General features: G+C 37.3%; 2 protein-coding genes across 2 annotated transcripts; one reads left to right on the forward strand and one right to left on the reverse strand.

Annotated features, from left to right (window-relative positions):
* The first annotated feature begins 28,977 nt into the window (after nt 1-28,977).
* Nucleotides 28,978-31,935, forward strand: LOC124166775 (putative nuclease HARBI1). The gene is made up of 6 exons (XM_046544455.1): nt 28,978-29,706; nt 29,789-29,845; nt 29,949-30,167; nt 30,355-30,563; nt 30,664-30,955; nt 31,338-31,935. The coding sequence occupies exons 1-6, from the start codon at nt 29,446-29,448 to the stop codon at nt 31,356-31,358; spliced, it is 1,059 nt and encodes a 352-aa protein (XP_046400411.1). The 5' UTR covers nt 28,978-29,445; the 3' UTR covers nt 31,359-31,935.
* Nucleotides 31,936-33,088: 1,153 nt separating this feature from the next.
* LOC124166696 lies at nt 33,089-36,203 on the reverse strand. The gene is made up of 4 exons (XM_046544344.1): nt 35,960-36,203; nt 34,850-35,132; nt 34,164-34,492; nt 33,089-33,511 (listed from the first exon to the last, which is right to left on the reverse strand). The coding sequence occupies exons 1-4, from the start codon at nt 36,137-36,139 to the stop codon at nt 33,491-33,493; spliced, it is 813 nt and encodes a 270-aa protein (XP_046400300.1). The 5' UTR covers nt 36,140-36,203; the 3' UTR covers nt 33,089-33,490.
* Between the last annotated feature and the right edge of the window lie 35,886 nt (nt 36,204-72,089).

The following is a 72,089-nucleotide window of genomic DNA, read 5'->3' on the forward strand; positions in this document are numbered from 1 at the left end:
CCATTTCTGTGCTCTTTTCCGCAGTTTCTATTTGTGGTCATTACCATTTATTTGCTAATTTCATGTGTGAGACGGACGAGTAAGAAAAAAAAAGGAACGACGAGGATAATTAATTTTGTTTAAGATGAGTGATTGGGAGACAGCATTCACTAAATACCGTGACGCGACGACCAAAATGCGGTCGGATGACGACTCCGAAAGCGATGAGCAGACCCCGTTTAAATCCTTGGCCAGCCATTTTGAGACGTTATCGGTTCAAGGGGAGACGAGCTCCGTGGTGAATACAACTGAAGTGGAGGACGAGACGCCTATCGTCGCCTCATCCCCGATGAATTCCCCCCCATCCGTCACTTCCCCTGATAAACTCGACAGTTTGCTCGCACTAGTCCAAAAAATGTCTGATAATTTAAGTGCTGTGGAAGGGAAAATGTCAGACAATTTGAATCGTGTTCAATCTCAGATAGAAGGGAAGATGATTGCGTTCCAACACGAGATTACAAATAATTTCTCTAGCTTCGCGGCGTCCCATCAGAAGAGTATTAATTGTATTAATACCAAATTGGAAGCCTTTAGGTCTGACGTTGCAAATGTACGTGCCGAGATACGACACGAAACAAAAAGAGTTCAGGATAATTTTGAAAGCCAACTCGAAACAATGTCCCGGGCAAAAACCACAGAAATAAATTCATGCCGCAAGGAAATTTCCGATGTTCACGAAGAGGTAACGGTGAACTTAGGACGCGAAATCGCGGATTTGAAAGGGATTATACCACGTGTTGAATGTGAAGTAGCCAAGTTGAATGGGCGCATCAACGAGTTAGGTACCGAGCGACCCGTCCCCTTCCGGGAAACCGTGACTCCTGTCCCAATAGCTAAACCTGTTTTTAGAGAAAGGCAATCGGAACACCCCTTGGCTTTTATTAGAGATTTGGAGGACTTTTTCAATTTCACTAATGCTCTGCCCGAACATCAGTCCCGTCTTGCTATTTATTTGCTGGAAGGCAAGGCAAAAATGTGGAGTGATTCGCTAGACCCAATTCCTCCCACTTACGCCGAGTTTAAGGCAAAGTTCTTGGAGAATTACTGGGATTACGACACCAGGTATTCTTATAAAATGAAGGTGACGACTGGGAAATATCACCGCCCCAACCATGGGACCATGAAAGAATACCTCACGAGAAAGATCGCGTTAGCTAGATTAAGCGGATTCGACCTGAACGATCCCGATCTTTTAACCGCTATCATTAAGCAGTTCCCGATAAACATCCAAGATTTAATACGTTCGGCGGGTCCCGTATCAATCGAACGTTTAAGACAGCTGTTAGGTTGGTATGACCATTCCGCAGAGAGTTTGCCCGCGTGGTCTGATCGTCATGAGCAAAAATCCAGCGTAAACTACATGTGCGAGGAACGTCCCTCCCAACGCAGAAACTTTACCCGAAGCGATACCAACGAGTCATTTAACATCGCGCCTCCAGAACGAGGAATTCAGAACCACGTGTTTTTTAACCCTCCCCCCTCTCATTCCCCTCCCTCCTCTCATTCCCCTCCCTCGCCAGCGAGCGAGTCTCCTCACTCACGACCACATGGTCGAACAAACAGGCCCATCCCTCCATTTACCACCCCTCATTCTTCACCTCCACCTTTGCTCCCCTTTCCACCCCGTCACCCAACACGACCCAGTGATGCCTGCCGGCCTTCGTCGACTTTAAACGAAGTAGGTTCGGAACCAAGCATTCCCGGGAACCGAACCGAGAGACGAGAGGTAGTGAACCCCAATGGGTCCTACCTTACCAAGTAGTAGGGAATGATCCGCATGATTTGTTGCACGAAGAAGTATTCGCACGACCCGAACTATTAACCCCCCAAGTGAAGGTAAATTATAAAGGCACAATCCTAGACGTGCTAATTGACACAGGAAGTGCAATCTCAGTCGTATCATATGACATGTACGAAACCTTATTATCCCGTGATCCCACTCTCCCAGTATTTCCTATTAGAAGATCCCAAATTCTTTGTGCAAACAACAAAAAATCTAAGCCCATTACGAAACAGATATTGTTAACATGCCGTGTCCATGAAATGGAATTGTCGGTTACTTGTCTTGTAGTCCCAGACCTAATTGTTCCTGTCATTTTTGGTATGGACGTTATATCCAGGTACCGTATAATTCTTGATTTCTCGAAAGGGATATTTAATTTTGTATGTCATGAAGCCCCCCCCAGATCCCCCGGAAACGAAGGGATAGCAATCGCGTATAGTTGCCCGACCGAACTCCAAGGTGAGCCACAACCCCCCCTTCCCCAAGTGTTGGATGACGCGCAGCGACATCAGCTCAACGTGTTATTCGTAAAATACGAGCGCGTATTTAGCCCCTCCCCCTCAGTCGCTCACAAGGTTGTTCATAGGATCCGCTTGAGTGATGAGAGACCTTTCTTTCAAAGGTCATATCCAATCCCCATTGCCCACCAAAATGAAGTAGATCGCCAAATTGATATAATGTTAAAGGAAGGCATCATACGAAAATCCCCAAGTCCCTATGTAAGTCCCTTATTGGTTGTAAAAAAAAAAGACGGCCGTTTGCGCTTGTGCATTGACGCACGAAAGTTGAACAGCGTAACCATCCCTGAGCATGATGAACCCCCCCGTATCCCCGAGATCATGTATAAATTACATGGCACGCAATGGTTTTCAACCACAGATTTCGTATCTGCGTATTGGCAGATTCCCATCCACCCCGAAGACCAAAAATACACGGCCTTCATTTACCGGTCGTGCACGTATGTATTTTGTCGCGTACCTTTTGGTTTGAGAAACAGTGGTGCGGCCCTTATTAGATGTCTGGACGATGTCTTAGGTCCAGACACACGAAATTACGTCACCGCATATGTTGATGACCTCCTTATCACTTCAAAAACGTTTGAGGAACATTTAGGCCACCTGGAGACGATATTTAAAAGACTTCAGTCGGCGAATTTTTCCCTTAGCTTCGAAAAGTCCCAATTTTGTCAGCTAGAAGTCCCTTTCTTAGGGTATCTGTTGACCCGCCAAGGTATTCGTGCTGATCCAATGAAAATAGAAGCCATTCAATCATTTCCACCCCCTCAAAACCCGAAACAACTAAAAGGATTCATGGGCGTTTGTAATTACTATGCTAGGTTTGCCAAGAATTACGGCCGCTTACTTGAACCCCTTTTGGAGCTGTTGCGCAAACACACCAAATGGAAATGGACCCAATCACATCAGGAAGCCTTTGCTAAAATAAAGGAGGCCTTTGTTAACGCTATGGTGTTGCAATACCCCGATTTTTCGTCGCCAATTTATCTACAGACCGACGCTAGCAATCGCGGCGTAGGTGCCGTACTATATCAGAAAACAACCGCGGATGAAGAATTCCCCTTAGCCTTTATCAGTCGTGTTTTAAAGGGACCCGAAATTGCTTATACCACTTCGGAAAAGGAAACCCTTGCAATAATTTGGGCGTTGCGCAAGTTCAGAACCTTAGTTCTGGGTCAGAAATTAATAATTATTACTGATCACCACGCGCTGACGTTTCTTATGACGTGCCACTTGGATAATAGTCGACTATCACGCTGGGCGTTGTACTTGCAAGAATTTGATTTTGAAATCAGGTACATCCCGGGGTCTATGAATAAAATACCTGATTGGTTAAGTCGGAACCCGTCTAATGAGTCAAGAGATGAGCCCTCTCACGCAGAAGATTTTCGCGTTCTAGGGATAGATTTAATGGTCTCCCCCTTCCCCACAGAAGGATTTCGCAATATTCGCGTGCTCCAGCGTATTGACCCCGAATTGACCACTGTTATTAACTATTTGGAGGGTACGTTGGATACCGCCGATCCTAAATTTGAGCGCGTGCGTAGACTCGCATTGTTTTCCGAAATCTTTGATGGCATCTTGTTACGTCGTGCGCGTAACGAAGTCAATCCCTTGGTGTGGGAACCAAAGATATGGGTTCCGGAAACGTTGCGAAAGGAACTTATTGTTTCCGTTCACACCGAAAATGGCCACTTTGGTGCTCTAAAAACCAGCGCCATCCTGTTAATCAGATATTTTTGGCGCTGCCTACGCCAAGACGTAAGGAAAGTTTTAAACACCTGTGATATATGCCAACGCACAAAATTTCCGAATAAACAATTCTGCGGCCCTTTCGCACCAATACTCCCCGAAGGACCGAGAGATTTGTATGCCATTGATGTGTATGGCCCCCTCCCAAAAGGAAGAAGAGGAAATAAGTACATTTTAGTTGTAATTGATGTATTTTCCAAATTCACCCAAACATATCCCTTGAACAAACCCACGGCGCAGAACTGCCTCCATCATCTCGTTAAACATTATTTTAATTTGTGTGGCGTGCCCAAAAGGGTGCTGTCAGACCACGGTACGCAATTTACCAGTAGGCGGTGGCGCGAGGATTTGGAAAGATTAGATGTCCGAGTTGTATATTCCTCCATTCGTCACCCACAATCCAACCCTAGTGAGCGCGTTATGCGCGAATTATCCAGACTCTTTCGAGTTTATTGTAGTAGGCAACACTATAACTGGCCAGAGTTAATCCCCTGGATTAATAAGTGGATCAATTTGTGTACCCATGAGTCCACACATCTTACCCCTCAAGAACTGCATTTTGGCCATAAACCTGCACTTGAGTTCCCCGATGGCGTGAACCTCCAGAATATGGAAGATTCCGCCACCCAAGAAGTGTTATTGAAATTTGCTTCCCAACGTCTGAGGCGTGCCGCTAGAACGCGCATCCGTAACCAGAGAAGGAAAACACGCACCTTTTCGTTAGGACAAAAGGAACTCCTGCGAACGCCTCGTGAATCAAGCATGGAGCTTAAACTGTTCCGGAAGTTCTTCCACTTATATACCGGCCCGTTTCAAATTTCGAGAATGTCTGGTCCAAATGCGTGTCACTTAACGAACTCTGAAGGGAGAGATATCGGAGTATTCAATTTTCATAACCTGAGGCCTTATTTTGAGGCATGACGCAGAGGATTATCTCAGAGCGGATACCCACCTGTAATCCCGCACTGATCCCAACCTGACCTCCTAAACCTGCGATCTTGGGTTCTTTCACAATCTTTGCCTTAAATTTCTTTTTGGAATCAGCTAGCCGTCCGACAGACAAAATTTCAAAATTTCTGTACGAAAGTTTTGAAATTTCGTCGTGGGGGCAATGTAACGGCAGCGCTAATTATCAATTAAGAGTAGCACTTGTCACAATTCCTACCCTTTCCTTTTTGTTACTATTTGAGTGTATTCGGTATAAATGTAATTGTTTCGTGTGTGCGTGTGAATAGCATTTTTTTTAAATACCACGCAAACAAGGTGAATCGCGACCCGACAGAGCGCGCTAGTGGAACCACTGCCCTCCCCTCCCTTCCCCTCTCACGAGACAGTCAGTGATGGGACACTCAACATCGGAGAGAGACAGCGAGTCTTTGAACCACTCAACATCGGGGAGAGACAGCCAGTCTTTGGGACACTCAACATCGGAGAGAGACGGTGGAGAGGAGTCGGTCGAAGAGTCATTGAACCACTCAACATCGGAGATAGACGGTGGAGAGGACGGTCGAGATTGATCGAGCCACCAACGTTGGAGAGAGGCGGTGGAGCATTGGAGCCACAGGCTACTGGAGATAGAGAGAAAGCACCTTGGCAACTCCCCAGTCGTCGGCTTGGAAAATGCAACGAGGAACCATCACGAGCGCATGAGAAGTCTACTCGGCCACGTCATCACCTCGTGTTCCCGAATAAGGTGCAGTAATCAACCGTGTCCCCACCACTGTCCCCGGTCGAAGCAGCGTCGAGAACGTTTCTCCCTCCTATCCCTCTCTTTTCCCATTGCAAGAAAGCGCTGGAACGATTAGTGAATCTTCAATCTCAAAATTGCAGCAGAGGACTTTTTAAACCTTGCGAAAAGATTTAAATGCAGTTCATTTCAAGTTTACTTTTATGTTATCAAGTTGATTTTTGGTTTCTTTGTATTTTGTATTTGATCCTTGACAATCCGGCCCTACTAACATTTTTTTTCAAGTGCTACTCCCCATATTTTTGTATGTTAAATTTAATTATTGCGATCTTTGTCAATAAATACATTTCTTGTGTTCGCAACCCAGGAATACGTGTGGTCTTTCACCCTCAACCTCTCCTTCCAATTATCCCGTACGTTTCGCATCCTCAAAATTACTCGTTTTTTACGTCGCCCCCGCTCTGAGGTGTTTCTTGCTCTATTTTATAACGGACGCAAACCCGTTCGTCACAGTATAGACTATTTGAAATAACAAGTAGTTGGGATGGAATGAAAAAATGCATACGTTGACTTCTTTAACCTTAGTTCAAAGAATTGTGCTTGCGAGGCTTCGTACAAATGTTCATAAAGCTAGGTCAGAAGGTCCTGAGGTCAAGGTCATAAGTTTATCTCCAGGCGTAAGTTTTTCACTAGTTCTATTTTTATATTTTTAAATATTAAATCAAGATACTCGTCGAAAGTATCATTAATAGCAAAATATTTCGGAGAACGGAGGAACAATATAAAAGTAGGCGTGAGATTAAAGTGTCTACACTCAAACTACATAAATGTAATGATGATTACAGAAATACTAGCTGACCCGGAAACTTTGGGTTGCCTTATAAATTATTTCTAGTGAACATTTCGGTGGTCAATTAAAAATAAAACTAGCTTATTATAAGTGAGTGGGGATGTGGTGTATAGCTGAAAGAGGAATGGCGTTGTGAACGATGACGATCTATAAAAATAACAAAACACCCAACATTCATTTTTGGGATTTATTTTGCTTCTATTACCTTGATAAATTAATTTTGAATTAGATTTCTATCACAAATTATGAAAATTAAAAAAAGAAACATTATCAGTCTCTTAGTGCAATGTAGTGTGCGATTTTTTCCGTAGTGTGATCCGTAGTCCAAGGTTAATAAATTTCTCAACGGCTAAAACAAAGGATTTTTGTGGCTAAACTTAGAAAGAGCTGTCAAAAACATAAACAATACTATCGGTCGTCAAGGGGACAGTTATCCAAAAACGCTGAAATTTTTGTATTTTTATGAATGTTATTTTTTGAAATACACCATATATCAACAAAAAACGAAATGCATTGCATGAATAATAATGTGTATTTATTTTTTATTGCGAATGCATAAAGTTAAACTACATGTTACCATTATGACTAATTAAACTTTGTAAAAAATGACAGGTCTGCAGGCGTTAATAACGAACATAACAAGTATTTCTAATGGAAATGATTCAGGGCCCATTTCAGAGCATCATGGGCCTTGCAGATTATTAAAAAATAGATACCGTCCTTTACTCAGACCTACTAAATATACACAAAATATTTCAAAAGAATCGGTCTGGCCGTTTCGGAGGAGTTTGGCAACAAAAACTGTGACACGAGAATTTTATATATTAGAAGAGATGCCATACATGCCAGCAGTGGTAAACCGGTCACCCGAAAGCTTATCATAACGTAAGAATATAAAAATTATGAACTAACTCAAAAATTCATGGCGTCAGAGAACACATTGCTAACGCGTAATTGATTAAAAAACCTCGACCGTAATTCAGGAAACATAGATCCGAGTGCAATATAAGTGGATGAGTTTTTCATTAAATTTACGAAACGCAGGATCCAAACTAAAAATTCTGTTACTTTATTATAATTAACAAAATAATCAGCTTATTTGGTAGCTGGTTACATCGATGTCTCACCCTGCGATAGGAAAGATCAATATTTGGCCTATTATGAAGCCTATGATTGCATCCAATATAATGAGGGCCATAAAAACTTAAATTTGGCCATAAGAACAAATAACTTGAGGAATTAGGAACCTACTATAATTACAGCTCACCAGGCTAGGAGCGGTAGTTAGTACATAAAAATAATTTATTAACTACTCGGCTTTCGATGCTTGGTGATATGTTTGTTGTAATCGTTTCTAGAACTAGCTGCTAAATTCTACTTTTTTATTTCATTGCTTCCGAGAGATTTGGTGGAATAAAATATGATATACATTTATTGTGAAGCTCCTTAATAATCTCATTCCATGGAGGAAAAACTCCTTAATTTATCTATGAAATACGCTGATATCTATACAAGTTTCCTGCCGGTTCTGCTTTAATAGTTAAATATATCGGATGATATATTTTTACTACTCATGCACGTTGAGATATATCACCGAATAATGAGTTGAAAGACAAGACATCGCCTCTTTGGAATTGAAAATTGAATCAAATTTAACATTTTTTCTCGTCGTGAGCGGAAAGCGTGAGAGTATATATTCCATTTCCTTCGGTCATAAAAGACTGTTAACACGTTTCGAAATTCTTCCAGATGCGTTTTTAGCTTATAAAATTTCCGCTATTTCATCTCCTTTGAGAACTATCAAAGCCTTCTCGGAAATTAATGACGTCATTTTTATCTTCGATAATGATAGGTATTTCGGCTCATATAATTAAATTTTCTCGGCAATCGTTGAAAAATCTCGTGTCGACACTGTAAATTTTTGAACATCCATAAGGATTTTTACAGTATCTTCTATAATTTTACTTTCCTCTTCACCCAAAAGTTTAACGGTCTTGGTTCTTTGTTCTTCAGCATGAAGTAAGATATTTGGTAATTAAGTTCTACGCTTTTGCTACTGTTTAAGCTGTAATATCCGTGATTATTAGCGTGGGACGGAAATTGTCAAGTCCATAAGGGTAAGAAATGAGAATCACGAGGAGCCTGCAGTTATCGAGAAGAACGAATGAAAGATCAGGAAATTGTAGTTGATGCGAATGGCAGAATATGATATCGTTTAGATATTTTTCCTGAAGGAAATGGAGGAGAGAATAATGACAAACGATATCTCATGGACCTTAGGAGGAAGTTAACATGAAACATTTTCCAGGAATGAATGTGCTCTGACCCACGATCTCAGAATAGCTCTCTGCAGGTGAAGAATTCTGTTTTCTAGGAATGGTGTACGTTCAATACATACAATGGCGGATCCAGAGTGAGACTAGGAGAGGGGGGCTATAGCTCCCTTTGGGTATTCAATTTACACTAGATAGAATGGTAATTTTGTCCGAACCCCCACTACTATTGGAAGGTAACCCCCTGCTACCCAAACTAGCCCCCTCTTGTCCCTATTCTGGATCCGCCACTGAATACATACCAGAATTTTATGTACAATCCAAGCATTTTATTCCAATATACGCCGTAAATATATTTATTGAGTCTACATCAATAAAAACTTATAATTAATTCTCGATTATCTTTTCTATAAGAAGACTTACGACCAGTATTTCTTACACTATACGTTGGTTTACTTTGAATACTAATAGGTTCTCATATAGAAACTATTTTTCGGAAGCTTTTTTAGATATTTCGATATTACTTATATCATTAGTAGTAAAAAAGTAAGGTTAAAATAAAGTGAGTAAGGTAAAAGTAATGGTATAAGTTCGGCGGGTTCGAGCTCTGGCGGTCGAACAGGGTGACCTTCATCCCGGGGTGTCGGCCGACGTGTATAAATACGGTGGGCTGACGGCGGAGCGGGGGAGTTATCGTATTTTACTGTTACGAAATTGTTACTCTGTTTTTCGCTCCCTGCAATAAACCGAGTTCTCACAAGGAATTCCTCTAAGTTATTACGCCCGTCAGCACAATAAGTAATGGTGAAATATCTTACAATGAAATAATATGAAAGCTTATAATGAAATGCCATAAAGTTAATAATGAGTCAGTGAATTTTGCACAATATTTGTCTTCGTCCAGTTATTCTGTGGGTGGTTCTCGTTAGTAACTTAAAAGCATAAGCTGATTAGGTTATAGTCCTGAAATGTTCACGAATCTCCGTCATTTAATTTAGAAATTGGAATGAGTATATGCTTTTTAAGGCTCTTGGTGCCTCATATATCGAGTATATTTTGTCGATGACTTCACACATTCTTTTTCCTGAATTTTGAAATAACTCTCGAGATATATTGTCAATTTAGGATGGCCAAATCATCCGAATGTGTCTTTCTGCTGTGAATCTCATCCATCCAATAGTAAAACCTTGGCTGCCACTTCATTCTATAAAACTTTCCTAATTGGATGCTTTCATGCCTATATTGTCTCCGTTATAGAACACTTTCCAGATACTCATTTCATCTCTTTATCTTTTATTTACTTTCAAACTTATGGTTTCTATTCTTGTTCCGTAGAACATTATATTTCAATTCAACTGGCCTCTTTATACCATCTTCGCAGCAGATTTCTACGTACAAGGCAGTTCTCTACGTCTTCGCATTATTTCGTCAACAATTCTTCCTTAGCGTTCCTCGCCTTGCAGGACATTTTTTCAATACTTATGCTTATTGAGTTCTAGTTGATATTTGTCTAGCCTTATTGTACCTCAGTTTTCTTGAATGAGGCCGAAGACTTCAATCGTGACCCATGATTTTAAAATTTTTCTTCACACAATAAGTTTTCTAGGCGTTTATTGGTTTCTTGACTTTTTTAGCTTTGTAAGGAATCAACCAGACTTATCTTGAGCATCCATTGGTAATGTAATTAACATAACTTGATTTTTTTGGCGTTACATTATCGTTCTCAATTTCATCTTCGATCGTTTCGTGCATACGACTGTGTAATGTCCATTAATCCTAATTTGTTACTCTGAACCACTATTTTGACTATTTAAACCTCCGGTGAAATATATATCTCAAATACTTTTGGACCAAATAAATATCTTGTGCAATATTTGCTTAATTTTAGCAGAATTTAGCCACAGTATAGTTTAATATCATTTTTGTCACAAAGTAATATTTGAATTTGTGTGACAGATTTTTTGCTTCCTCCCTGTGCATGGACTTTAATTACTGCCTTGATCATATGGCCGCGATCTCAGCCAGTATTCCGTTTTTTTCTCAAAGTTGCATCAAGTTTGTATATTTATCATAATCAGAAGAGTATTAGCATTTTAATTCTGAAAAGTTAGTGTTTATATCACTTCTGTCACACATTGGCGATGATATTTCAGTTTCGCGTCTTTGGATCTACCACTGCTCCCGCACTTTCCAAAATATCTTACGCTTTCAATAGATTTTCCTGAGCTAGTCTATCTTGCTGTGGACTTGAACCTTTATTGTTATAGCGGGTTCGTTTAATTAAATCCACCGTCAATAGTTTTCAATGGGGATTACTTATGTTGACGTTATGTGCCAAAGCTTTTTTCAATACTCGCTAATCAACTGATTTTCGATTGACTACAGTTGATACTGTATTGACCACCGATATTGCATCGATCACTCTAAGTTAATTAATTATATTCGTTAATCGACGATCGCCGTAGTCGACTTTTTCTGAGACTCTGAGATTTATCCATCTGAATTTGCCGATGACATCAAAATTTTTGACGATGTCATCGTCCAAAGAGGACCACGGGGCAACTTCAAATGCCAAAGATAATGGACAATCTGATAATATCGGCACTACTTGTAAATAGTATTTGACTGTCAAAAATTGTTGAATATCATTTGATGTCCACCATTGACACTTGATACAATAATTTATAACTATAACGGTTAATTTATCTACCGATACTGCATAAGTGCCTTACTTATGTTGCTACAATAAAATAAATGAGTGAAAATTGAATATTTTCTTTACTTTTTCAGTTAGTTCATAATCAGTTACACGATCTCAAGGGGCGCAATTGACAATGAAACAAGTATGTGCCGCACTTCCTCCTTGGAGTTTGCAGTGTGGTTAGCATGTAATGAATAAAGCACCCTCTCCCCTTCAACTTATTCTTTTCCCCGTATCCTTTCCTCATCCTCCCTGTCTCCATGCCAACTTCCCTTCCCATAATATACCCCTGGCCGAATCGTTTGTCCTGGTGATGCGGACCGTAAAATCGCAAGCACTGCGTCAACCTCACTCACACTCCATTCCTCCTCAGCCACCCTCTGCCTTTCTCCCTCACCCCTCCACACCCCACAACTAGCAACCCCTCTCGCAAACTCCATCCATTCCTCTCCCTTTTATTCCCATCATGCAATGTCTTCAGCAGTCCCATAGGTACTTCCTAATCAGGGCTGGGCAAAATACAGGCCGAGGAGTAATTGTAATACAAACTACCTTTCCAAATGTATTTTAAATGCAAAATACAAAATACCTCGGACTTGGATATTTTTGTAAAACAAACTACAATATATTATTTAAAATATCTTTTAAAATACAAATTACATTTGTATGTAAAGTAAGAGATCTTCAAAAAAATTTAACCTGCCTTGGCACATTTTTTATAGTTACAAACGTGAAGAAATCGATTATAACGAAAACGAAGTAATCTCTGAAGCATTATGATTACAGAAATGTTATCACAGCTACTTCAAAAGTATTTCACTAATGTATTTTATATTTTAGACAGTGAAAATACCAAAATCAGTGTTTGAAATACAAAATAAAAGATGTATTTAGGTCGTGTATTTAAAATAAACTATGTATTTCATACACGTATTGTAAAATACTTGTACTTGAAATATTGCCCAGCCTTGTTTCCAATTCAAGCACGCAATAACCTGAGTTTGCAGTAACTGGCATATCTGTTTTTGCAATCACTATGAAATATGATGCATAATACGGCCCACTTCCACATAAGTATTAAATATAATAGAGTTTACTAAGGTACTTATAAATGAAAGCCAGTGGCGTTAGGTTTGGTGAGAATGGAGGTCAGGCAACTTGTGCACCTTTTCCAATCCATAAATCACGGAATATTATATCAAGAATGGTAGCGAATTAGCGATTAAATGAGGGATGCTAAATACTGTGTGAAGCGCATGTTTTGTGGTACAGCTAAATTAAAATAATTTAGTAAAACATTGGAAAATGTTCCACGGAAATCTTATGGTTACTGTGTCTGCTGAGCCTGGGTTGAAGAACTGGGTGCCTGTGTTGGAATGAGGAATAGCATCGAGGGAATATTTTAGGGATCCATACTCGTATGGCATGATGTATTATTTTTTTTAAGGAAAGTGTCCTGCTAAGTGTGCCGCACATTTTTGAAACAGCCTACATTGTGGCTATCAACATTGATTTCTCGAATCAGTATAGCATTTTAATAAAATCAGCATAATAAGTAGAACCATAATTATGAGGAGAGTCAATGGTAAATAAGATGAGGTATCTATACCGGCCGACGTAGATTTGTTGAAATTGGCAAAAATTGCATACCCTCTTAGGGAAACCTTACGCTCAGACAAATACCTAGCAATAGTAATAGGGAGGGTTACTCTAGAAGGCTGAAGTGTATGTGATAAAAATGGGGAGACATCAAGCGAATCGTCATGCTTCAACATAAATTGGTATAAAGTCGAAATAAAACGAGTACATCTGCAGTAGAACGAGCCCTGCTGATCGGGAATATTTCGAGTCACATACCTCTAGTGGACATGGTTCAGGGCATACCATTCTTGTATGAGAAACTGTGGGAGTAGAAGCAGGCAACCGTGTAGTTAGATGGACTCTGATAGGGGGATGTTGGGATCAGATGGATTGGGTAGAGAGAGATATAGTTTGGTTGGGGAGTTGCCATGGGGATTCTGCCGAGGCATAGGCTTCCGTGAGGGAGAAAAAAATTCTCTTCGATAGAGACGACGAATCTGGGAAACTGACGGATGTTCACCCGAGAAGTGCATATTAAATTTGGAACGAATAGCGAAATCGGTCAATATAAAGGCGAGGCAGAGGTGAAGTCGAAGGAAAACACTATTCCAGGAAATGGAGAGATTTTTTTGCTAAATAAGCATGTCAATAATTGATTTCACATTGTTGTTTTGCTGGTAAACAAACTTATTATGTAGGAGAGCTTCCTATTTCGTAACGTAAATCAGTTACGCTTCGTGAGGTTTACCATTCATAAACATTGACATAGAGAAGATTGTTCACTCTCTACCTGCATGGAAATACAATAAAATGATCTATCTTAATATTATAATGGTAATAATAATGATAAATTTTATTCAACCTTAACAAATAACAATTTCAGGTACACAATATACCCAGAGGTTCACAATACACCCAGAGGATGCCCTAGGTGGGGTCATTATCAGCTTATATTTATAGGAAGCAGCTTGTGCTGTTACATATTAGTCTATTCTTTCACCCTGTCACTGAATACCGTTTTTACTTCCACCAGGGTGTGTTCAAAAACGGCAAGAGTTGAAATATGGCCAAATTCTACCAATGTATAGGACTTTCTTTGCTAAACTAAATGAAGGAATGAAATCGTGCTTTTTTCTGCTCTGATTTAACTTGCAATTAAAGAAAATCTCTTCTTGACTTCACGGTCAAATTGATTCATTCATGCAATAAACTGAGAAACAAACATAATTACATCATATTACCTTGTGCTTAAAAATAGTCACTGACAAACTGATTTTTCCTTATACTTAGAAACTTCCTCCATGCAGTCCATCAGTTACTTAAACAGTTTCGGAGTTACGACTTCTCTATCTCTTGGCAAATAAAGTAAACAGATCAACGTTGGAGACATTGATTTTCTGGGGTGCCCGTGAGGGATCGTATCTTTTCGTTGATTTTTTTCGTTAATATAACTGACATCGTTACATTTTCAATTTATTTTGCAGTTGTTTAGATGAGGTTAATCCAGTATTGTGAACGATTATGAAAATGATGTCCTAGATGTTGCGTTATTTGATTTTTAGCTTTTGGTGTGAAATCATTTTTCTCATGTTTTTAACTGATAAAATCATGGGATTGCTTTCGTAGAGGAGCTTTAGAATCGATCCATTTAAATGTAATGATAATGAAATTGTTTAGTAACTTAAATATTCTGTTTGCCTTGCTACATCTCTTATCTTTTTAAACCATTCGTTTTCACTCTCATTAACTAGCGAACACTTTGAAAATCATTCTGAAGCAAATCACCGAATGAAGAATTATTAAATTCGCTAGAACCATGTGAAGGAGGTAATAAGGTATTTGTTATTCTTTATGGGAGAACTTTAAGAGATAGCTATGGATGTATACCGGTGTTTGACTAGGTTTATATTACTTAAGATACATTTAGTAGGCAACACGTCATCCATTTTATATAAAACCTACTTAATGTCACTAATAAGTGTTCTTCGATACTTTCGTGTAGTTTTTCTCCTATCGAATCCAAAGGAATGACCTTTTTCATCAAATATGTGAAGCATTTTTAAAACGCCAGTTGGTAGGTATTCAAGATTCCAACTTGGAATCCAGAATCGCGTGAATTTCAATTCCAAGCAGCCTCTGCAATTTATTTCATAAAAGGCCGCGAGTGTTTGTAAAAAATATTCGAATCCGAGATATGAATTATTAGGGAAAGGAGCGAGATGAGAGGTTAGATATATCGCCTTGAATGTGATATCTCCCTTGGGTGCTACCGTTCGGAGAAAACGTGGGAGCGGACGGCTAAAATTGAATTTTTGTATCGAGCCCTTCAGGATATTGTATATACACCTTGCCCTTCCAGCAAATAAGGTTTAAAAAAAAAAAGGTCTAGGAAAAGTTTTTATACCCAGCGCACGGAAAAATAGATAGCAATTTCTAGCAAAGTACCTAGCTCCAATGTCCACCAGTGCGATAAAATGGCGATGGGTGAAAGGATTGATGGATGCGAAAATGACGTCAGAGAGTTTAGTATAGTTTAATATTAAGAATGGTCTACGATAAGTATAGGTTGGTGAAAGTGATATTGGTAAAGAAAAGTTTTTGCGCCAATAATGAAGAGTATGGATGGCTTATTTATAAGTGATATGTAATTTTCAGGGCAAAACAAGCTTTATCAACTCCTAAGCAGGGCTTTGGCGTCTTTTGATAAATTTCCTGCACAATTAAGTTTAGAATCCGAGCCTTCAGAGTAAGAAGCAGGATCTAGCAGGATCAATTCCCATGGGAAATTGAACGCTATGCCTACAGGGTTTTCTTTTGTTTAAACTCGCTTAATTTTCTTTAACATTTTGATGACGTCGCATATCGTCATCAAAAATCTTAATAGGCTACTACGTTCTCTAGGCTGATGCTTTTTGAAACTAAATATTTTAGCAAAAATAAAAAATATAAGGCGACTGTAGTGATATTAATTACAGGAGTATTGCATAGGGCATTATTTGTACATAGATACCAGGAGTAGTTGATATTTATGGCAGTCATTCATCTATCGAAAGGCAAATAGTGATTAGAGTAGGTAAATGTTACTCATTGAAAAATATTGTGCCTTGAGCTACAGCTTGTTAAATCATAAGTAATCTTATAGAGAGAACGTGAATCGTTCATCCTTAAGCACCCATTATTAAATATCGGCGTATAAATACATCTTTTTAAATACCAGTTTATAAATATATTTTTTTTATATTACCTCGTTAGTGGGCCTGTGGCCTGAGACAGGAAGTGACATTAAAGATTAGAAAGAAGATCAGGTTGGTGCGGTGGCTATGGTGTTGGCTTCCCACGCCATGGGTTTGGGTTCAAATACCGGCGGTGGCAGAAATTTGTCATTGGCTTCCTAATATCTGTTAGAGAATTATATGAATGAATTTAAAGTAAATCACTCCGTCCATGGGATGGGATGTTAAGCCGTGAACCCCTTTGTGCCTTTTCTTGGGAGCAGGCTAACGCAGATGCTGGATTTCTCTTCACTATGAATGATTTCATACTTTTCTTTAAAATGTCTCCAATTTGAGAGACCGCCTTGTTATTTTATGTATTACCGGGTCTAACCACGGTAATAACTTTACGGAAGTGTTCTGTAAAGTTGTCACCGTGGCCAGTCAACGTATAATTAAACTAGTTAAAAGCGAACACCTTTAGTCACACCAAGTTCAGGCCTTGCTCCCCGGCTATGGCGCTGTGCGCACGATTTGGACTACTTGTGGCATCATATGCTCAGAAGTCCATCACACCTAGTCCAGTTGTGTCCACAAATATCCGCAGGGAAGAAAGACACCTTGGTAGCTTAACTGTTTAAAGCACTCGACCGGAATTCGGGGGATCCGGGTTAGAACTCCGGAAGGCAAATGATTTTTTCTTTGTGAATTTATGTACGACCACCTTGTTTGTGTAAAGGAACCAGTTGGCCTTATGACTCCAGTGGTTTCATAAATCCCATGTAAGTTTGGTGATTTCCACGTGCGAGAACAGGGTGAACCATCTCCACTCGAAACGAAGAACGTCAGAGGCATTTCCGACTTGCTCAACCGGAAGAATCAGTTATAGTCGAGACCATACAATAAGGTGGGATGTTTCCACAGTTTTATGGTGATCCAATCACCTTTTGTATCGGTTAAAGAAAGAGATTTTAGAGCAAGGGTCTTCAACTAGCGAGGGACTTCACATGCGGATCACCGGCTAATTTATTACGGCCATTAGAGACTAAAGAAGATATTGTATCGCGAACGGAGTATCGACGCATTGGTAAAAATAAACGATGCCTAAAAGCGCAATGATTGATTGAAATTTTCAACCAATAAGGTTATTTCACTTTGAAATTAAATGTCTCTTTTATTTTATTGATGTGGTGGTAGAGTGAAGTGCAGCATTGTGGCCCTCCGGACGATGTGAAATCGATTTTCGGCACTTGCAATAACCCTGAGTTAGTCCTGTGGGGTGTTTAGACACTAAAAGATTATATTTTTGCTCATATTTCCAGCCTTTATATAAACTCACCAACCTGTCTGTTTGTCTGTTTGTTTGTCTGTTTGTCTGGTACAAATCTTGTAACTCAAATTTGACTCACTTCCTGTGAAGCAAAAACGCTGAAATTTTGCACACTTCTTCATTTCCGATGACAATACATGAAAATATAACTTTTTCTCTCCAACCCCCTTTAACCACCCCCAGTCAACCTATAGCCCCCCAAAACATGTTTTTGATCTAAGAAGTTCCAAATGGTCGATTTTCGTGTTTTGCGACCACAGTAAAAGTTATCCACTTTAGGCATATCCACATAGTAGGCATTTAAAAGCATAGGGGTGGCATTTTGAAACATATGGGGCTTACCATTCACTGAAAATTTAATAAATATAGTGACTTTTTTAATACGTCACTTTTGGTTTTTCGGGGTCACTGAGTTTTTTTGCTTTGTGTCATATATAAACGTTGCTCATCCCCTGTAATCTAAATATAAAGGCTGGTTTAAAAAAAATTTTTTTTATAAGAGCTTATTTAGCTTTAGTAGCACCGATGATAAACCTCATATCTTGAGTATCCTCCTAAATATATTGAAATTTTATTTTTCTCATTTCTCTTTTATCCATTTTCTTGATCTTCGTGCCAAAATATACAGTTTTTCTGTTGGGGTGTTCAAACACCCCACTCCACTAACGAAAGTATAGAAATACAAAATTGCTCTTATTAAAATTAAAAAGATGAACTTTTTGTTTATATAAGAAGTAAGAACCAAAATTGTATAATTACAGTTTGTCGATCATACAACCTAATGACGTAGGTGGGAAATATCTTTCGAATTATTTACACTATTTTTTAATTTTTACTTTTGTGCTGCCTATGGACATGATATATGTATCCACCGACACAACAAAAGAGAAATATTGTAAATACTCACGAGAAATAGTTTTTTTATTCGTCATTGGGCATTATGTAACTAGTCATAGTGTATCATCATGTCCTTTAGCACCTGTCATGTCCACGGACTGCAGAGTTCACGAACATGATGTCCTCGATCATAACGTCCACGGACATGACGATTTCCTCTAAATCAAGTTATAGTTGGGACTGACAATACGTTAGGACTCTGTGCTTACTACATTGAACTTGAGTCTTATAGCTATGGAAGACATCTCAATTGTAATCAGTAAAAGAATTTACTCTCACTAATTTTTAATCGCCCATGAACATGACTGATGATCTTTCAATAATTCTGAACTAAAATTTTTCTTCCTGCGTAAAAACATTCACTAAACCAAGTATAAACTAAAAAAACAATATATGTGACAATAACCTTCACAACACTCTAATTGCTCAGGGCTGCCAACATCTCTTATGATTAATTTCTCCTTTTTCCTTTGTGTCCGCTGAAATTGCTTTTTTGGACAGGACAAAAGTTTTTTTTTAATTTTATAATAAATATTATGAAATAACAGCAACCCAAAAATACTATTTTGGAGTGGTTATACTGTAGTATCTTGATTAATGATAGTTTTTATAATAAGTCATTTAGTAAAGGTTGTTAGCGCACTAAACACCTCTTTGAAAATCAATGTGGGACTGTCCACGGACATGACATATCGGACATGACGCGGTCTGTGGACGTTGAACTTGGGGAATATAAAATTTTTTCTTTACTAATTTGTCACTAAAATTGTGAAGTAAAAAGGTACATAAAATAATAAACCAGTTAATTTTTGATTTAACAGTTTTTTTATAGCAGCCAATGGACATAATTTTGTACGATTATGTGATTATGACCAGCATATGGTATCGGGTGCAGAAAGACTTAAACCGTGAATTGAATAAAATACAAAGGAAGGCTACGCGGTTCGTCAAAAACTTGTACGGGCGTACATGCAGCGCTAGCCAGATGTAAAGTGAATTAGACTGGGAGCAGCTGGAGATTCGGAGGCTGCGCGCTAGATTTAGATTGCTTGAACAATAGAGAATAGATATAGACCAATATATAACAGATAGAGAAAGATAAGACCAACACAGAGAACAACATCTTAGAGCTCCACTATAATTCCAGGTCCGATAGAAGCGATAAATTAAGAGAGATATTTTGCCGAACGGATAGAAATGTAAATTCGTTTTTCCCCCGAACCTTACAGGACTTTAATAAATATAAGTATTGATTTTGTAAGAGAGTTTGCTTTGAATATCTGTACCAACACCCTTTGCCACATGCCTTTTAGGCGGATTGCGGGGTGTTATGTAGGTAGAGATGAATTGGCCTTGGCTGTCGGTCGCCTCCTCCTAATGCCATGCTAAGATCGAGGAGAGAAAGTAATATATGGGCAAGTGGGATGGAAATCACGACTAGGAAAGGGCGTGTGACGTGATAATTAAACGTCCTCGAATGAAGTAGGGAAGGAAGCAGCGGGATGGCGCATGTGTTCGTTGACCGAAAGTGAGGCAGGTTCTAGCCGAGGGTGAGGCAGGGTCTAGCCGAGGGCCGGAGAGGGAAAGACGGTAATATTTGGAGAAGAAGGGATTGACTGGTGCGGAGGGATATGCGGAAGGCGGGGTTGCGGTGGAAGGAGGACGTGCGAACATGGCTGAGAGCGCATGACATCAGAATGTGAAAGGGACGGAAAGAGAATTTAGTCAAAGGGTGAAGAGACGGTTCGGTGAAACATTGAGGGCACCTCAGGAAGGGAGTCGGTACCTAAGAGGAATCGTCCCACCATCTCTTACAGGTAGGGGCGTAGCTAGAACGATGTGTTTGGGGGGCACGACCCGGGGGTGTGGGGAATGGAAGACCCCTCCGAAGAAAATGTGAACATTTTTATCTCTAAAAATCACATTTCATGTTATTTTGGCACTGACATATTTACACAATTGATGGGTCGTCGGGAAGCTGCTTTGCCTAAACATAATGGTGGAGTAAAATAAATTTGTTTTAAAGGTAAATATTTTTCTGTTGAAACAAATTGGTTTTGAGGGGGGCGTGTCCACCCTGACTACCTACTGCCTACAGGGTGCCTTGAAGTCGGCACGCAAGTGAAATGGATGTAAAGGAAGAAAGGCCCAAATTTAGAAGACCCGTCACCGTTTGATATGTCGTGATTTTGTGATTGTGTGCTTGCTCAAATTGTACGTCATCATCTTGATGCTTTCAAAGATGGCTTATAAAGAAGGTCCTTGCTGCCATTCACCTGTATCTTCAATGTAAAATTTATTTTATGACAGGTAAGGGAGTACAGCTAAGCTAGGATTTTCGAATTTAAAATTTCTTGAGAGAGATGCGCCACTAGGAAACTTTCAAGAGGATAGCTCAAATTTAAAATACTATTTGATGCGGGGGATCTAGAAATCAGGGTGACATAAGAATGAGTTCTTAAAGTTAGCGATTTATTTAATTTGGCGAATGAATAAAATATGTTGAACTGTTTTATTTTCCATTGGCCATTCACTTGGAAATTGAGCTGATAAATTTTTTATTAGTTCTCGACAAAATGATCGATTGTAAGCTTTGATTTTAAGCGTTGCACTCCTTTGGATTTCGTTTACATGGTCATAAACAATGATTTAAAATAGATTTTATTCAAGATTCAATATTATTATTTAAAAATTGGTGGAAACCGAAATAAATACGTGTTTTACGCAACCGTCATTGCACAACATTTTCTGAGCAGCTTTCATGGAATAAGTCCATCCCTTGTCATACCCTCAGTCATCAATCTTAAAAAATATTAAAGCTAGTTGTTCCAGGCGCAACTTTGTGGAATCTTTAATTTTCACCATTGAAAATATTAATTATCACTAGCTAATTGGTAAATAAATATGAAATAACAATCATATAAAATCTCAGTCCATACGACTCGCATCACTTTGCTCCGTTGCATTCCTAAATGGTAAAATTATATTTTATCATTCGAGCATTTTTTATTAAAAGGTTTCTTGGAAAAGGATTTTTTACGTCTTCAAAAATGAATTATAAATTCCTCACATAGAAATTTTCATTTCTAGTGAAATTGCCAATCAGACTTTTGGGGCTAATCCTTCGCTATTTAACAGTTATTTTGGGTGTAAAATTTGCGAGGAGACCAGAAGTTATGTGCTAAGAGTGAATCTGAATAAGGGAATAATTTCTACGAATTGAACATTTAGAAACAAGATAAATTTCCCTTGTTGAAAAAGACGTACTGTCGACTTACCTTGGAACTGTGAGATTCATGACTGTGAGATTCATGACTTACCCCGAATATACCCAGTAATATAATTTGTTTAATGATTGTTTGGCCAGGTTACACTTTCAAAAATCTCATGCCCTCCAGTTATAATAATACAATTTGCTAATATCCATTTTCATTTTTGAAACCTCTATGATGTGGTTTTATAGATTGGTCACCAGTTATATACATGTTATGCTAATTATCGCAACAGGGTGAGTGGAGCCATGGGGCATATTATTTCACGAGAAATTATAGCTTTTTCTTTTAAAGTTGATATGAAGTTCCCTTTCTGCTAATTTATTTTTTCCTTTTTCCTTTTATGTTTCCAATATTTTTTCATTAATTTTCGAGGAAGGGTATCGGATTATTCCTCTGTGCCGAAGCATGAGTTAAATGAATTGTATGCAGTTTTCCTCTTCGTAAAATTCACATTTAGTTCCCTTGCTGTCCCGTCCGCCGGTAATTGAAGAATTGTTTTTCATCATTTAAGGATAATTCGAATAATTTTCTGACCTAAGAGACGGCGTAACTGAATTCAAGGTTTAAAATTAAAAAATTGGAAGTTATTCCAGAAATGAATGCTTTTTAATGTGTTATGAAAATATTCTATGAAGGATGATTTTTAATTTTCATACATTCCGTCACTTATTTAATTTTTGAAGCATAAATATTTGAGTCACTAAGGAAATGCGGAATTTGTGCGAAAAAATTTTTACTTACTCTTTGACTATAATCTATTTGATTTATGACGTAATATCTCAGATTCAGTAACGCAAATGTTAGCCGAAGTTATAGGAAACGGATTTTGGTTGTTCGTTATGCCTTCCAATTTATTTTTAATGCGCATATTACGTTACTGGCTGCAGGTGTATTAGTAGGTATATTTGTAAAAATCTATCAGTTATCATTGAAGACGGAAATATGTTTTAATATTATTGAATAGCAATGCAATTTAGCAAAGATAATTTTCCCTCATTGAAATTGACTACTTTAAATAATACAATTTCTGAAACGTATGTTTGTGAAAGAACGGTGAAACAGCTGATTTCAAGCCTTGATTTAAACGATCTTCAAATGTTAGATTCGCAATCTCCTAATGATATATATCTAGAATTATCACGTCTGTTTCAAGGAATATACAGTAAAGCCATGAAAAAACGTTCTCGGAAGGATAATAAAGATAATAAAAAAACTTGGATTAATAAAGAAATAATTGAAAAAATTAAAGTTAGAGACTGCCTCTATAAGAGATGGAAAAATAGTCCCTCGAATTTGAGTTATAGAAGGGAGTATCAAACTTTTAGAAATCAAGTTAATAAAGAAATCTGCCGAGCAAAAAAGAGTTTTTACTATCATAGTATAATTCGTGCAGGTAATGATGCAAAAAAGGTTTGGGAACTAGTTAAGTTAATCACTGGAGCAGATAAAAATAAGGGGCCTGATCATACTATTGTTAAATATTTCTCTGGTAAGATGAATTTAAAATCTGTGGTCAATCTCTTTGTAAAGCAGTACTCAAAAGATAACGAAGAGCTTAGAATAAATTGTTCAGAAGTTTTATACGAGTACAGTCCTGTTACAATAAATAATAGTATAGTGGTAAATTATGCAACTGAAAAAGATGTTAAAAATATTCTTAAAAATATTGAAAATAAAGGACCTGGAATTGATGGGATGAAAATTAAAGACTTAAAATCTAACAGCATCTTTATACCGGTTTAAAAAAAATTTATTAACACTAGTTTAGAAAATTCCATTGTTCCTGTTGAATTGAAAACAGCTATTGTTCGTCCGGTTTATAAAAGTGGAAATCACCTTCAAACACAGAACTATAGGCCCATATCTATCTTACCTTGTATGAGTAAAATATTAGAAAAATATGTGGCAGACATGCTGTTTAATTTTTTGGACAAAAATAGAGCAATTTTTGAGCATCAATATGGTTTTCAAAAAAAGAAAGGTACAAAGGATGCCTTAGAATACTTTTCAGAGAATATTCGAAATAATTTAGATAGAGGAAAGAATGTTGTAATAACTTACATTGATTATAAAAAGGCTTTCGATATGGTTGATCACACTTTGTTGCTTAAAAAATTATACAATATTGGAGTGAGAGGGTTGTTGCTTGATTGGTTTAAAGATTATTTATTTAATAGAAAGATGGTAGTGAACGTTCAAAATGTTGTTAGTGATATTACCAGCATAAAAATGGGAGTGCCCCAAGGATCGATTCTGGGGCCAATTTTGTATTTAATTTATGTTAATGATATGCATGAATGTATTAAAAATTGTAATTTACTTTTGTATGCTGACGACACAGTCTTGATATCTAGTCATGTCAACTTCAAAAATGCCGTCAATAATATGCAGAATGATATCAATAATATGTTAAAATGGTCCCATGTAATTAATAGTAAAATCGATTTAAGGGCTTTAGGAATGTATGAGATTCCGCGATGTTATACGCATAAGGGTTGTAGGCAATTGAAAGTTGTTGTACCTAAACTGTTCAATAATTTGAAGAGCGAATTTAAAGAGTTAAAATCTTTGAGTGAAGTAAAAAGAAAAATTAAGACATGGATATTGTCTGGTTGTTGATAATGGAATGTAACAGTATTTTATATATTGATATGCTTAATTGCTATTAAGAATGTTTTTTTTAATGTAAAAATTTGTTTGTTAGTGAAATTGTTAATTCTAGTAATTTTTACAAGACACAAATTGTAATGCTTAAGTTGGCACCTGCTGACAAGCCAATTTCGGCTTAGCGGGACCAGAATGTTTGTTTTCATTTGTAAATTTACCCTGTTGTATAAACATTATTTCTTGTTTGTACATAGTTAAATGAATAAATAAATAAATAAATTGTTAGAACTAATTTTTGCTAAGTATTTTAAAGCAATATATTCCTCGTCAATTGTTTTATATAGCAAAAATATTACTGTTCGTAGATGGACGCATAGAACTGTGCAATTTCTGCTTGAATGTTTAAGTTTCACGTCGGGATACTACTCCTCCAAGTGTCAGATGTAGTCAAAAGTGTTTGGATGAATACTAATTACTTTTGGCAAAGTAGATTTGTATCAATTAAGTAATTTAATTTCATTAATTTAGTATCCAGTAATTATTACCGATTAGCTCATGATTGCTGTTTTGAAACTTAATTATTATAATTTAAATGGAGTAATTGCATGTCAATATTATTCAGATGCTGAGAGTTTGGTCATTCATTTGATGCAATGCCAGTGCGTGATCATACTAGGTGCTAGCGCACGGTTATTTCCTACTGAGTACCGTGTTTAATTTAATTCTATGTCGGTATACTGTTCTGCCTAATACCAGTAGTTTATGTGACAGGAGGTTTTGATAAGCATTCGTATATTGACCAAATGCCTGGAGAATATTTAAAGGCATTATTGAGCTTAAAAACACATTTTTACACTTGAATTAGTAATATTGTACGCCAGTATTTATGCCCTATCTTTTCACCTCCCATGACCCGAAGGTGAGAGGAATGTCGACCTTTGATCGATATAAATTATACAAGAGACTGGATGATGCTATGGCCAGAAGCAATGCCTGATTTAAAGTGCGGTCATGGCGTCTTGAATTACATTCTCCGCCGAAGGCTTTCTAAATAGAACTGCGAGTGCACTTCATGTAATATGCAAAGAAGCAGAAAAGAAAACTTTCACGAGGTAATGCAGAGGCCTCCAGATAGCATTATTATAACTATGAAGTGTAGTCAACGTAGCCCACTAGAGTTTGGAACGTAACTAATTGTGTACTGTGTCAAATCATATGCATGGACATGGAGTTTGTTCATTTACAATTTTGCGACTAAAATGGAAATAAATTGATAATTTGTCAGCAGTAAACGTTTCTAATCCACCAAAAAAATTATTTTCAGGGTTTTTTCTTAATGTCTAACTTCCGCATAGTTGTCACACTTCAAATTTTTTTTTCGTTACTAACAGACTCCAGAAAACATCTTAACTGTGCTTGAATTCCCGACGATATTCACACGTTAAATAAAACTTAAAAAAAAAATTATCCTGCTCATTCTCTTTCGTAACTGAAATCATGCGACGGGTGATTAGAGATGTATTCCCAAAAATTTTAATTATTATTCACTGCGTATTCTCCCCTGTATAGATACCCCTGTATTCTCCCCTGTTTGGCCTAGAAATGCTGGATATCGCCTTTCCCATAGTGTAAGCATATGCAACGACTTGATATAAGACACGGTCTCAGGTGTTATTTTGTGGAATTCTTTCATTCTAGAATAAAATAAATTAACTTTGTTTTTTTTCCACGCTTTATTTTAAATAGTACGACCCGGGTTTCAGCATCAAGTGCTATCATCACCTGATGATTGCACTAGATGCGTGCTATTTAAAATAAAGTGTGGAATAAAAACAAAGTTATTTATTTTATTCTGCATCGACTTGACTTTGCGACGAAGCATTGTGACGGAGAATCCTATCTAGAAGACTATGAGATGGAGAGGCATGAATATCCGTGATATGACTATGGTACCAGAAGCAAAAGTTTTGCGCGATTACGAACGAATATCATTGTACCGAATACCATTGTTTTTGACGAAATGGGCGTGAATCATAATTCAAAATTTTCAGTGAATTCATCTCTAATCACCCGACGCATGACTGCAGTTCCGAAAGTGAAAAAATAGGCGTCTGACAAAGAAGGAGTGGGTGGGATCATTTTTTTTTCATTGGTCTGGAGGATCCTGGGGGCGTAAAATCAGGAGTATAAGGACGACGGATGTGTCTCATGGGGAAGGCAAAGTGTGAGAGAAAAAGAAAGAGAGAGGTAGAGGGAAGATGCGGGAGATAATAGGAGGAGGAATGATGAAGGACTCAGTCCGGGACATTCTTCATCCGTGAGCACCGAAATATCGAGAATTTTCTTGAACATGACCCGATAAGGAAGGGTAAGAAAGGGGAATATGTATGGTTTGAGGGATGGGGGGAACAAAAGAAAGACGAATAGCAAAAGGAGACAGTCCGGGAAAAGAAGGACGAGGTTCCCTCCTACGAGCAGCAGGGTGGCCAACCTACCGCGAAAACCGGGAGAAACCTCGGAATCAGGAACTGCCGGGAAAATTCGGGAAGTAGCCATGATAAGCATGATTTATTATCTTGTAGCCATGATTTACTCCGCACGCCTATACCCAGGCTATCAATAATTAAACGCTCTCCATTCTACCGAATTTCTGTTCTGATAAATTCTCTCCTGACTGATATTGATTCGTTTGTGTTGTCTATTAAAATTTTTAATCACTTGGAGTCATCATATTTAACGCATAAATGACTGCTTACAAACGTACTAGCTGGAAAAATATTGAGTTCGTGGCCACGGTAGCTGTTTTTTTTGTTTCGTTTGATTTAAAATTATAAGTAGCTTATTTATATAATTTTTGTTGCTATGAGTGCATTCTAAATTCTTGCAGTCTAGCTGTATGTATACCATTTTATCTAAATAAAAAAAATAAAATATAAAAACCAAATGGTTATTTCCACACTATAATATGTAACTCCAATACCGACCAAGGTTTTCTCAATATATTTCATTTGCACTTGTTGTTTATATTTAATTATTTTGTCATATTTCCACCACAACAATTCTGAAACGATTTCATACTTACGGAAAATAGCCTAACGCTGTAGAGAGAAGCTGTATCGTAAACTGAGTGTTCGTAATACTTAACGGGTAACTTGATTCCAAGGTTATAAATAAATTAGTAATAATTTATATTTCAAGATAAGAGCGTATTCTGCGTGTTGTCACTCGGAATATCAGTCTATCCCCAGATCGACTGACTCGCTCTTGATCTTTAGTACCAGTGTGAATTCTCCGGCTCCAAGATAAAAAATTTATATGTACGTCCACGCCGAAATTGCTAAATACTGTTGGAAGTTGCGAGGAAAATTACACATAAATGGATAGTAGATTTAAGTTTTAGAGACTTCTACTACCTTATCATAGAAGACTAGATTGTGAGAATACTGCAACATGGTACTCTGCACTCTGCATTTATAATCATCTCGGGAATATTTATTTCAATTTTACTTTTTCCTGTAGCACTACTGCTGAGAGTATTCAGCCGCATTACATACTGCACATAGTATCTCCTTCGGTATTTTTCGGACTTCGGACTTCGCGTTGTATTGTTCAAAACATCGCAATAAATCCTTTCCATTAACATTTAAATCCCATTCTACTCGGATATTTAGTAGTAATTTATAATTTCCATTATTACACATCAATTATAAAAATTATTTAACGGGGAAAATGAAAATGTACGCGAGAATTTTTATCCGGAAACTAAGTGGGTACCCTGTAGTTGTGTGGCAAGAGGTGGAGACCTTTTTCCCAAACTGGAATAAAATAAAAACAAGAGAATTTTTCGCGGCCGTAAAAATCTCCCGAATGCTGTCGCTCCCTTCGCCGCGCCGAAAGAACAAAAGAACATCGCCTGACGATCATCCATTACATTACTCAGACGTTTACTCTGCCGCGAGAACCACTTTAGAAGACTGAAAGCTATTAGTAACCACGAATCTACCTTTAATGGCTGTAAGTCTTGTCGAGGAGCCTCCAACGGATCCTACAATATCATCGTTTAATCCACTTGGACATTGAATGGAAGCTTAATTTTTCACCTTCCACGTTGACTTCCCCATCCAGTTATACGTTATGGGTATTTTTCGGGAGCACCCATATTGTGTACGGGAATTGGAGAAGAGAAAATGGATACTTCAGTTCATGTGCACGCACGAAAAGTTCCGCAGGCCACTATAATTTTTTGTGTGCTAGACCGGTGAAGCACTGGGCTTATCGCACATGTTTTAAATCCTGTCGAGCTATTCTGCCTCTCACTTGAAACTCTTCGAGCACGCTCGAAGTATATAAACACGCTCGCAAATATGAAAGCATTGCCTGTCAATTGTCACTGGAGTGAAGAGGTACGCATAATAACGGCAATAAACATTAACTTTTACCGACTCTTCATAGCCAGTGGCATCCATTGCGACACTATGGGCCGTATTTTAAGACGTTCCTAGAGGAACATCTCTTCCTGTATGACGCGTTACTAGGGGGAAATCAACCTCCAAGCGTTTTTTAAACGTACCTCCTTCTTTGTGGGATCAACTCCATCTACAAGCATACCGATTTTCTCCCTACTATTTTGAGCATGGATTAGACCACCCTACTAAATTGTAGGAACTGTTTCAAGGCCTGATATGGCGGAATGCGTCGTTAACCTCCGGACTTTGGCATTTTTTTCCAGACACATTTTGCAGTATACGATCAAAATTCCATGAAAATTACGCTTTTTTAACCTGACGATGTTTATTTATTTCATCGTATATGCCTGTTATAAGGAAACGTATAAAAGGAAAGAAAGAAGTTAAGTCCATATTATGGTATTATATAATAATATTTTAATAATATTAATGTGGTAAATAGCAATGAAGTAAACAACTTACAACAATTGCTTGAAAATGGACGCCGAATTTGCCAGGTACGTGATGGAAGAGCCGTATATTTATGTTGGAAGAATGCACCTAAGGGATAGGCAGAATCCCATTGAGTATTATTCAGAAGCGGAATTCCTCCAGAGGTATCGCTTCTCGAAGAGAACGGTATCAGACGTTTTATTACCTTATGTGAGGAGTGAGCGTTTAAGCAACCGTGGTTTGCCGATTCCGGATATTTTGAAGCTGCTAATTGCCTTGAGGTTTTACGCCACCGGGTCATTCCAGGTATGTGGTATCTTTTACGTAAGATTTATAAATGTTTTTTGTCCCGTTGACCATGAAATACATTATTAAATCTCGTTTCCAGTTAGTTTGCGGCGATCTGGCCGGAGTTGCGCAGGGGACGGTGTCAAAAGTAATTAAGGTTTGTTTTCCCGTTAGTTTGGTATTTTTATGAACATAAACTTTCCATTTGTAGGGGAAAACTTATTAAGTATTTTATGAAAAATATTTCGTAATCGTTACAGAGCATCAGTAATGACCTGGTGGCATTATTACCTCGATACATGAAGTTGCCAAGTTCAGATGAAGATACTGCTAGATGTAAGAGAACGTTTTATGAGAAAGGTCAATTTCCTGGAGTTGTGGGTTGTATTGACTGCACCCATGTTCCCATTGTGAGTCCGGGGGGAGAGTTAGGCGAATTGTACAGAAACCGGAAGGGATGGTTTTCGCTAAATGTGCAGGTATGTATATGTATATTTACTAATTTATCATCATTACGTTGCTGCAATATGATAGATTTCTCTATGTTACACTATTTATTTTTTCAAGTTTCTTCTGCACTATTATTTAGAATCCAATGATTTAATTTTATTGTTTTCAAGTTAACAAGTGCTGTAAGTTGTACCTTATTATTTCATTTTTACTTAGGTCGTTGCCGGTCCAAATATGGAAATAATGGATATAGTTTGCAGATGGCAAGGTTCAGCTCATGATGCTAGAATTTTCCATAATAGTCGACTCAAGTTAAGACTTGAAACCAATGAGGTGAAGGGCATCCTCCTAGGAGATAGTGGGTATCCTCTATTACCATATCTATTTACTCCAGTGTTAAGACCAGTGTCTGCTTCCGAGAGGAGGTAAAAAATTAGAGTATTGGTGATTAATGTCATAATTTTGACAAATATTACAGCATCTCAATACCTTGAATATGGTGTTTTAAGAAAACTATCCTTTCAGGTACAACATCTCCCACATTAGGACAAGGTGCACCGTGGAGCGTACATTTGGGGTGTGGAAACGTAGATTTCCATGCCTCAGTATGAAGCTCCGCGTGAAGTTATTTACTGCACAGAAGGTCATTTTGGCTTGTGCAGTTCTTCACAATGTGGCTATGCAGAATCATGATCCTATGCCTGATCGTATGCCAGCTATGCCCAGGTTGGAAGTCCCTGTACAAAGACTCCAACCTGTTCACGGTCGCCCAAATGCCATCCGGGCGGCATTCATAGAGAGGCATTTTGGTGATGAGGTAATTATATTTGAAAAAATTAATATGATATGGAAATAAACAGTTCCACTAGTATTTGTAGGTATTTGGCTTAGTTTATGTGATACCAACGAAGGAAATAATATTCAAAACTGGGAATGTGTATAAAACTGGTTATAAAGATTTTAATTTTAAGTTTCAAAAGTTTTATTTACTATGAAAGAGATAGAATAAGATTCCATTTGATTTTTTATTATATTCAGAGTTCTAAATTCTTGTAAATACACCAATTTAATCTTCACATTTAACAGCAATGTTCCATTTACCAAGATTATTAAATATGTGGAGCCCTTAAAATTGTAATTGTAAGGTATGCATGATGTGCACCAATGAAGTCATGCAATGTCATTTTCCTTTTAAATAGGTCAATGTTCTTGAACATTAGAGCGTGGCATAGGATATGATTCTGCATAAACACAATGGGAAGAACTTCATGACCCATGAATTCTTGTGGCATGTAAATAACTTCATGTGGTGTGGCACCTTGTCCAAGGAAGCAGACCAAAGGTATAGAGGATACTAACTAACTCCGAGGATGTCATTTGTCTCATTGGGGTTCGTAAGTCATTTACTTTTGAAAATTTGGCATCATGAGCTTTAATCTGCCATTTGTAAATATATTCATTATTTCTGTTATTTGTTAAAACATCTATGAACAATTCGCCTACTGAGGAGCATGGTTGCAGTACAATCCACATCTCCAGGACTGCTTGCATTGTGCAGTATCTTATGCTGAACTTGACAACTTCATCTCAAGGCAATTTTTGGTTTGAAAATATCCGGATGAGGCAAACTGCGGTTGCTGAGGAATTCTGCTTCTGAATAAATGGGATTCTACCTATCCCTTTAATGTATTCTTCCAACACAAATGTAAGGCTCTTCCATAACGTACCTTCATTGTATTCTTGAATTGAAATGGATGTTTATGTTATTAATAAAATTGTTATTCTGATATAAAACTATCTAGGTTGTTCCTTCATTTCCCTCTCTGCTTAAGAATACCCTCTAACTTTGCAATGGATAAATACAGATAGGAAAATACAGTGAGTGACAACAGCTAGAATTATCTCTTTTCATGGATATAATCCTGATTTTTTTATCATAATTTATTATACTGAAATTGATCTCACAGGCAAAACCAAGGACCATGTTATGCCCTTTAACATTTTCCATTTCATATATGCAAGGAAATACATTCAATGGAATGGAAAAATAGTCATGAATTACTCAAGTGATCAGATTAATTATGAAAAAAAATGGTATTGACAATTTAATTTCAGGAAGTTAATTAAATCCAATAGTTATGTCTTAAATTTAGCATCATTTAAAACAACCTTAGCAAAATTACTTTTCGTTAAAAATTGGAATGGTTGTCAGTCCTATTATGAATGTCTGATGTGTGACTGATCGAAGGGAAGATCTACAGAGAAAGGTGATGGAAGGCTTTCCAACTTTCCATAATTACATATTCTATGTAGGCAAACATGTTTTATAACATGGAGCAGGTAATCAATAATGTATATCAGGAACTGATGTCAGCAATAGAGCACTAGAACATTGGAGAATAGTCATGAGTTACATCAACCTTCATACTGAAACTACGTTGAATATTAAATGAAGTCTTTAAAAACTTTGATTCTACAACGATAGCAATGCCTTGATTAAGGATTGAAATTACTTAAAGTGGAGTTGTGTAAACATAGTATTTCATTAGTATTAAATGATGTTCATTCACGGATGGTATCATCAGACATAGTTTACGATTTCATGTGAAAGCAACTATATACTAGGACAGCAATGGATAACCACTTGGCAGTAATGACTGAAATGACAACATAGATATTACTCACTTAATTTGCTATGCAAACTTTTTCCCAAACAATAGTTTGTGTTACCTTCAGTACCATGTTAAAATTATCCAAAAGAAATTGCTTCATATTGAACTGCATACTACACCTTTGATGTTGACCACTCATGGTATAAAAGGAATGCATAAAATTATGAATAATTTTTACATTACACCTCGCCCTTACCCATGCCTCCAAATTACCTGAACAGATTGAAAAAAAGAGCAATTAAAGGAATGGGAAATTCAGTTAAATAACATTAGCCATGTTCAATTGAATTGTTTTATTGCAAGATAATTTATAATAATAAATTACAAAGGAAGGACGAAGTTGTTGGTTGACACACAAAACATATTTCTGAGAGCAAGAAGACGATGCAAAATCTCATGCAAAGAAGGCAAAATTGCTGGTTGGATGTGCAGAATTACATGAGGAAGAGTTGGGATATGGCTAATGAAAGGCAGGAGTCAAGCAGGATGGGAAATAGCCGTGCAGGTGCAGAGGATCTCTTTCCAGTTACAAAAAGGGCACCATTACCAGAGGAAATGGTCCATGAGAAGGTATGGAAGCAGGCAGGAGACATGGCATCTTTAATGAGACAGAGGTATCCAGCAGTCCAGGAGAGAGAAGCAGGAGGAGGAGCAAACCAATGCCAAGGTGGAGGAGGAATTCATAGAGGCGTATCTGAAAGCTTACAAAGAAATTGGCATGTAAGCATATGATACATATAAACTCCAAAAAACAATACAGACATAATTAGGCCCCTCAAATCATGCATTAGACCTTCGCATCAAAATGAAAATGCAAGGTCATTCACATGCTTTTAATTATTTATAATTATTAATTTAAGGTAGCATTTCATGGATTAAATGTAGGCATACTGGGTTAAATAACAGCAAGACTTCATATACTAAACAGTTAGCTAGTGCTAGCATTTGAAAGTTTGAGATCCCATCACTAATTTGCCAACTCTGCAGACGTTCACACTGAAACGACCATGAAACTTAAATACATGAATTTGGTTATCATTATTCTTAAAATTTGCTAATTTTAATGAATGTATTAGCCTGAACAACCTTTAGAATAGAAACATAGGCAAATAACTTAAAGATAACTTCAAGATAAGGGAGAATTTTAACATGAAATGCATTGGCAACACCATTTACTAGGTAAAAGAACAAACATTTTAGGGATAATGAATAACTAAGCACTCTAGTAAGAAATAACTTTTCCTTTTCCAGTAGTTGAATGATATTGAAGAAAAAAGAACTGTGTCTACTCATGTATTCGGCTGTTACTAAACTAGTTTTATCATCAGAATAGTAATACATCATAACAAGTACCACACGCTTCAACTTCGCCTCCTCAGTTTGAAGCTGTGTTTTTTGGATACGCCTCTTAAATTCCTCCTCCATCTGGATGATTTTTCCAGCAGCCTTGGCATTGGCTAGCTCCTGCTCCTTGATTGCACATGCAATCTCTGCTTCTCTCTTCCGGATCCGCTGGATGGCATCCTCCTTTTCATTATAAGATGCCATGTGCTCCAGCCTAGCTTCCATCTCCTTCTCAATGGCCGCTTCCCTGGTAAATCGTGCCCTTTTTGAACTGGAAGAGGTCCCTGCACCTTGGATCCTCGGAGTGTATGCTTCCTCTATAGGTCTTCCTTCCAAATCTGAGGAAATATCAGAAAGTGCACCGTTGATAAATGAAAAACATCCGATAACTTTCCTGGAAATGGTATCAAGAAACTCAACTAAAATCATTAAGATTAGATTTCATATGCAATTACAATTTTCAAATGTAGCACAAAAATAGCAACATAATACACAACGGCTAATATGATGCAAGTCAATTTCTCTTTGAAGAAGTTGCATTCTCTTATACATAATCATGACACTGTACAACATTAATAACTTTTGACTGACAGATGTCATATAATACTCTTTTCATTCATAATAATCTCAGTATGACACTATGGAATTCACTTCACTAATGATAGGTAAATAACCACTAGTTTTAATAAACTTACCTGATATTTCAGAAATATTGTGAGGAAGCAAACACTCCGGGGACCCATCCCTACCCACCGGAGAAACGCTAGGGACCGCGAACGCATCACAGTCCCCAGCATTCGGCGGTGAATAGGAGACTGACGGCACGGCTATTTCCATTTCGGGAGGGAAATCCTCCCTGCTGGTGGACGGCATTGGCCCGCCACCAGTCTTCATCCTCTCCTGCCTTTCATTAGCCAGCTCTTTCCGCTTTCTCATCTTGAGATTATCCCAACTCTTCCTCAATTGCTTGGCGGTGCGCTGTGAGGTATAAAAATTATCCAACACATTGAGGATTACGACACAAAATAAATCGCTGGACTTGTAAACAAGCAAAAAATGCATATCCATCACTACAGCCACAATTGATAATGCTTGATTGATTGATTGACAAATTCCCAAATTTACTTACTTTGCCCAGAAATAACAATGACAGCTACTCCGCCACCATTGCGGAGTCGTTGCAATTGTTACCGCTACCCCGCCCATGCCACGCCGAAACCAAAAGCTTCACAACAATAATTCCATTAACATTCCATAAACTTGGACTTGTTGTTGTGAAGCTTTTAATTTCGGCGCAGGAAAATAAGAGTTACTTGTATTGCATGGCGCAAATCACGTCTCATCTTGTATTGGAATCAAGAGAAATACGTTTCATGGAAAATGTCTGGCCACGACATAATCACGAAGGTTTTTTTGCGAATTCCCGCCAAAATGCACTTCGTGAGGATTTCTGCAAAGAATTAAAAAAAAACTTGCCGACTGATTTTAAACCCCAAAATCAATGAATGATTGCCAGCAACTTAAAATACGTACATGTTACCAACAGAGTTACACGAGTTATGTTAGATTTTTATTGAAAGTGAGCAATCTGCCTCGCGAACCGCGTAGCATAGATAGTCGCACTCGCAGAATGCCCCTTCGTGAAAATGTCTCCGAATTTCTCGATAGTTTTAAAATAATGACTAAGTTAAATAGTTAACGATCAATCCGTAACCGTTTCCCATAATAAACCGTTCATTGAAACAAATATCTTTTCAACAATCAAACAACGCATTTATCACCATCATACTTCCAAACTTACTTACCTTCCGGACAAATTCATTCGAATTAAATTCGTCCTGCACATCCAACCAGGCTCTCGCCTTCTTTGCATTCGATAATGCATCCGTCTTCTTGCTCTCCAAAACCTCCCGACGCTTATTGATGATGTCAACCAACAACTTCGTCTCTTCCCTTGTAAGTCGGACCATCTTGTTGTCCTCCATTTTAATTAATGAAAGCGATCCTTCTTTTTGTTGATGCGTTCCTACCGCAATGAACTGTGGGCAGCAAACGTCACACAAAGCATGACGTAGATATGAGAATTTCAGCGATCAACTCAACACTACTTCGAAGAGGAGGAGTTTGGTGTTGCTGTAGGAACGTTCTTGACTGCGAATAGTAGATGGAGATACAACTCTTTCTCATCCTACTCCGGCGATAGGAGTATTGTTTAAAAATACGGCCCTATATCCTATTTGGAAAAAGTGCGTATTGTTTTTGAAATTTAATTTTAAGTATCCGTAATGTGCATATGCTTTAACAGTGTTAAATTTTTGATATCCATTGGATTTATCTAAGAAAAATTTCGGATTGGAAGGTGTCGATTGCAGAGAGTGCTCTTAAGATCTTATCAATCAAGCTTTTGGCCGTTCACCCTTTGTTTTTAATGTTCTGAATACATAGTAATACATTAAATGTCGAAAAAGCGGTACACCCAAGAATAACCGCTTCCATGGTGACTGAAAAGTATATCCAATAAAATATTTGCGCTGCCATTGTTCAGTAACTAAGGAGTTGCGACTCCTGTGGCTATAAAAACGTTGTAGTAAGTGCCTGTACGAGTGGAAGTTGAGTTTTCTTTTTATGAAAAGAGAGTTTTCAATTTCACTCATATTTCTTTGATACTTTGTTTGAACATTGAACTTTACCTAGACCAATAAAATTTACTTTATTTAAACTTTCCATCTTACCACGAAATAAATCATCAAAGGAAAAATCTTCTGGGCAGAAAGGCATCTTGTTAGTTGAATTGCGCAAACTCATAGTAAATCGGGGTCATAGATTTATAATAATTATAAGTTTTAAACAGAGCAGAGATTAGGGAAAATCATTCTATGAGATGAATCAATCGGTAGCACTGGTTAACATTCTGAAAGTTTCCTCATTATCGTCTTTTACGTGGAATGAAGCAATTCATAGCAGTTTTATTTCGTTCATTCCATAATTTCAAAATTGAACGGCTCGGTTATATTAGTGAACTCACATTCATGTGATTCATCTCGAATTTCTATGGGGAGACAAAAAAAATTTTTCTCATGTGCGCCTACTATGCAATTTGTTCATACTCAAGGTCCTTGGAGGAATGGGGGCACATTCGTGCTCAGCAGGAAAATCGATGGAGTATCATTTGCCGCCGTAAATGGGAAATCAAATTCTTCCCTTTATCGCGCGCTTTCCGTCGTCTTGTTGTATGGCAGCTTTGAGAACCTATTTCACTTGGCTTCAGCATCTCTTTGTTTTACGACCAAGCCGATCCATTATACGCCTCGCCATAAAATGCGGTCGTTTTACAGCGTACTGGCGTGCCGTTTAGCGCATTTTGATGTAAAAATATGCTGTTTACTTAGGCGATACCCACTATAGTCGTCACTCACTCTATTCTTGATCGAATCTTCTCCTCTATTTTTTCTTGGAATGAAAACACTGAGCAGTAGCGGCTTGATAGATACGATGATGAAGGCATGAAGGTTAAAGATTTTAATGTGATCAATGTGCAATCAAAATGATGGATGAAATTCAATTAACACTTGTATTACCAGATTTATCATGAAGAAACTATATAATGTACAAGCAAAACACGGCTGACCTTGTCCCTCATGTCTTTACTTCATTAACTACTCAATACATGTTGCGTAAATACGGATATTGCATCAATCTGCTTCACTAATTCAAAACTTGTAATGTTTTTTTGTTATTTCAGGTAAAAAAAAACTAAAGATTGCTCCAAATGAAAACTGATAGTAATATTTTTTTATTGATTCCTTGAATCAGTAGGACACTTTGGTATTCCTCGGTTTATTTTTGATGCATATTCTTATACTTTCAGGATTGCTGAGTCAACTTAATAAAACGAAGTTTTTTCTTTAAATTACCACAACGTGATGCTATAAGTATGAAAATAATTCCTTGAAATATTAAATGAGGAGGTCCAAACTTTACACCTAAATCGATATGCCTCACAAAGTAATTACATATTCGCAGATACATGCATATGTTGAGCTATGTATTTGTATCGCGGGCTTAGCTCCACAAAAAGCACCAAAGTTTTCTATTAACTCGTTGTGTTGATTTCCGAATACAACTTCCTCAATTACTTTTAATTTCACGTTATTTAGACTTCCCTTCTTATTGAATCTGTAGTATTAACTGCGGTGTAAAAATATAATTTCGTGGCAAAATATCTAAATTATATTTATTTGTCTTTGAAAAATACCAGATAATTGGTTCACAGTTAAATAATTTAGGATCACTACCTACCGCCATCCCGCTATTTAAGTGTGCATCTCATATCTGTTGCATACAGCACTTCTCCTTCTTTTCCACTGTATGTTTGATGAGTTCCTAATATGGAATGTAATTTAATTGATTACTTATATTCATAATAATGAAATTATAAATGTCAACCAAGTGTCTATGAGTCAGTTACGAATTAGTACCTACGGTTGAAGGAATCCTTGATGAGATGAAGGTCAAGGAAGCAAGTTAGAGCCAGCTGTTTAGCTTGCGTAAATATTTTCCCGTTGAAGCTGGCGGCAGAACATGAGAGGGTTGATTCGTGAGGGGAATCTATTTGCCTAGAATCCTAATATAATTAGCGTCCATGGCGTCAACTTGCTGGACTATCGTCTTTGTCCCTGTAACCATTCAGAGTGAATTACGTGCTTCATAAGCATTAACATGTAACCCGTTGAACCTGAAAGTGGGTACTCCAATTTATCCTTAGAAGCAATTTAATTGACAGCTTAATTGGTAAATGAATTAATTCGTGAGTAATACCTTCTACTCTACTTAATCTTCTACTCTTATTTGTGAGTAATAATCCTTCTACTAACTCTCCTATATCTGAAAATAGACCTTGAAGTAAATATGATTGCCTGATCAGCACGACTGAATGCAATCTGAACCTTGGAAATTTCATTTCTATGTGGTCATACTTTTATGCAGCTAACATATAGCTAGCCTAATTTCCACTCCCACTCAGCATCAAATGAGTATTGCCACCTGGGCTTCCCGTAACCAGCCTTTTTAAAATTAATTGAATATGTGCGTGTTTATTCAAATGAATGAAATACATAAATTTTTAGTATTACTTTGGGACCCTATTGCTTTTTCGATTGTTTTCTCCGAATGGTTATTTAAAAGAGAGATGTTTCAAATAAGGAGAAAAAATGGACATAAATTTTGAAGATGTGGAGAGTAAATTATTTTCCTCTTAATTTTGCGGTATGGACTCGTGCTGTTTTAGATTTCGCTGTCTCAGTTTTATTATTAGCTATTTAAATGATGCTCAATAAATACGGGAATCCATTTGTATGCCAATTTTACTGTAATCATATTTTATTGATGAAGTCTTCGCGGGAAATCAGCCGGGTCAGGATGGACGTTGCTGCCAACGTTTTGACGGCCCTCCTTGCCATCGTCATCGCCTACCATCGTCATTGCTGGATGGCAGAGAAGGCGGTCGAAACGTTGGCAGCAATGTCCATCCTGACCCGGCCGGTTTCCCGGGAAGACTTCATCAGCAAGAATGTCTGTGAAAGCACCAAATCCTTCATCCTATTTCATGTTTGACCATTGACGGTAGTCACCTATGTTTACATGAATTGTAAATTTATTACTGCATGAATTATTACGTATTTATGAGCAATCCAAAAAATTATAAAAGCCATCTTTATAGTTGATATTAGAGTAGCCACCCTGTCTTCCCTACGTCATACAGATAGGTCAAAAATCGAATATATCAACCATGGTATTCTTTCGCGGTAATAAAGGAATCAGAATGACAGTCTGGAATTGACTTTGAAGCCCCTTTCACTATTAATAATCCTCTCTTTTTCGGGTTCGTCTGGCATCGGAAATATATATACTGAGACATTTCTTGCCATTCAATCGCTGAAAGCCGATTCCGTTGGACTGACGGATGATCGGTTAGCGTGACGAAAGAAGGCCTGGCTCCCTGCATAAGTCTCGTGGCCAGTCAAATAAGACGTCTTGCCTGCCTGACCACCGCCTCTGCAGTATCCCTCTTCAATATTTACTGACCAAAGCCATGGGACTCCATAAATCTTTTTCACTCATTTCTTTGCATTGCTTACATTTGTATGATACCATTTGGTGAGTGTTTGGAAGGAGGCGAATGTTTTATAACCAACGTGCACTCTGTTACATGTATTTGTCACCTGTGCCTGGTGCGTATCATTACGTGGCAGGGTTTAGCTGTCAACTATTCATTCCACTGTCTACCACATCACGTTGGCCCATCTCGACATGAATTACAAAATCAGGGCAAGAAAGATAGTTAATTACTAATAATTTAGTAGTGCTGAGCTTATCATTCAATATTAATAATTTGAAAATTGATAATTTTCTTATTAATAATTAAAAATGATAAATTTAAATTTCCAAGAAGCGATCGTTTTCATGTCTTGGTGAATTATGTTGTGGTTATTCATCGTTTTCGGGAAGAATGAATCTCTCCATTCCCAATTGAATTTCCCTCATTTTTAGTTCATTGCTCAATATACTGAGGTACTTAGGAATTCTCCATTATCCTTGTCTAAGTTTGTAAATAGATCAACCTTAAAGCATTCATAAAATAAATTCTGAGAACAAGGTTCAGATAATGTTGCCCATCCTAATTGTGGTTAAGTATAGAGTAGGAAGGCCAATTTAATAATCTTATCAACATGTAACTTACTTTGCTGCACGAGATGCAGCTTCTTGATTTAGCCAATTTACCAATTTCTCGAAGATCCCATGTGACGGCAGTATTCTCCAAATGCGGTCTCACGCGGGAAAAATTGTTCGTTTCTCTGACTTAGTGATCGCAGTTCCCGAGAATTATTTTCACAACACTAAAGCAGTTAGTGGAGCTCGTAATCTCTTTATTATTTTTGCTGAAAGACAGTGCTTCTGTTCAATTAATCGTAAACTCTCAATATATTCTGTTTTGTAGTTTTAGTATGCTTCAGCTAGCCTCTCTTTTTTCCAAAAAATTCATTACCATGCATTTATATAAACGTATCATTTCAGCGTAGCCGTCAATCAGGTGTGAACATAACCACGGACTACTGAAAACTTTGATATCCGCAATTTATTTTAATTTTTTAGGACAAAAAAATATCAGTGCGTCACTCATAAATGTCGAGAGAAAGTAGTGTCTTTTCAAATTTACCCCTTTTCCTCTTTCTCCCTCTTTTGCTGTAGAAATTAACCGCAAACGAATCTCCGCATTAAAAAAATTTGGTTATAAATTGAAAAAATCACATTCGTTGTGACGTTTAAATAATTGGAACTGATTCCTTACACCTACCCACTAAGCGTAAGTATTCACCTGAACGTTTTACACCTCACACTGCATACATAGCCACATTTATACAATCTTCAAGCCATCACTATGTTAATATTAAGAAATAATAATTAGAGTTTCCTACCGAGTTTAAATGCCAGTGTTAACAAATTCATAATTGCCATGTTATATCCTTCAAATACTGTAACGTAGTTTTTAATATTGATTTCATTTTGTTCATAAGTTTATTAAAGTTGAAGGAGAAATCTCTAGTAGATAAAAGTCAGGCGCAGGGGAAGAAGGACACAAAGAAAGAGGACTTCGAGTAACTGCAGGAACTAGCGTATGGAAGGGAGAAATTGAGGCCTGCAGTATATCAATATTTGAGTCTCAATGTTATGACTGAAGGAATTTAATAAATTATGAAAGAAAAAGGGAAAAATATGAAAAGGAGATGTTTGTTTTGAGTCCTACTCAGCATTTTCTTACGAGTATGTCCTTAATTATTCGTGGAAGAACTAATGCACGTACCTATATCGGCAAAATATACTTCTCATTACTTGTCGTTTCACTTGGACCAATATGTATGGTGAGGTTTTTGATTATGCTCTCTGTTTCGCTAAAAATTATCTGTTCTTAGAAAAGAAAGCAACATCAGCCTATCACATTGCTTCCGGGCCTCTAGGTACTCCTAGCCTAATTCTGTGTAAACGCTGTCTGACGATTTGTTTGGTACTTTCGCTCAAATATTTGTATTATTCAATATAGGTTTCCTGGGACTAGCCGCGGTGATAACTTTTCGGAGTCGCTCTCAATGCACAAATTGTGCGAAAATTCCACAGAGAAAAAATCATTAACATAGACTGGGATTCGAACCCGGATTCCCCGTTATCAGTTGTAGTACTTTAGCCAGTGAAGGTGTGTGTGTTTGCAAAGTGTACTTGCAATGCTATGAATGAAGAAATTTCATGAATGCCACGATAAAAGAAGAAAAAAATGAAAAGCCGATGTGCATATTGAGTCTCAACCAGCATTTTTTGTGGTCCTTAACTATTCAAGGGAGAAGGAATACCTGTATCTATCTCGGGAAATATTTACATTGAGAGGAAATGACGCCTCGGTAGTTTAACTGGCTCAAGTAACCGACCGGAAATAGGTTAGAATCCCGGTCTAGGCGAATGATTTTTTCTCCGTGGAAATTTTGCTCTTGTTGTCTCATCTTCTCCTAATTCTCTTAACTTATTGAGTGCATAGAGTCTTGTGCGCCAAGAATCTTAGAGGACTGGCCTGAAAACAGAATTTCAAATCGCGTTAGAACTTCGGGAAAAAATACGTCGACACACGAAATGAGACGGTGCATACTCCCGCACGCAATATCGCGTGCTCCCTTTGTTCGAAGGCGTGAAATAGGTATGTTAAAAAAAGGCGAGTTCCCCATATGATGGTGATGAGACATAGGGGTGGGAAACATAAAAGGTGAGGGGAGGAAGTGTTAAGAGTCACGTCATACGAGTGAGGAGAGTGCGGTACTGCGTAAAGTCACGAACGTGTTGTTGTAAGTCGACGCATCAGCGTGAAAGTTTTCAAGGTTTTCCGAGGAGATTGATTCGTGATTGCATTAAGGCGGGGTGATTGAAATAAATTTGTAAAAGGAGATATCAATCTTTTTAGGCAGCATCAGATATGAATTAACAGGAGAATTGCCAGTTTTAGAACGCTTTCAATTGCTGTTTGAGTGGACCATAATGCTATTTTCGCCTAACTAGCGTGACTTCTCTTCAATTACACCATTCATATGCTAAGTAGTTCTAAACGAGATGGAGTACAAGACGAGCAAGACTTATTTTTATCACGATTCTCAAGTGATTATAAAGATTTTTTAAATGTAATTTGTTAAAATGACGTCTATATTCATGCTTATTCAACGTTTTTCGTATAATTAAACAATATTCGATGTAAGAACGTGCATGAAAATTCAAGTTTAACATTTATGATTCAGAAAAAAAATAGTAGCCTAGACAAATTTTTGCTGTCGTCAATTTATAGGGTACACTTAATATATTGTAAAGTTTATATTCATGGAAAAGGCATTTGCTTGCTTCCTCGGATTATCCTATTTAATGATTCTGTGTTTCTATTTTATAATTTAAAGATCGGATTTTGAAACTGTTTTAACTAAATATACAAGGTGTTGCAGGCAGGCAAATTCTTTCGTTTCATATTACTGGCCTACGTTTAGTTTCGTTCCCGCACGAAATTAAAATCACCGAGAAGTTTAGTTTCAACCGGGACGAAACTTTACTCCCAGGAACGAAACTAAATTAATCGAAACTCTGCGACTCAAAGCTAAGTTTCGATCCCAAAAGTTGAGTGGAGGGTGATAAGAGAGAATATTTTCCACCCTTTACGTTTGATATGCGTGTGGAGAGGTGAAAAAATTGTGCTTAAAAATCGAATGGCCGGGTTGTGTTCACCGTTTTCCTGTGAGTGGTGAAAATATGAGTGTCCCATGAATCTAATGGCGGTAGGACTAGCCTCTACTTCATTCGACCACACTTCGTTCTCGGTGTGTGGGTTGAAACTAAAACGTTCCAAGGTGAAGCACGTGGTCCCTCCGATGTGAAGCATTATCTACGTTTCGCTCCAGAGTTTGAGTTTAGTTTCGAACCGAAGTATTTTCGACCCTGTGTTTAGCTCCCCGGGTTTAAATCAATTTGGTATCGTTTCTAAATTTCGCTCCTGGGAACGAAACTAATAAAATTTGATTTGTTTTAATTTTCGTTTAGTTTCTATTGCCAACCCTGGTTTCAGGAGGAGTCTGCAATACTTCAGGAAGTGTTAGGGGAGAGAATTTTAAACACTTTTTGTCCCATAAACATGGGGTCGTAACTCCTTACTTAATGAGATATGGCAATGCAAAAATTTTGTTGGGTGTACTTTGCGGAATCTATGAAAACGCTGAATAACGTAATGTGCACCGTTTAAATGGACCTGAAACTTGATTATGCCATGAGATATTTTTGTTTTCATTTTACGCTAGCCTCAAAGAGAAAGGTAGTGTTGTTTCTAATAGACTCCGAAAAATCGTAATAATTTCTTTAGCTTTTAGATATTTATTTCAAAAGACTAAATTTCAGAGATAACATTTAAGTTTTTATGAATTATTTTTAAGGAATATATATATTATGTATTGCAGTAAACATAATTTTTCTATCATTATTTTCCCTGATGAAATTTAAACTTAAAAGGTGTCATGAGCATAGCATTCCTTGGATGGAAACAAAGTTGTAATTTTCCCCAAATGCCGAGACGAGTAGCTGCAACAATGGAAGCATGACATATAGGTGAGGAAATGAAGAACTGTTCAATACTATCCTTTTCCACTTCTAATACAGGAAAAAGACTGATTCGTCAATTTATGCCTATTCTTTGCTAGGAATTGAGCCTCGGTCACAAGCACCGACGAAATTTAACTGCGACGTCTTCGAATTCACAAGAAGAGCCAGGGATACCCATTTCTTCCCAACTTGCTGTCAGAGAAAGTAACAAATGCTCCCAAAGGGGATGTTCCCCGACACTTTCCCTTGCTGGCGCCCTCCCGCGCGCAGTTCAAAACTTCTCCCTCGCGCCCCATGGGCCCTCTGACGGCTCACCTACCCCGTCACCCTCCCCTGGGAAGCCTTCATGTGTGCTACGCCACACTGGTGATTGGTCGGTTGCGAGTGATCGAATCGCGCGACCGACATCATCCGGGTGAGTGATCAATGAATGAGGTCACTGAAATGAACAGAACGATCTAGTATTTGGCCGTCGTGATCGAAGTCGTTCGGAGGTAGACCCGCGTACTGCCGACTCCAGCAAGTGATCTTCGACACGTGTGGGGCTGTGCTTGAGTGTTTATTCGCATGCGAGCGGTCAGTGGAAGCTGAGGGGTCACGTGACCCTTTCTCAAACGACGAGTGAATTTGGTATGCATGAGTCGGGGGAGAGACCCGTGCGTACGAGAACTCACTCCCTCACTCAAACCTAGTGAGGACCTTGTGAAGCGTTCGAATAATGAACAAGCATGGCTCTAAGGTTATATTACAATTGATTGCCGGTTTTGAAAAGGAGGAATTAGAGGTAAATTCCTCGTAAAATACGGGAACGGAAATTGCCCGTTGAGTTAGACAACACGATACCTTCACTGCACAAACGCTCAGCAATCGCCCACCGAATAAAATCCGCTAATCTAGTGGCCCAACAATACGAGTCCTCTCAGCTGGCAGTGTCCGGAGCATAAACGCTCACCTCCAAACTTGGAAAATAGGAGATGAGCACTGCCGGACACTGCCAGCTGAGAGGATTCGTATTTTTGTGCTACTAAATGAGCGAATTTGATTCGGTGGGCGATTTCTTAGCGTATTTGCAGTGGAGGTATCGAACAGAAAATTCATCAAATTGTGTCGTCTAACTAAAGATGTGACCACGGATCTCATCCTTTACTCCGTACATGCGGGCTCCTTCGTGATCATCAGCTCTAAGCTTTGAAATAAAGATTATTTTCATCTATTAATTATGCAAATTTTTCCATGATGACGTACTAACGCACATATCTCAGGTATGTCGTGTCTTCGACGCCTAGGGCCGTATTGAAGAACGTTTCACTGAAGTCTTGATCCCACTCAAACTCAACTCGGTTGCCTTGTTGATATTACAAGACCTTTCTTGACTAACAATTCAAATTGAGTCTTCAAGTTCCGAGATATCTGCCACCATCGTCTAATGTTTTTAAAATAAAATGAGTATCTTTAAGCTAATATTCTACTCCAGTAATGCTAGTCTTCTTATGTACAGGAGACCATTAATAAAATCGTTTAGGTACATCCATTATTGTGTAAATCTTGCCAAAGTGAACCTAGGTCAAGTAAGTAAGCTTTTATGCTTTCCTGGCGAATTATTTCAGTAAACTTTTCTGGGGATCCCACCGAGTTAAAAACTCCATTTTCGCCGACGTTTTGCGCTCTGATTTGGAAGCCAAGGCTAGTGTCCCTGCAGTGTACTAGGAGTCCTAGTTCAGGACTATCAGAATGGGCGCAGCCGCAAAAACACCACTCGGACTCTACAGCCACCGAATGTTACAGTCGAATCACAAGCCCAGTTCGTGATTAAAAAATGTATGTCACTCTTTGTTTAAAAAGGTTTCATATTCATTACGACGCCATTTCTTTGATCACAATCGGCCTATCTGCCCCGAATTTTGACAACATTAGTCGCGATCAGTACACGTCTTAATCAACCATTCACATATTTTCATCGCGACTGACTCACTGCGATGACTGATATTTGATTTTCGCGATCGAACCGCACGAGGGAACGGTGACCGACATCCTCGAAATGACTGACTTAGCTCGTCTTCACACCTGGCACCTATTCAGCTCGATCCGTGAAGGTAGTCATCTCAATCTACCTCTGAACGTCTAATTATAATTCGGTGGAGATGAATCCCCGGTCCGTGTCAATCGAATAAAGCGACTCCCTTCTCTGGCCCACCCTTCCGCGCCAATCAACTCCAAACCGCATACGATTCCTTCACCTTTGCCTTCCTGAAAATCATTCCCAAAGTCCCTCCTTGCCATTCACTCCTTCTTTGATGTTCGTGTTACAACTGGAAATTTCTTGAACGATGATGCCACACTCCAATTTCCTCGGGTATCTTGTAAAGGTTACGCCCATCTGGCGTAGCCGAGTCACTGGGTCTGTATTGAACTTTCATCCCTATCTTCATAAATGGAGCAGTTTGATTTTACTTCCCTAGTAAGTATGACTAAAATTTTTTTTACTTATAAATCCTTTTATTATTCACTCATTTAATTTAAGCAAAAAATACCTGATAGCGAAAATACGGATTAAATAAAAATCATGCCATAAGAGTCTCCGCTTCTGGGTGTTCCTCCGCGTTCAGTTATCCATAGGTGACGACGGTTTCTGACCTGAGGACGCCAGCAGGATGGTTGGAGACTCTGTCGTCATCTATGGACAACTCTACGCGGAGGAACTTCCGGAAACCGAGGCTCTTATGAAGAAACGCTGCAAAAATCTCAGATCAAACTCGAAAATTATATCATTTTGAATATAATGATTGACATATAATTTTTACCTTGCATAAAATATGATGCTTCATGCAATATTTTTCGCAATTTTCATCGGTTTTATTACTTTTTAATGAACATCCATTTTTACTTATCTACTTGATAAAAATCATTCATTAAACTACTTTCATGTGTCTCCCAAATATTTCACTATTAAAAAAAACGAAAAAATCTGTTTCTATGGAAAAATATGTTATCCCTTAATTTTATTACTTACCTCATGATGATTCCAAACAGCTGGCTTTGTAATTCACCTCGAGTGCCTTCATAAATTAAACTTAGTCATTTGAATATAGAAGGGAAACGTAAGCTATGGCTACTCTAATTTTATTTGAAACAGAATCATAGAGCTCGTGTGGATGATATTAGACTTCTCTGCTAAATTAAATTTGGTATTTACATTTCGTTTTATGTTCTACGCCGTTCTTCAAAACGTTTTATATTTTCTTCAGAAAATTATTTGGAAAATCTCCAAAAGGTTAGTGTAAAATGCATTGAAGCATGTCTTGAATTGAAAATAAAGTCCTTGTGGAAAATTCGCAGTAAATTTAAATTTATTATTATGTCAGAGTTTCACCAGATTAAGCCTGTAACTACTCCCTTATTTTCTGTTGATAGATATATATATAAAATTCTAGGTCTTTCATTCGGCTTCTGTTGGCGAAGTATACCAAAGTTGTTTTGTGTACTTTTTCATCACCCTTATAACTGAGTACAGAACATTTCAAATATGAAAAAAATAATATTGAAGCGAGGCTGTTATATCTTTGTTGTAGCTTCCGCGGTTAAAACATCATCAGCAGCCGAGACTAGTTAGGGTACAAATCTACTCAGTGATTGTCTCAGTCTTCATTAACAGTAAATAAGTATGGTGGTGAGCAAAAAATGCATATAGTCTATCATCGATTTTTTAAACGGCCACATGTTTAAATCAGTGGCTGCGACGCATTTGATATTCCTAAAATCGACGTGCAGAAGTCAACGTTTTAAAAATGCTTAAGGTTTTTCAGAGAAAATTGCGCCTGATATCACCAATGAAGTTGCTGCATAAATACAGTAAAAATATCTGCACCGAGTAGGAGCCCTAGAATTTTCAAATTTTGTAGTTCAAGGGAAGTACATAAAAATGGCGCATCTTATATAAGGAATAAAAAGGATGGAGATAGGGGATACGATCATGGAATAATTGTTCTAGTGAAACCATTTATTCTTTTGCTTTCGATTTTTGTGCCATCATATAGGAAAAAAGGCAAATAAAAAGGTAAACATCAATGCTCATGCGAATCGTTGGATGTCATTCATTTTCTAATTGCGATTTATTCTTGAAGCCATGAATTCGAGCCACTCTGTTATAGAAACTCTTAAAAATGAAAAATTTGGAGAATAGGAAAAGTTTAGAGGGATTTAGAGACGACACACATATTTTCCAATACAGTTTTTGCCTTAGCTAGGCTTAAGTAAAGGCTTGCCAAAGACATCTGCAGAAATGGAAGTGCCATCATTAGTAAATGGCCGTAAATGACATGCTGGTGTCAGACCAAATGAATCGCACACATATTTGTAATGAATACGATCAATAGGGAAACGATTCCACGAATTACATACAATTATTGATTCGCATGAATGAACCACTAGCGCAATTCTGCCTATGGGAAATTTTTGTTATTGCTTCAGCTACTTTTGTTTTTCAATATCTACTTTGCTAGATAAAATGATTTCCAGATAAAATGATTCTAAATTGTAAAAAAAGCCGCGAGATATGTTATTGAGATAAATAATTTCACATTCAAGCATGTGAATTAAAGACGGCATTGGCGTGAACAAAAATAGGAATACTATCACAAAAGGTATACTATCAGGTTGAAGTTGCAGTATCCTCAGACTTGTGCATGCAGACATCTATGGAAGTTTAAAAAAAAATGCCGCAATGTAAACCTACGTCGTGTTTTAATTTGATGATTCTTTTAGCATGCAACTCGCCTTTAAATGGTGTATGAAATTGTGTTCGGAGAAAGCATGAGATATTATTTGTCTTAAGTCTCTTCGTGAAATTTCCTTAGGTTGTATTATTTTACTCTTTTTAGTCTTTTTGTTTCGTATATTTTTTCATCGACAAAATATTGTAGTTGGAAGTTATTTTTAACCTATTAAGTGAATTATTTTATTTGTTTGCAATGAATTATTCACGATAAGACATTGATTATGAAGAGCCTTTCTGCGTATGGAATGGGTCGTAATGTAAGCAAATACGAGCTGTGGCGTCTATTAGAAGTAGGGTAAGAGTTTTTTTTTATTTGTAAACAATTAGATGAAGTTTTATTTTTACTGCATTATCAATCATTTTGAGCCTAGTTGAGATACATGACTTAAAACCATAATCATCCGTCAAATCTACAAAAAAAACGATTATCATTATATATTTTGTAGAATAACAACGGTCGTATGGTGATTCATTAGTTTTTCCATTTAAATGTTCTTTTAGTGTTCTAGATAGCGGCAATAAATACAATTCGAAGGCCTCGTGGCTACTGCGAATATTTTTTAACGATAACATAGACTTGGTGTACTTGGTATGGCGGTAGATACAAACGTTTTCCTGGTAAAAAATTCATTTTAACCTGGTTCTGTTATTTACCTACCAAAATCCATGTAAGGGTTTTAAATTAAACACTACCAATGATTCTAATTTTCTTAAATTACACTCTCTTAATATAAACTCTTTTGCAAATATTCTTCATGCATAAAATTCACTTTGGCTGTAAGGAGTATGAGCAAAGAATTATATTACTGTTTGTAGCATAAACAAAGTCTGTAATAAAAAATCTTCTCGGGATACCGCGCGGGTTAGATTATTTAAGAGCGCCACTCTTGGCGCCGAGAAGATTTTTCTAAAGTTGTTCGCCGGGAAAGTGTAAAATCATATATAAAGTCTGTAATGACAGGTTAACTTTGACCTCCTCTGTTATTTTCCTGCCGAATTTCCTTGAAGAGGCTTCAAATTTAGCGCTAAAAATAATGCTTAGTTTTCATAAACAGAATTTTCGCCGATGCATAGTTTGAAGTAAACCTGAAAAGTTTTCACTGAGTTCCTTTCACTGATAGAACCTGTGAAATGTATCCGTAACGCCCTCTTAGAGGCCATGGATCCAGAGTTTTCTAAGCATTTACCCGGAATCTAGTATTGTGTACATCTTTCCTTGCCTGGCACCATTGCTTTTGGTAAGGCCTGGAAGCTTCCTCCAGTTGTTCCTTGGGCTTCATTCTTGACTTTCGTCTTTTCGCTCCACTCTTTCTAATCTTCATTATTTATCCGCTCACTTTGCCACAAACTTTTTCCCTCCGGCCAAACTCCTGACCCAACGTCTCGTTCCCATCACCGCCACCGTCAGATTTCCTCATTCTGAAAGAAGGAAAACTCTTTCTCCCTCGAACTTCCTTTTCTCTGCTTCAATCACATTTGCGCCAGCATTGCTCAAGCTCGCGGCAGACGCTGCTGTCCGCGTTACTATCTCCGAACGGAGATGGGGCCAGAGTGACCACTCAGTCAGGAAATTGGAAAGAGTAAGGTTGTTAGATGTTGTCGGAAAAATCGGGGATTCGATTAGAGTTGCCGGGAAAATGTTAAATTTCTTTAAAAGAACGCAACACTTTCTTTCAAATGGTCGTAGTGTTTATTTTTCTGTTTTGCGAATAAACACTTGTTTGAATGCTTGCAACTAATTCTACCATCTTAAAATTATCAGGGTTTATAGTTTGGAATTTGGGAAAATATTTTTGTAGGTAAAATACAGACATTTTTAAGATGACATGGCTAAATTCTCAAGTTTTTCAAGTGTTTTCTCAAAACTTTTCCAATCTTAGAATTCTCAAATCTAAATTTCAAAATGCAAAAAAAATGCTATGCAAGGTCTACACTGAGCATAGGATTTAAACTTTGTAACCTAATTTTTATGTAAGAAAATCTTCATGAAAAAACTTGACTTGCCTTCTGAAATGTCACCCTTAAGCTTATGTTTAAATTATACTTAATATCTAACGTGCATGCTACTGGGTCCGTTAAAAATACTAAATTTTCATTTTTTTCCATTTAAAGTCATTACCATGTTGTTTGTGTAATTATCATAACTGTCGTTTTTTCTGCTGTGAAATCTTATTTTGTTCACCCTTCTTCTTATGTTATATAGCACAGAAACTTAATGAAACGTATTCATGTAAATATGCCGCCGGAGAAAAAATGGAATAACTCTGGAATTTACGCCTGCAATGGCATGGTCTTCGAGGCTAAGTTGGGCCCGACCCCATTTTACACAATGTTTGGTTGATATGTAAAATAATAAATATTTCGTTCCCAATTTTTACATCAATCCGCATTAAAACCTTCCAGTGTTACGTTGCATACAAACCCATTAAAGTTATTCCAATAACTTCAAATAAAATATTTCGGAAATTTTATTCCTGCAGTCAAGTGCTCACTAAGGTGAAATTGGGCTTTGTGCTACTCTACTCAATACCATAATCTATTCCTCTTCCACGCCTCCTCCTACAATACACAGCACCATTTACGGACAACCAAAGAACCCTCTTCTTCCTGCGTTAGCTTTCCGTCGCATTACTTCATATTCCTCCGTCCATAAAAAAGCTGGATGAGTTTGAATTTGGAAGAGGGTGAGAGGCGCACATATATATATAAAAAAAAGGAGTTTTCGGAGCTCCTTCATGCGGCAGAACCGCCAACTAGCGGCTGGCGGATGGGTGACAAATGAGTGTTTTAGGTGCGCGTCTCCTCTTCCTCCGCCCTTCTTCCTCCAAAGATGCTCTCACCGGTCCATTCGTTTAGGTGAAGCGCTCCTTTGGGACGTGGAGGAAAAGTCTTGCTTGCCTCTTCCAGTTTGTCTCCATCTCTTCCTCCTCCCTTTTCTTTGGAAAGTAAAGGAGAAAGGAGGCTGCGGATATCTGCTCTTCATCTTTCTCTCGAAGCCGTTCCTTTCTGCGTGTTCACTTACAAGGGTGGAGGCTCGGCTATGAACAGTGTTTCCAACATTAGTGGTGTTTTCCTGAAGATGTAGCTGATATGATTTGTCATTTTCCCTCGAGGGGTTGTTCTTTGTCTCCTTTCCTGAAGTATTACTCCTTAAACTGTTCGTAATCATCTTAAAATTTTCGCGGGTCCTCTCTAATCACAAGGCTAAAAGCATCTGTATATTGCTTTATCCCAATTCTCTGCACTAACCTTTTCCGCCTCAGAAGGACTTCGAGAATCACATATAAATGTTTCAATGATTCGCAGAAAATTTTTATCATCCAAAGATTGGTATGGCGAAGCTCCTTACAGTGCTCTATTATCAGATTGCCTTGCCTTATCGAAGTATTTCTTCTGTTTTCCATAAATGCTTTTCCTGTACAGCTCATTTGAATTTGATTAAATTTTCCATTTCTTGTGGTATTGGAAAACTATTATGTTCTTCACCCTAGCGAGGACATTCCTAATACATATTTGATTATTTTTATCTTATGACAAAATGCTATAAGTATAGAGTGTAAGTTTAAAATAAATTATACGTTTGGAAATCAGGAGAAAATAAGCCTTTTTGAGCGTAAATGAAGGGGTATTTTAAGGATCTAGAAATAAAATATTTAAAGTGGTAACTCATTTCGATAAAGCGAATAAGGAATTTCATTGCAACCGAAAAGCCATGGCATTTTCGGCAAAATGTCGCAGATTCTCTTTTTCTGCTGTGGTAAAATGAAAATGACTCCTTATCTTGTTACCCCTAGGTGCAGCGTTGATTTTGCCCATTTAAGTAATACATGATGTAGTAGGTTTTTCATGCCTATTAATATAATCTTTTTTCTCGTACTTAACTTTGTTAATTGACCGTTTGACATCCTCCAACTATTAAGTGGTATCCAGCATTTAAATTTTTCAATAAGCAAGTTTTATACGCAAAATTATTCTCTAAAATTTTTGTGCATTGGTGACATATAGGGGATAGTTGGCCACAATGAGACATGGGCTACTTTGAGCATATTTGCATGCAGTGAGAATATTTGATTTTGGAGTTGTATGACAGGTGTTATAATATATATAATATATTTTGGGAGTAGGATATAACGTATTATTAACCATGCTTCCACTTTGCGTATGGCTGTCATCACTCTATTGCAGATTGATGTAATTGCATTGTTTTTACAGAGCAAAATTGAAAATACTGCTGTTGTACTTCGTCTTTACCACTCAGTTAAGATGGGTATTATTGATTTTTCATAGTACAGCATTATATAATGTTTCAAGTTTGATATTCTAATACATTTACATCAACTCTATCACTTTTGAAACAAGTCGTATGATGGAAACAATCGAAGGAAGCACCTTGGGCCACAATGAGACAGATTTCAGGTTTTTCATTGTCGTCCATGGAATTGTACTGCAATTAAAATTCAAAACTTAAAGATAAAAGCTAATAAATAAAACAAAACAAATTGCTTAACTGGAAGAAATTATTAGTGTTGACAAGATCTATTGAAGTTGTAAGTAAATAATATTTTTCTACCCTAAAATTTACAAAAACTGAATAAATTCTTAATCATTCGACATTTACCCCATTCAGGCAAACCAATAACCATTTATCAAGTTGCTCATCGCGTTTGAATTGCTAACGAAAAAATCATTACTCCAACTAACATTAAGGCTGGCTTCAAACAAATGAAGGAAATAATACAATTGTAAATGAAGGTTATTTTTGTGTCCCTCTTATCTGAGATGTTTCATTGATCAGACCTTTTGATACAATAATATTGCCAAAACCTTCACCAATGAGTGAAAGTTTTTCCATTCCTTTTATAATTTTGCTGTTTACTTCAAATTGACAACTTTAACTAAAGTATTTTATATTTAACACTAGTATTTCAAAAGAGAGTTATTCGTAAAATAAACTCCCTTTATAAGTAAAATTTACAATAAATAACTAATAAAATGTATTATTCTAATGTTAATAACCATACCTCATTGTGGCCCGACACTGGGCCACATTGACACGCTTGAAAGGAATTTTGTAAAATAACTTTAGGGCCTTTCAAATTTATCATCATAAGCACAGCTGAAATTGCAGAAAGTAGAGATGTTATCAGATGGCAAGATAATAATACATCATATCAATTGGAAAAATATGAAAAATGATAAAGTGTATTTTGTCTCATTTGCCTAGGTGGTACACGTTAGAAAACATTTTCAAATAAATTTTGCTTTTTAGGATCTCTTTTAAATCCATAGCTCATTGTAGAATTGATTTAATTTCTGCATTGTATTTCTGAATTGATCTTGGGATTGCAGGCGAATGAAAATTTAAAGCCAACTTTTTGCGATGAGATCTCGTGGAACAAAATATCTAGTGAAAAACAAAGATATCGTTGTGCCCCCTAATTTTATTATAACAGCTCACAATACGTGTTTAGATTGCTTTACAATCTGAGTACCTGTTGATGTTTGCTGAAGAGAATTACAATTACTTAGTTCATCATTCAAACGAAAAAGTTGTTATTGAGCGATATTCTGGTGACTTTTTCAACGTCATCCAACAATATGTAGATACTATAAAGTGCAGCGGATATGAGCGAACGGTAGTTGGCAGCCCCATCAGTGAGACTGGCATTGAGGGAGTTTACCGTGAACAGTTGGAAGTGAATGGTTGTGAGTTGTGGGGAGAAGCGGTGGAGAATTCACCGGTACATGTGAGAGCAGATGCCTGGGGACAGCCTTTGAGTCGGTGGGGCTGGGATCTTGACTACAAGGAAGAGAGTGGGGTATGGTGAAGAGAATGGATTTGTAGATGAGTTAGGTAGGAGGGGAGGATAAGTCGTGAGTGTGCTGTGCTGAGGGAATGGGGGATTATGTCGGTGGTTAATTGAGAGAAGAAGTGGAGGAATGGGAGAAGTAAGGCCTTATATTTAAAACCTCCTTGGGCGCGTCCCATTCATTCCCAAGTCATGTCAGCCTGTCTTCCGCTGGAAGGGTAGAGGTAGCCGTGTGACGTCATGGGGAAGGGTGAATCTCCGCTGCTTTAAATGCGTCCTTCACGATCCATTGCGTCGAATATTTTTCTTCAAAATATCCACTATTATGGGTATTTATGTTCTTTTGTCTTTTAGCACGGGGTGGAGAACTTCATTGGTTTGCTCTTTTCGTGTATAGCTGTAGTTTTTATACAATAAATGAAATTGTAGTCATTTAAGTCCGTAGAAAAAATTATAAAAGAATTTAAATGATTCATTAGGAAATAGGCATGACATCCGATTACTGCTGAACGTGAATTTAGGAGATATTTAGTAGCCAAATATTTAAAGTGATACAAATAAATATCCATCGAAACCTTCCACAATTATCGGAGATATATAGTTTCGAGCATTTATAGTTCCTACTTTTCCAAATGACTTAAAAATGGAATTATTGAGGCATTTGAATCCCTCTCCTTGATAGATATCTTACTATGTTTTTCTTATTTCCTATGTATTGCTATAAGGAATTGAGTGTATTTTTAGAACATTAACATTACGTTTTCAATTTCACACCAATTAGTCATTCTATTACTTTTATGCTTTATATATTTCAATGATTTCCAATGGTAATATATTTTTTTAATTATATTTGAATCAAAATGTCTAGAAAACAAATGTTCAGATCAATAAAAATATCTGTTAAATATAAGTATGGAGATAAGCTTATGGCTTACCCTATTCCAATTATCTTTTTGCCTCACGAATTCATTTTAAAAAGATTCAAAAGTGTGTGATAGTATAATCAGAAAACTTGCATCAGTGTAAGATGCTTTCTTGTAACGCGCACTACAATAATCTCGTAAAATATTCTCCATGTAAATATTCGTGATTTCATTATTACACTGAGAGAGTACTATAGAGGCACTGAAATTGATGAATATTCAGCTTCTGTGAATCATTTATGCTGGAACCATTGCATGGATAATTGCAAGATCTACAGGAAGTATTAATTGATGATGAATTTGGCTAATGTGTCTGAATTGTAAAATCGGAACTTGAGACTCATGTATCGGAAGGTGTAAAAATTGTAGTAAACCATGAATAAATAGAGGATGATGGAGCCATGGGAAGCACAGGAACATTTGGTGAAAAATTCGGTAACAGTGGAAGACATATTTTGTACAAGACACAGTAAGCCATGAACATAAATAGATAGTTCATGATTTTATCTCCTTAGGAGGGATATCATTGAAAAACCGAATATAAAGCTGAAACAAGTAAAGTGAAGTCTGATGCTAAAAACTCAATTAAATATGTCACTTCCTGAACCGATGTAAATTTCATTTTATTTTAAATTTCATGTAATATAGTCTAATTATTCTTCATCAACTGGTGCTTGGTAATTTTGCATTTTATTATTATTAATATTATTATTATGCTCTTTCTCAGCTGATTAAAACCAGCTGGAATTATTATTATTATTAAATAATTGGTTACAAGTCGACCATGTAGTCGGGTGGTAACATAAAGTTATTACACAGTAATATACATAAAACAAAATGCAAAACAAAATACTTAGTACCACAAAATTTTTAAAAAGCCCTCAACAAAACCATTTTTACACAATACATGTCCCTGTATACCTAGCACCAAATCAGCAAAAATACTTTACATATCTACATTTACATTGCCCTCAAAATCCATTCCTACACAATAATATACTAAGACCAAAGAAAAAAACAAGAAACACAAAATTTTAAAAATATACAATTACAAAGCCCTCAAAATTCAATTTTATCTACCCTTTTGGTAAATATTTCATACAATAATGACTGAAAAACACGCTACAAATTTCAACTCTCTCATGCAAAAACTGGTATTAGAAATGAAATATGTTCGATGCTGATAATATATAAATAAATTTTGCAAAACACGAAAATTATGTTTTTTATACAATTAACATAGGGATTAAAATAAACAAGTTTTGAGCTATGGGCAAATTAATTCTGGAATTGATGTTAAGTTAGTTATCAGAAAATGGATATACGTACTACGATTCATAAAGCTTAAAAAGTACTGTTAAAAAAACAAATAATAATAATATCGATAACTTATACTTTTTTCCTTCCATAATATATTTTTAAAATTTCTATTTATTAAATATGTTATGGAAATAACAAAATTTCTATCATTGATAGTACGGAGCCCTTCCACCACGTGCAAGCTTCAAGTTTCTATTCAAACAAAGAGTTTCTCTTTTTCACTGTAATTTTAATACTAATTAACAAGGGAGCTCTCTATGAAATAGCAAATTTTAACGACATGCTAAAAAATTATATTTTCCAAGATATACAATTGTGAAAGCAACCCCTTATAAACAAGTCGTTTCCTTCTGAAATTGGAGTTCACTTTCAGAATAATTACCTAACGTTCTTTACTTTTTCCTTATTTTTGTGCTGGAAGTGGCATCTTACTCCAATCCTGAGCATCAATTTTGCTCACATTCTCCGTCACAAATCTCAGACCCCCGAATCTTAACGCAGCGGTTAACGGTAACTAGGAACCTTTAGAAGAGGTATCCTTCCCCTTCCCAAATCTAGTCCCCGAATGACCCCTCCGATTCCTAGATCCGAATGCCTCAAGGAGCAATGATTCAGTGGCATTAATTTAACTTATAGGTACCCACCCGCTGTGAGGGCGGATGGTCTTTAAGCCGAGGCGGGGCGGCCCAACATCTATTTCCTCTCGTTCTCCATCCCTCTTTCAGGGAACAATGCCTCAAGGGCGTCATTCTGGAGGCCTTCACTCATTCCTTCGACTTTGCAGCCTGCTCCCAAAAACCCGCAGGGATCCAATGCGACCGCGTCCTTCACCCCAGCCAATAACCTGCCCCTCTTCGCCTTCCCACTAACAAGTTCTCTTCCCACCACTATCTCCCGACCAGATTATCTCCTCAGTTCAATTGCTCTATTGATTATGAAAATAGTCACTCCGCTGCAAAGCAAATGTGGATGAACTGGTCAATGAATTGGAAAATTTTCAATGTCAATAATAAATGCATAATAGTATGTGCTGGACTACTAAAATGAATTTTTAATACTATTAGAATCAGGATAAATATATAGCGTAGGAACATTTTGAGTTATAAGCAACTAAAACATGGTCTTTGGTTCGATCAGTCAAAAACGTTGGTAATCAATTGATAAAATATCGCCGATTTTACAAAACTTTTATTCTTTGACCTAAAATCTAAGTATTCGGAGGGGACATCATCTAAGTATTCTTTAATGAAACTTAGGTTTTTATCACTCGAATTTGATCAATCGAAAACGTTGCCACTTTTTGGATTGACTGAAAACGTTGCAAAGGAATGTAAAAATCCTAGGCTCAAAAATGAAGAAAATTTTTTCGGTTGATTCAAAGCACTGTGAGTAGTGAAACTGTACATAATATAAATAAATTTTGTAAACGAACCGATTAATTTTAGGCTTTATTTAATATTTCATCGATCTAAAACATCGTCTTTGATTCGATCTATTCGAGCCCTCCAAACACCAAGTTGTCTCCTCACCACCATCTCACAAACGGATTATCTCCTTCGTTCAATAGATAAATTGATTAATAACATCTGTACTATACTACAAAGCAAATTGAATGATTTGATCACTCGAAAACGTTGTCACTTTTTCCGTAGATTGTAAATATTGTAAATGAATCTATAAATCTTTGGATCCATCAATGATATCATGGATCTGAAGCATCTTAATCGAAAACTTCGGCAATGAATTGATAAAATATTAAAATTTTACGAGTCTTGTGTATCAAACTGTACACTACATACTGTAAATATTGAAATTAAATCGATATATCTATGGCGTAATTAATGATTTTGTCTCTGAGCCATCTCAATCGAAAAATTCGGCAATAAATTGATAAATAGCGCCGATTGAACGAAAAATGTATTTCCCCATCTAAAGAACATATTTTTAAAGCTTATTTTAATCGAAAATATGTTTTTCTCACTTGAATCGGTAGTCTATGGGTCAATGAAACGAAAAAGAATTAATTTTTCTCTCGATTAGGTACTATCTGAGATACCACGTGCTATAAATTGACTACGTTGATGGTAATAATGCTCAAGGGCCATGTAGAAAGTTAACGACCAATTACCTGCTTGAAAAAGAATTCAATGCATATGTTCAAAATAATTCGTTAAAGGTGATTGTATATCTGTGATTCCATTTCAGAAATCGACCAATTTGCTGTTGCTCGTTAATCAGTAAATCCATTTTTAATGGCCACATTTAATTTCTTGTTACCGGATAGGGTAGTAGCGAGTAGTCGTCTTCAGTGATGTGTCAAAAGATGAACGTTAAATTGTTGCAATTAAATGTTTTTACTCTTGATGATGAGTTCACTCTGGAAAATTAAACCAATAAAGACATATGTTTATTTTACATGAAATGCCCATTAAAAAAATTCGCATTCATAGATTTTCATTCCGGCTTTTTTCATTGCAGACTTGAAGGTACGTCGCGACGGACGTGTTGTCGAATAATCATGGCTTCAATAACCAGCTCAGTGTTCAGCGTTTGAAATATTTACCGAAGAATGACAACCAGAGTGGAGTAGAGGAAGCTAAATTATTAGTGAAAACATCCAGGTGGATCTTACCGCAGGTAAGTGAGACGTTACGATTCACTTGTGTGTGATAATGTGTATGATTTATCGTATCGCAAATTCTTAAATGGGTCTCTGTAAAAAGTACAATTAATTCCGTTGAGGAATAAAGAAAATGATTTGAAAAAATCATTGCAGAGCTAATTTATAAGAAGATATATAAAAAATGCTGAATCCCATTTATTTGTCCCTGCTACACCATTCCTTTCCTGGTTTAAATAGCGAATTCTTATATGCGTTATTCCTGGTACCCAATTCGTAAGTACATTCTTTCTTATGCCTTTAATTTAAATGTGTTAAGATTCTCACATAAATTAAGAGGTTTGGCCAAGGTATGGGATAGTAAACCTGCATAAACAACCTACAAGAACATTTGAGGCAATAATGTATGGTATAATAGATATATTACCACTATAGAGTAAAAACGGATACAGTAGTGAGAACATCAGGATGAGAATTGCGTCAGCAAATAAAGGCGCTCATGAACAGGAAGAAGCTTATCTCAGGGTCGTTTTGTAACAGCTAAATGAAAAGGTAAGTAGAGTTTGATCTGGATTGCAGCACTTTGCGGTGTGGGAACACGGACACTTAGGGATAAGGAGAGAAGATTGGCAGCGTTAGAGAAGCGGGTGTGGATAATAATGGTAAAGGTGAAGTGCTCGGATAGGAAAAGGAACGACGAAGTACGGGACATAGTGGATGAGGAGAGGCAGCTTTTAGATGAGATACGAAGGACACAGAATGGAGCGATTACTTATTAGGGAGGGGATGTTGAAAACATTGTTAGAGGGTAGCATGTTGGGTAAAAAAGGAAGAGGACGATAATTGGATAACTAGATATGGGGAGGGGGACTGCCAGAATGGTTCGTAAATAATCTATGCAAGCCTATCTTAAACCGTAGAATACTTCGATAATAATTACCACTGACAATTGTCTTCATTAAAGTCTAAAGTTATTACCGATAAAAAGTGTTTAAATATATTTACCGAACACCATTCCTACGGGTGATTCGACAAATCTGATGTACTTAATTAAACCGCATATTTGTTCTCATGCATATTTCTGAAAAATTAACCCATACAACTAATTTTATGACTTCCTATACCTCCTTCCCTACCAATAGTTCTTCTTCTTGTCCTTCATGATCTGATTAGGAGTGGTGAAATAGCCCGTCAGGCTGTCCCGTCGCGTCGTTTTGGAATTTTCAGAAAAGTTCTCTTTTCCGTTACTCTTCCAAGAATATCTTTATTACTCACTGACGTTTTACACGTCGATCCATTTCATCTTACTTATCTTCTCTAGTACCACATTTTGAACGTTTCCTCTCTCGAATTTTTGATGTTATCATACTTTATGTCTCATTGGCCTACAGAGGTATTTTCAAAGCTGGATGAATTGCTGCTTTGATTCCGTAGCGATGGTATCATGCATTTAAGATTATAGACTAAGCGCACGTACTGTGCATGATATTGAGGAAAAAGAACTGCTTGGAAATTCTCATTGACAGCATTGATCTTAGTATTAATTATATTACAATCACCTTGAATTTAATTAATAATTAAAACGCGTCATTGTATGGAATATCAGATCTAAATATCATAGGAGATATTAATGCAAGCTTCAAAATTTAAAAGATGTGTATTAAAATACTATACCTTAATGTCAGTGATATTTTTCTTGCGCAAATAATGGATCCCTTCCAAAAATTGTAGGCAAGTATTATACCGGCCCATTTACATACGGCTGTTTGAACAAAGAAAAGCGTTCGCTTTGCTATATGTCCTCATAGATTTTTGAAGAGCTGTGGAAATATTCCAATGATAACTGCTATTTGTTTTTCGAGCCGAGCAAATATGATAAGAAGAGGGATTCGAAGGAGGATATATAGATTTTTGGATTCATTTGAAATTTGTTTGAACGTGTAAAAAAGATTTGCATACCTAATGTTTACGTAATTTGGCTGCTAAATTCTATATTTTTGCGTTGGAAATGTAAACTGTATTTTACTGCAGTGCCGTACCTACAACCGTAGTGTCGTTTTGCAGTTCTTCATCGAGACTCATAAGGTCTAATTCAGGTCAATATCATGCCCTTATGAAAAATAGATTGATGAATTAATTTTGCTTATAATACTCTTAGTATTTATTCGTTATTTTTTTCGAAAATGAGAATAACGATACCTTTTATCATTTTCTTATTCGTTGATTGCCATTCACTGACATTAATATTTAACAATCAGTGATAGAAACACTTTTATTTGGAAAATTTTGAGTGGTACTTAGCCTGCTTCCTTGTTTATTTTTGTAAATACAGGATCAGGCTGAACTGATGAGATATTCGTGGTATTTATAAGGGGTATCCTTTTATAAACAAGAAAACAGCATGATTTAAAAACAACTTTTGGTTATAACGTTGTCTATTCGGCCGATAGTAATCACACAGTCGGCCGCAAGCTACACATAAATGCAATTAAAGCTCTGCAGAGGGAATTCTTTTCCATTACAAGCCGAACGGTGTTTTGATTTCTTAGATATCAGGGCAGGTTGTAGATTTTCGGCTCTCCTAGCGGAGACCTTTGTCAAATTCTTATCGGATTAAACGCCATGTCAGTGTCTCCATGGTGACCGATTTTTGTGTGAATTCAATTTCATAATCTCCTGGACGAAGGTTAGATGAACCACCATTGCTTTCATTACGTGCTGTAATAGCCATTGAGTGAGTCTTTTGCTTTTTGTAAATGCTCTTCTGACAAAACCCGTCATTGAAGATTCTAGAAAAATGTGCACGATACAATTATATGGCTCATTTGGTAGTCTCAGAACATTTATATGTTTTTAGCTCGTATTAATTGTGAAACTCAAGAATGCAGGTTGCACAAACTTCTTGATGGGTAATGCCAGTGAAATTTCAAAAAGTTTAAAGCGAATTTGGAAATTTATTTCTTAGCATTTGGACTACAAATGAAACGAAAGAATAAAAATTGGAGACACTGAGCCATTTTTAAAACATTGAAAAGGGTATCCAAAGATCAGATGAACTCTGGAAATCTTTACCACCACTAGGAACGATCCGCGGTCATGGAGATGGGAGGACACCAACATATCCATCACACAAACCTCAGCTTTGTAAATGTTTTTGCGCATACTTAAAAATGACGAAATAACGTAGATAGATTGCATTGGGCAAAATCAGTACTTTATATTTGCAGTTCTATCGATTTACACCCACTAGCCGTTATAATGTCAGATAGATGCAATTATTCCTGGATATTACTGGACGTATCTTCGACGGTAATATCCGTCGGCTCCCGTTGCTTGTCAATACCACTGAACGAAGTTCAATTTGCCATGAAGAGATGGCAGAATTGGATGCATTGTTATCCGAATCCGTGAAAGGTGGCAAGGGAGATAACAGGCTTGATAGGCGAAGGAAATAGGTATAGTGAGCGGAGGAGGGAAATGGATTATTGCTGGACAAAGGGAACCAACTGCGTTTGAGCGCCCAAATCATTAACTGAATTTCGCGTACCATTGCATCTTCAGTTAACCCTCTGTTTACCACGCACAACTTACTTCTGGGTGGGTCCATACACCGCAGTGGATCTACTGCTATCCCTCGAGCTGAAAATTATTCTAAATTCTTATTTTGGTTTTTTAATAAGATTTCGTACTTGAGGTACCTGCGGAGATATAAATAAATCCTAAATGTTCATTTTATTTGAAAAAAAAAAATTCATTGTAAATAGAATTTTATGCACTGGAGATAAACAAATGACTCTCCGTCCGATGCTTCAGAAATACTCCGAGTTATGGGGTGGGAGAATTTAAGGTGAGGATAAAAAAGGAGCAGGTTATGTGGTATGTTTAAAATAATATGTGGGGAAAAAGCATGAGAAGAGTTTGGGAAGGAAGTAACAAAACCCAGCTTTGTCGGAACAAATGATCACTAGTTCACGATTGAGTGCCGGTGACAAAGGAGACAATTGCAAAGCAGTTCTTGCTGATCATTTAACCCTTAACCAGTGACCAATTCTTGTTACACTACCAGTGACGTGCGGTCTGGGAGACCGCAATAAATAAAAAATTCATAAAATATTGCTACGCCATTTTTATTATTTTGTTTAATTTTTCTTTGAATGCTTAACTACTTTAAAACTTATATTAAAATTTTTACACTCCCAATACGAACCAATTTGTCATAAAAAATTGTGATTTGAAGCAGGATAAAAAAACTGATGCCAAAAACGCAAGCAAGGACAAGGCTCAATATTTCGCCAGAGTCCAAAAAGGCCTTAAATGTTAAAGTTGGAAGGCTAAGTAGTAAGTAGCCATGAAATTTATCCCGCTCATTCCTTTTCTTGATGCATTCTTAGTAAGTGACGTGCGGTCTCACAGACCGATAATCGAGTTCAATTGCAAATTTACAGAAATTAATAAAAGGAACGTTAAATTTTAAGAGTGGATGTCCTTGCTATGCAAAAATATGAAGCTAACGAGAATTATAGATATTTTGAAATCTTAATTTTGAAAATATTCATAATTTTACAAACGCAGCGGTCTCTCAGTCCGCACGTAACCGGTTAAGGGCTAAGCTATTCAAGCAAAGCAGTTAAGGTACTGGAACGACCTACTAGAAAAACTGTTTAAGCCCTTCTCAAAAAATTTACACATTTTTTAAAGCGGTTGAAGAGGTAAGGACCGAGGTTTTGTGATGATGTTTTCAATTTTTTTGCATCTTATGTTCATGTTACCACCTACTCTATGGCCTACTTGTAACAATTGAATAATAATAATAATATGCAACATATCGCATTTGAAAATCATAATTTTAAACAAGCATACCTGTTTAAGAATGCGAATTATGAGGTTTATTGCCAAAATATAATTTTAATTGCGCCTAAAAAAGGCATAATTTGTCTGATTTCATGTGATTGATAAATTTTTTGAATCCGCAGATACAATGGTTTTAAATTATAGCCGCAATATTGCCGCTATTATTTTCTAGGGTGTAAAAGATTTTTCAATTGGTTGTACGTCATAATTCATCACTACCCTATTGTACCATATGTTGAATCGATGTAATTCTAGCGGGAATCGGCAAAAAATCGTTTAGACTGAAACCAATTATAAATTAGTTGTTGTCCTAACCATGATTGAATTTATCCCACTTAGTTTTTATAATAATATATCTTGCTTCCAATTTACATTCTAATTATGTTGGACGGATGCTAATGACAATGTCAAAGGGACTAAATTCCTCCTATTTCCTGGTTGTCCGATCATTAATCGCCAGTAACTTACTCTTGAGTCAGCTTTTTCATCACTCATACAAACTAACCTTAGGATTGAGGGATTAAGAATTGAATTTCAGCACATCATCTACACTCAATCTAGTTATGAATAGCATAGTTAACCTAATGTCGTATATTCTAGACCTTGTTTTATAAAATTTGGCTTTGAAATATCAAGGAAATAAAGCAGCTTTTTAAATGTACCTATTTTATTACGTAAAATTTAAATCCGTTTGAAAATTGTATTGTGGGGAGCGTGGAAGCCTACCATCTAAATATCTCGCTGCAGATTGAAGGGTACTTGGTTCAAGTCCCGGTTAGTGCCTGTGAACATCCTCTAACTTAAATCTATGAAGTGAGAGTTGCCCATGGAAGAGAGCTGGCCCTGCTCTGTGTGTATAAAATACAAACACCAAAGACTTAGTCCTGGATGTGCTCTGTCCTAATCTATCCTATTTTTTATTGAAAAGCAATCTTGTACGTCTCTTTTGCGATAGTTGACTGTATGTTACTTCATGATCAACTTGATATTGTATTTAACTGCAAACATTTAATGTATGACGAGGGGTTGGATGGAATAGGCATGCGACTTTCTAGTCCCAATCTTGCCCGATAAAGCCGATTTATTATTATTATTTATTATTAAAATTACCATACGGATCGAATCATTGAATGAATTAATTCAATCGAAATTTGAAGCTTGTACGTTGTGGAAGGGCTCCATATCATCACTAAAAGACACTTTGTTACTCCACAATATATTGCATAAATCATCAAACGATATACATGTTTTTATAGAGAGCAAAGGTGAGATGATGAAAATTTAAAATGTTAATTTCCATGCATGGGCGTAAATTAATTAAGTAGTGATGGAGGTTATTAGTAATATCATTTATTTTAATAAATGTGTAAAAGGACAAGCGTAAACATTCTTCCCATTCCCTTTACAGGCATGCATGGAAATACAAAGAACTAATTATTTCTTGTTTTTGATGTAGAATGATGGGCTATCCAGTAAATAACCGTAATTTTAACGTCGATGGGTAGACGAAAAGTCAAAAAATAACACTGAAATGTTTAGTGTATCATACGTTATTCAAGTAATCCCTTTTATGTAATATAGAGCCTATGTGGTCACGCGCGCTGGATAACTCTAGCAGAGGTGGATCCAAACGAGCCCATAAAATTGGTTTGAACTTCCAATTACCTATCAGCATCCTCTACGCCTTTAGTGGGACGGGTTATATGGCTTTGGGAATACTGGGAAATGGACGTGTCAGTCGTGTCACCGGTCGCAAGCGCGGTCGAAATCACGTTCACGGCTTGTAAATATTGCCCAATAACACTGATGCTCACACGTGAGACCACGATGGCGTTGTTGGCTTCAAGAGTTTTTTACCTGAGAATTTTTACCCCATTCTTAAATTTAAAAAAAACTAACTTTGCGCAGCCTAAATATTTTTTTGCCCAAACAAAAACCAAAATATTCCACGATTCATAAGTCAGTTCTTGCCACAGTGACAATAATTTTTCTGATGCCGCCGATTTCTCTAATTTTTCGTCGATTTCCAGACGAAAGGGGTACTTATTCGAGATTTTTTTTACAAGAAACGTGTTTTTCACAATGGTAATTCTTCATCTTAGGTTTTACTCCATGGGATAAATTGATGTAATATATTCTTGTGAGAGTGAACTCCAGTGGATTTGGTTTCTACCTTTGTCTTCCTCGGAATGTGACTAAATGTTAATTCTCTGATAATATTATTGATCAGAACTTAGACCAACCTCATTTTGACCCCAATTTTCCCCATTTTTTCTACCAATCAATTATTTATACACTATACCGACTTAACAAAAAAATTTATTTATGCGGGGCAGAAACATTTTATATTCCCTATGCCTGTTGTGAGGGTATTTTTTCCTTCCATTAATGTTTTAACCTTGCCCTACTTGTGCAAATTAAAGTTTAATTTCGTACTGGGGATTTGTATGCGATTTACCGCTCCGGAGTTTGTTCCTTTCGAGCATTCAGAATGATTTTTTTTCTTTGCCGTCAGATGTTCGATGCCTAACCAAACATGGTAAGTATTTCAGCGTTTCCCCTCCCTCCCCACTGTGTTTTCCACCCTTTTGAAAACCTTTAAACAACACGCCCCCGCCGTTTGTGTCGACGTTACGGATTTGAATTATGGATGCCGGAGTGTGTGAGAGAGAGAAGAAAAAAAAATCGAGCCTGTTCCAACGGGTTTCGCGAGTCTAAATCATTAATAACGGGCGGCTCAAATCGGTTTGTGTGTTGCTGGCTGTGCGGCTCCCACCCGCACCCGGGCTGCTGCACCCTCCCTCCCAAAAAGCGCGGGATCTTGCTCCTCAGGTCTGCCGCCATCATGTTTCGCCGGAGTTGTTTTCGGGGGAGGGGGTTAGGTATTTTGCTATGCTCTCTGCCGAATCCGTTTCCCGGGGAACGGTGGCTATGGGAGGCAACGCAGCGGACTGCTCTCGCGATCGTGGTATCTCCGACAGTCACGTATGGAGAGGAGAAGGTGCCCCGGGATTGGTTTGAGCGTGGAAACGGAAGATAGAGCGTTAGTGGTAGGATGTTGGGTTCAGCCAAAGTGATGTTTTTGGTCTCACATTATTAACCCTAAGCAACATGATTTTCTAAATATTTACCAAAAGTTTTTTCTGCATATAACATATCCAGAAACGTTGAAGTTTATTCGGGATTGCCACCGGATAAGGTTCTCCATCCCTGACAGAGATGGAGAACCTTATCCGGTGGCAATCCCGAATAAACTTCAACAACATCATACGCCGGGAAAACCTCAGATCTTTATTTATATCCAGAAACGCTTTAAATGCTATATTTTTGTAACTCCTTCTGGTATTTTTTTTTATTTTTAAGGGAAAATTTTAATATGTGTAACATATGTTATATTATGGTAAAAGACAACTCTAACGTTAAATAGCTATGTATCACAGATTTGGCAATTATCCACAAAAGGTTTTAATTCCACATATTCATGGAAAACTCTTCATTGGCGACCATACGTTTATTAATCACATGTGTGGAAACCACTCGGATAAATCCTGTAACTCGTTCCTCATACTGGGAGCTGACTTTCTTCAACATAATTAGATGCTTAATTGGCGAATAGCATTGGTGCCTATACGTCGGGACGGTTGAGGGTCAGGATGCTATCTTCAGTTTGACTGGTAAATTGGGAGCTGGATGGCTGGGCAGTGGTTTTTCGGTGGAGGTTTTGAGCAATAGATATATCTCTTGAATAAGCCAATGTTCGATAGGTGGCGTACTTAGTGTTCCGAACGTATTTTCTCCGGGTTATTCCCAGCGTGAATCGGCAAGGCATGTAGGGTCGTAGGGGAGATCAGTTCTCTCACTTCAAAATTGGAAAAAGGATGATGCACGTACATAATGCTCGGATGTATAGTCTATATATATATATATATATATAAATAAATGCCATGATAGGCTACAAAACACAGACACAAATAAAAGAGGACTCACACGTTAGTTTCTTTCAAATTTTCGACCTCTTAGGGTCTTCGTCGGGAGGGAGGCAAGAAGAGACTGAGGACGAGGACAGAGGATGCCTAAAGGCTGAGGAGATTAGGATAAGATAGGGGAAGGGAGAGGATGGGGAATGGGGGATAGGAGAAGGCTATGGAGATCAGTGGGCCCTGTTAAGGCCAGGCGGGTTGAATGCTTGGTGTAGCCAAATGGAAGACAATTCAAGCGTTTTTAATTCTAGCGGTGAGGCGGAGGGTGGGAGAGAGGCAAGTATTCCTATGTGAAAGCAGTCATCAAATTCTAAATTATGGGAAAAGGCGTGGGTAGGGACAGGAAGCGAAGCAGATTGGGAAGTGGGTTTGCAAGAAGCTCGATGGTTGTTAATCCGTAGGTTGAGTGAGGTGGTGGTTAAACCAATGTAGAAGGCGGGGCAGGAATTACATAAAAGGATATAAATTACGTTACTGGTTGTACAGGTGGGGGATGGAGTGGAAGGAAGCGGAAAAGTGAGAAATTTGTTAGGAAGTGGCTGGGTAATGAGGATAGCACACGTTTTGCACCGGGGTCGTTGGCAAGGGATAGGTAAAGAGCTAGTACGGGTGGTGAACCTTGAGAGTGGTTTAGTCGTTTTGAGAATGGAAGATAGATTTGGCGGCCGACGGAAGGATAAGGATGGACAGCTAGAGAAGATTTTTCCAGTAGTGACATTGTTAGAAAGAATCGGAAAAAGGCTTTTGATGATTCTGTTCAAAGCCTGCACGCCCGGGAAGTATGTGGTGGAAAGGGAGAGATGTGTGGTTTGTTTCTTGGTATGAATTTTGGGTTTGTAAGTATTGTGTAGGATTTTCTTACGCAGAAGGTTCTCAGGATATCCTCTACGAAGAAGGGAGTGGTGAAGATTATTAAGAAAAATGTCCAAGGATTCGGGATTATTGCAAATTCTGTGGCCTTTTACTGAGAGAGAGTAAGGAAGGGATTGTTTAGTGTGTGAGGGGTGACAGCTGTTGAAGTGAAGATATTGTTGTTTGTTAGTAGGTTTAATGTGGACTGAAGTGATGAAACTTTTATTTTCTAGGGAAATGGTAACATCGAGAAATGTTATTCGGGAAGGGGAATGGTTAGAAGTAAAAGATAGTTCGGAGAATTCATTGAGTGCTGAAATGAAAGAGCTCAGTGAGTCTTCTCCATGAGGCCAGAGAAGGAAGATATCATCTATATAGCGAAGCCAAAGTGACGGTTGAAGTGGGTAGGATGATAGGAAGGATTCTTCAAGGAGACCAAGAAATAAATTTGCGTATGAAGGGCTGAATCTGCTTCCCATGGCGCAACCTTTGATCTGCAAATAATGTTTATCGTTGAAGGAGAAGGCGTTTTTAGTGAGGATTAGGTGAGAGAGATCGATTAAAAAGTCAGTGCTGGGTATCTGAGGTGTAGGTCGATTGTCAAGAAAGTGTCGAAGGGAGGCAAGGCCTTCTACATGAGGTATAGAGGTGTATAGTGAGGTCACGTCGATAGTGACCATAATGATGTCCTTATCAACCGGGAGAGAGGTGGAATGCAGGCGATTGAGGAAATGGTACGTATCTTTAATGTAGGAAGGAAGGGAGTGTACAAGAGGCTGAAGATAATAGTCAACAAAGGAAGAGATTCGTTCTGTGGGGGAATTTAAAGAGGAGACGATTGGGCGACCAGGATTGTTGGCCTTGTGAATTTTCGGTAGAATGTAGAAGTGAGGGGTTCGCGGATGGGGTGGAGATAATAAGGAAATGTCTTGATTAAAAATTAAAAATTAAAAACGCTTGAATTGTCTTCCATTTGGCTACACCAAGCATTCAACCCGCCTGGCCTTAACAGGGCCCACTGATCTCCATAGCCTTCTCCTATCCCCCATTCCCCATCCTCTCCCTTCCCCTATCTTATCCTAATCTCCTCAGCCTTTAGGCATCCTCTGTCCTCGTCCTCAGTCTCTTCTTGCCTCCCTCCCGACGAAGACCCTAAGAGGTCGAAAATTTGAAAGAAACTAACGTGTGAGTCCTCTTTTATTTGTGTCTGTGTTTTGTGGCCTATCATGGCATTTATTTATATTCATATCACCTGTGGTGTCTTTCATAAGTAGCATATATATATATATATATATATATATATATATATATATTGTATTAAATTTGCGGCATTCATATTTTAGTGCCTTTTGCTCTGTAGAAACCTGCACCAATAGGGAAATAATTTCATTTTGAGATTTTTGTTTTATTTTGTATGAGTACTCGAAAATTCGAGTCGAGTAGTTGGTACTCGACTTTACAAATATCCAGTTGATTGAAGTACTTTTAATAAATATATTACTTAGATTATCGGCATATCACCATAAATTTCATTTCATTTGTGTGTATGGAAATGCTTAGGACACATTAATATTCATTTATGTCCTTATTCTGACACAATTGTCATCAACTTGCCTCGTCATATTTTCCATTTTACATCAAGCATTACTATGCATTTAGAATAGAAAATTCATAATGGAATTACAAAAATGAGAATGTATCGGAGTATGTATTATTGTATTGCTTGGTAAAGAAATTATAATACCTGACTCGATTCGACTCGATTAGAAATCAAAAATAGCTACTCGCACATCCCTAATTATTAGAGTACCGATTGTCGTTTTATGTGAAACCTAACAGCCTTAGTCTCGCATAAGATCACCCTTGTATCTAAAATTGCTATTTTTTGTATCTTGGGTTTATTTTCAGAAACATTTAACATATAGGCAGCTCTTTTAATTTCTAAAGTGTATTATTATTCTCCTCATTTATTATTTCCCTGTTTTCATCCTTTATTCACTCTCTTTGTTCATCGTTACATAGGCAGGTTTTAATTAAGAAGCAGTGGCTATATTAGACAAAAGGTATAGAAATAATTCTGCAGGTAGAAATATTTATAGATGATTCCGAATCAATTTTTAAAATGAATGCAAATTAA

The sequence above is a fragment of the Ischnura elegans genome, chromosome 10, assembly GCF_921293095.1.
Source record: "Ischnura elegans chromosome 10, ioIscEleg1.1, whole genome shotgun sequence".
In the NCBI taxonomy this organism is placed as follows: domain Eukaryota; kingdom Metazoa; phylum Arthropoda; class Insecta; order Odonata; family Coenagrionidae; genus Ischnura; species Ischnura elegans.

Excerpts from the sequence above, each read along its gene's own strand:
- LOC124166775 (XM_046544455.1), top strand. The coding sequence starts at position 29,446 with ATGGACGCCGAATTTGCCAGGTACGTGATGGAAGAGCCGTATATTTAT. Across the intron at positions 29,707-29,788 it reads ACGCCACCGGGTCATTCCAG|TTAGTTTGCGGCGATCTGGC; the intron begins GTATGTGGTATC and ends TCTCGTTTCCAG. Across the intron at positions 30,564-30,663 it reads GTGTCTGCTTCCGAGAGGAG|GTACAACATCTCCCACATTA; the intron begins GTAAAAAATTAG and ends CTATCCTTTCAG.
- LOC124166696 (XM_046544344.1), bottom strand. The coding sequence starts at position 36,139 with ATGGAGGACAACAAGATGGTCCGACTTACAAGGGAAGAGACGAAGTTG. Across the intron at positions 35,133-35,959 it reads CGAATGAATTTGTCCGGAAG|CGCACCGCCAAGCAATTGAG; the intron begins GTAAGTAAGTTT and ends TATACCTCACAG. Across the intron at positions 33,512-34,163 it reads AGGCGAAGTTGAAGCGTGTG|CTTTCAGATACGCCTCTATG; the intron begins GTACTTGTTATG and ends TTTCTTTGTAAG.